At 36.0% G+C, this 72,089-nt stretch overlaps 3 protein-coding genes across 4 annotated transcripts in view; 1 reads left to right on the top strand and 2 right to left on the bottom strand.

Moving 5' to 3' along the window:
• LOC145694767 (ketosamine-3-kinase-like) overlaps positions 1-15,019 on the bottom strand; it is a 44,706-nt gene extending 29,687 nt beyond the window's left edge. The window contains exons 1-5 of one of the 2 annotated variants that reach the window (XM_081771389.1): positions 14,890-15,019; positions 9,885-10,063; positions 6,725-6,909; positions 2,660-2,834; positions 507-560 (exon numbers count right to left, since the gene is read on the bottom strand). In XM_081771389.1, coding sequence (XP_081627515.1) covers positions 507-560; positions 2,660-2,834; positions 6,725-6,909; positions 9,885-10,025 — 555 coding nt within the window. In that variant the 5' untranslated portion in view covers positions 10,026-10,063; positions 14,890-15,019. The remainder of the gene's footprint in view (positions 1-506; positions 561-2,659; positions 2,835-6,724; positions 6,910-9,884; positions 10,064-14,889) is intronic. The other variant, XM_081771390.1, reaches the window with a different exon arrangement.
• A 183-nt stretch (positions 15,020-15,202) lies between these two features.
• On the top strand, positions 15,203-15,688 carry mRpS21 (mitochondrial ribosomal protein S21). Its single transcript, XM_081771392.1, has one exon. The coding sequence runs from the start codon at positions 15,356-15,358 to the stop codon at positions 15,617-15,619; it is 264 nt and encodes an 87-aa protein (XP_081627518.1). The 5' UTR covers positions 15,203-15,355; the 3' UTR covers positions 15,620-15,688.
• A 20,753-nt stretch (positions 15,689-36,441) lies between these two features.
• Chchd2 (Coiled-coil-helix-coiled-coil-helix domain containing 2) lies at positions 36,442-53,542 on the bottom strand. The gene is made up of 4 exons (XM_081771388.1): positions 53,318-53,542; positions 45,039-45,195; positions 42,247-42,478; positions 36,442-36,670 (listed from the first exon to the last, which is right to left on the bottom strand). The coding sequence occupies exons 1-4, from the start codon at positions 53,371-53,373 to the stop codon at positions 36,657-36,659; spliced, it is 459 nt and encodes a 152-aa protein (XP_081627514.1). The 5' UTR covers positions 53,374-53,542; the 3' UTR covers positions 36,442-36,656.
• Positions 53,543-72,089: the final 18,547 nt, after the last annotated feature.

Raw genomic sequence — 72,089 nt, 5'->3', positions numbered from 1 at the left:
AAAGACATGCACGTCGCCAGTCCAGTGTTCAACAGGTAGCCTAACTACCTTTATGTGTTTCTATTATTTAACAAATGATAAGAAAGGTCTTCCTATGCGTAGTATTTTATCGTTGATACTATATAATCGAGTGTGAAGGCACAATTTACGACTACATATTTATGTTATTCAGCGTTCGAAAGCTTACAGATATTTTTACATTCCTCATGTTTTTGATAGGGTTTAATAACTATATATATGTATTCAAATTAATTATACTTGCAGCTAATATGAATTTTTAGAACTAAATGTATACTATATTAAAACGTCAGTTGTTTACGATATTATATTTTGAAATTAGTTGTTGACAAATGTCATAAATGTAATAGAAATTTTTGAATTTAAACTTTCTTGGATTCAGAAAAATGCTCATAAGAAAAATTAACATAATTCAAAAAGGAAAGAAAAATACGCACAAAATAGATAGACACGAGAAGCACGAGTCAAAGACAGAAACTGGGACTTACATCCTTTTCAATTAGTTTTAACTGATGATCCAGCCTCTGTCTGGTGAAGAATGTCTGAAAAAAAAATATATAATAATAATTTGAAACAAAAATAATTCAGACAAATGCAGAGCATGATAATAGCGAACAGAAGTTAGTAAAACATTTCAGAATCTGGAAGGAGCGAAGTTTAAATACAGTAATTGGTAGAGATCATTCACATAATTGTGGAAGCCAAATCAACTACAACAACTTTGATGTTTCCTAACAGTATTTTCTTTATCTTTACAAAGAGAAAGAAGTCAAATAACATCACGTACTAAGAACATGATGAATGCTACAAAATTCAGAAAACTTCAATCAAATGTGCCATCACTGCCACTGCGCTGTGGATAGTGTAATAGTTTGAAGCAAAAAGAACATCGTTGCTTACCATTCTGTCACTTTCGTATTCACTCATTTCTTGTAATTTCTTCAGAAAAGCGATATATTTTAATATGCGTGTCCCTTCTGCAGCTACTCTGTTAGAATAGCGCCATTTTCATCTACGAAGTGAAAATCATGATTCCCTCATAATGATCATAATGCTTTCAGATCTATCAATATAATGGCACCTGATAGAACAATTTTGTGCTCTTGGTTGGTCTGGTGACTTGCGTGTGTGGCTCCGGTGCACATAATCCCGAGTTCGATTTCTGCTAGAAGAACATGGAACGCATTACGGTGGCTTGGATTCCACCTTAAACTATAGGTTCACATCTCATATAGTATCGGTGATGAAAAAAGACGCTAAACTGAAAAAAACAAATCTCCGTATTATAAATTTGAGATTCTTCTATTGGGGAAACGAGAACCTAATGAGGAAGTGGCATTTAATATTATTCCTATGCTATATTTCCCCGTCCCCAGTTTTGCAGAAAACAAACAAACAAACCCTCCATCAATACCGACAACGTTTGGGAGGTGAATCCTGACACAAAGATAAAACGAAAAGTATAGACCAACTTGGGTGCACAAACACTTCCTTTCGGAGTTATAGGCTGCTGAAAATATGAAAAAATGAACTTTAAAGGCTCATAGCTCCAATACTATGGGACCTACCGTAGTCGGGTCAAGACTTCACTTAAGAACTAGTATGTGCCCTATCCAAGAATCCTGCGGTGCTTCCACAACAATTTTTGGTGAGTATTTCAAATTATGTACCCGTAACCAAACTCCTTCTATATAAATTGTTGCGTGAGCACCTTAGGATTCTAAAACATGCATTTTTGGATAGCGCACATATTAGTTCTTAAATGAAGCCTTGACCCGACTACGCTATGTCCCACAGTTTTGGAATTATGTACCTTTAAACTTCATTTCTTCATGTTTTCGGCAGTCTACAACTCCGAAAGGAAGCACTTATGCACCCAGGTTGGTCTACACTTTTCGTCTTATCTTGGTGTCAGGAATCACCTCCCAAACGTTGTTGGTGTTGTTTTGAAACACCCTATATATATATATATATGCAACTGACAAATAAAAGTATCAAATTTCGGGAGACGATTCTTCATATCAAAAGAAAGAAAAGCTGTAATTGGATTGAAAAATGTCTCTTTCAGACGCTATAAGCTGTCAAAAGATTGAAACAATAGTTTTTGAACCACCCTAGCTTTGAAAACTCACAGACTTATCTTAAGCGTTTGATAAAAATATAGAACACACTAGTACAAATTTTACTGGAATATTCATATTTAGGAACAATAACATACCTAAACAACTAATTTTAGAAGAGCAAAACTGAAATGTTGAGTGATTACTGAAAATCATTTTGATACTCAGTCTTATCTTCCAAAATTAGTTTTGTAGGCAGCACATGCTTCACAATTATAAAGTTTTCGAGCCACTTGAACTTGATTACATTATATGTATAAAGTTCTGATTGGACGATTTTACAAGAAGATATGATCTACATGTATAGTAAATATGACCCTTCAAATACTTCCCTATCATAGCTAAGAACAAAGCTTCTCGAACATTGCCCATATTATCTATTTTCGAACTTACTTGAGTACAAAGATTTTTTTTTTTAATTCCACAAATATTCTGACCAAACTCAAAATACTTGAAGAATCAACTTTATAGCAATTTCCAAGTACTGTATTTACCAAAAGCTATAAAGCAAATCTACTCACAACCCAATCCTCATTCCAAGAATTATCTTGGGGAATATAACCACAACAAGTTGTTGTATGAAAACCAAATTTGTCCACGTACACCAATGACTCCTTATCATCATCTGTCTTTTTATGAATACTGCTCGCCTGTGACTCCTCTTTCTTCTTCAGTTCTGCGTTATGAAGGTGTAGCCTGTTAAATAAATTTAATCACTTCAACATCCTTAACTCCAGTTGATAATAATTCATATATTAATTATATTGTAGCTTACTGAAAATTATTAATAGCCAAACTTTTTTCTAGAATCACAATGGCTTAGTAGGAAAGTGCTCAACTTCAGAATGCTTGAGTAAGAGTTTCATTTCAAATTTTGTCATGTGATCTTTAGATTGTGCTTAGTGATCACTGACATAATAAAGTATAAGTATACGAAATCTCTGGAAAATAATCTTCCCTAATCGTAGATGGGAATTGATGTTCAAAATTAAGCATTCAACTTAACAATATGCACATGCACTTTCTAGGTATTCACATCTTCCGATGCATAATCATTCTATCAATTATAGAATCACCACTGATTTTTTATTTCCTGTGCTCTCGCAGTCTGGATTAGTCTACAAGTCATAGAAAAAAAATGAAATGAAATCTTTGAGTTTTACGTCCCATGGTTATGCCGGTTAGGCTAAAGGAGATGGTGATGATGAGTAATAAATGAAATGGTGGAATGAATTAAGTGGGAGGAAACGGGAGAACCCAGAGGAAACCCACGCACATGGTGTTTGTCCACCATAAAGTTTACTTGGCGGGGGCTGGGATCCCAAGCACCAGAGGTGAACGCTCTACCACTGAGCCACCGCGGCCCTTACAAGTCATAGACATAGGACGAGAAACTAATAAATTGCCTAACTGACCAAACAAATACAATACATTTCTCAAATTCCACACACATATTATATTAAAATTTAAGTTCTCTGCTTCTAAAATTTAAAATTCAATAAAAAAGACTTTTGTTTGGAGGTTGACGTCTCTTTTCAGCATGAAATTACATGAAACGGCATAATATGTTAATGTTTTCATTTTGTTCAGGCAATCATATATTGTATTATAGAAAATAAAAGTTTTTAACATTTAGTGGAATGTAATTGTAATAAAAAAATATATAGGCATAGCTAAAAGAAATGTATCGACGAGATTAAACTAACATACCAGAAACTCAAAAGACCAAGATTGGGCTGTCTCGGGTTTATCGAAAGATTTGGCAGCCTCGAGCACTCCATTCAAATAGTAAAAATACTCCACAAAGCGTCGCCGCAAACAGAAAACATCACGTATGAATCATGCTTTATTAGGACTAAGATGCCAGAATTAAATTTTGACCAAAGCTCTTCAGATAGAAGCTGGAATCACATTATTAATATAGGTAATACGACCAAAACATAATTTCTGTTAAGTAATTTTTGTAACAGTTATCCGACAATTTTCACTTCATGAACTGGCTACATTGATTAATGGTGACATAATTCGAAGAAATGTCATTTTTGCAGTGACAGTTAATTTTTCATATAATGTCAGTAAATGAATAAATAAAAATTCATTTAGTGTGTAAATAGTAAGACAAAATTTTGCAGCTCAAGTCTAACATCAGAAGTATCTTTAAACATAAGGAAGTAAGGAGTTTGGCAGATCTTGACCTTTTCTTCCGAGATCTAATCCCAAAATGATGCTTCCAGTGTAAAGGAAGGGAAATAACAGGTCATAAATAAAATAAAACAACGCAAGGTATGTTAAAACTTATTTTAACATATTACATGAGATGGGGTTTATAATTGACCATGTACTCTATTGGGGATTAGATCCTTACCATTTATATAGGAAACACGCATACTGGTTACTCGGCTATTTAAATAAGGGGTTTCACACTTAAAAAATAGCAATTTCTTAGAACAGTATAATACACAAAGAGCGAAAGAGACAGGGACTCGAACCCGGCATCTCCGGCATACCGTGCCGATGCGTTAACTACTACGCCATTTAGTCCGTTTCCCAGAACAGCCACTCACTCTCCAGGTCGGTGCTCTTATCTCGCTTGTGTTATAGAATTCGCATCATCTATAAAGGATCTGGTGTGTGTGTGTGTGTGTAAAAAAAAAAAAAAAAAAAAAAGGGGTTGTTTCCTGCTTTTATCAGTATATATTCTTAGAACAAATTCTCTGCTACTTCTTACAATGCAAAAGGAACAAAATGCTATCCCGAAAAATATGTTGTTTTTACTACTTATGTACTAACTACGATTAACCGATTAACAAGTTATATAACCTTAATGCATAAAGATGACGTTTGGCGTTTTAAGATTATGTCAACTTTTCTTTTTCATATACTCGTTGAAAAATGCAATTCTTAGACTTGTAACTGAGATAATACTCCATCCTTCTGAAAAATATTACAAGTGAGCATCTATCTGTTGAAAGAAAGAAATATAAATATAAAGATGTAATATGTGCACCTAAAAGCTCCGAGCACATTGAAATTTGAAGTAAATTTATTTTACGGTTTATGTTCACAACATTAAAAATTGTTAAGTAGTATTTACTTTTACTCATTCACTTTTACTCATTTACTTTTCATCTATTTACACAGACATCTATTTCCTCAATCCATCTATTTACATAAACAGCAAAGAATTTATAACAATTAAAGGAAAAAGAAAAGTAATCAAATCAACGCGCCATTTCCTGAATTGGCTCACTTAACCAGTCAACAAGAATATTTTAACCATTTGAACGAAGAGTATATTTACTGCCAATACATAAACGATTTTAATATTAGTTCTCATATTAGAAAATAAATTAATTCACAAGATACCGACAACTGATAACTTTCAGCAATTCCATCTAAATTTATTCTTAATGGGAAGGATGTTTGTTACCGATTGTACGTATCTTGGAATATAAATTTACACCGGTTACTGATTTATTGGTTTTGTGTTCACTTCACTTTTCCGTTCAGTTATTTGGTTTAGTAGACATTGGTAAGAGAAGGAAAGAGCCGGCATGTATGTACTGAACATGCCGTTCCAACATACTTCTCACGTTATAAGGAACAAAGGAAGGACCTATTAATATGGACAACGGTAGATAAGATATTATTATTATTATTTTATATTTAATAATAATAATAATAATAATAATAATAATAATAATAATAATAATAATAATAATAATAATAATAATAATAATAATAATAAGAAGAAGAAGAAGAAGAAGAAGAAGAAGAAGTCGTTGTAATGTGGTGGTGGTAGACACGGTTGCTGCAAATTATTTTATATTCAGATCTATTCAAGATTAATTGGTCATATGCAAAATGTTTTACGGTACAAAATGAAATCTGATGCTTAAACTGAGATCTGAACTACTATTATCTTTTATTTGAGACCTAGTATTCATACCACAAACTGAACTCGGAAGCACTCACATAGAAAGTACGTGAGTTTAGCTCTTTGATCACGAGGAGGCAGCAAACTAACTGAAGAACACACTGAAACTGCGCTACTCTAAAGAACTAAAAATTTGTATATTTATCTAACTTTTAGTTTTGCGTGTGAACTTTTCTAAATTCCTTAAAAACTGCACTTTTGCAGCGCCACATCAAGGGAAAAAATAACGAAGCATTCCTAACAGTGATTCAACATAGGAAGATCAAAATTTTATGTGCTTCCACGTCTACCTAGAGATGTCTGTTTATGTGTGCATTCTGCCAATTTTGAACTCGGCGTGATAACTTTGAAGAACTTACTTCAAGGCATGACATATGACACCTTGGTTGGACGTACGATGTCACTAGTAGTCCATATAGTTTCTGTTCGAGAGCAATGTCTGTATGACATATAGTATTGTTGACACTAAACAATTACTTAGTATTCATTCTATGAAATGACAGTCTTCTTTCGTTTCTCCAAATGTTCCAAATGTACATTACAGCCTTATTGTAAATTGAAAGTATACTGTTACAACAAAACTTAATGCCACTAACAGGACTGCTTTCGACAACAGTTAACCAGACTTTGTTATTTAAACAAGTTATACCTTGCTAAGTTCTCCCCTAATTGCTTCGAGTACCTATTTAAGCCTTTCATGTCCAAAAATTCCATTATAAGTACAGCTCCTCCTTTTGGATTATCAAGTACTTGGATAGGTTTAGGAACTCGCACTGTGTTTGTTGCATAAATAGCCTTCAAGCTTTCATATTCTCCATCGAACATACACCGAGCCTGGAAAAGCAGAAATATTTTCATGTAGAAGTAGCCTGAACAGTTGTTTATTAAACCATTTACATATGCACTTAACTTTTATTTTGTAATTAAAAGATAATTAAGATTAATTAAGTCCCCTATTCATTTTTTTTTCCTAATAACATATTTAGTGTCGTATGAACTGGTGTATAATTCATGATGATACCTCCTATTCATGGAACATTCATTCATTTAAACTTAGTTAACACTCAATGTAACTCTTCAAATAGCATTCCTTTAATCTCTCTACGAAGATTGACCTGAAGCTTGAAAGCTAAGTGTTTCACTTTCAGTACTCTTAGTATATCAAGGTAGAAGGAGAGCATGTGGCTGGAAAAATGGAACCCCGAAGCGGAAATAGAAAATGAATTACTTACGAGAAAATAAGAATAAACATAATGATAAATGAAATGAAATCTTTTAAGTTTTATGTCTGACGGCTATGCTGGGTAGGTTGAAGGAGACGATGATGATGAGAAATGAATGAAATGGTGGAATAAAGAAAGTGGAAGGAAACAGAATCCCGAAAAAACCCACGCACACGGTGTTTGTCCACCACAAAGGTAACTTGGCGCGAGCTGGGAATAATGATGATGTAAATTAAATAAAAAGAACAGATAAAAAGCTGAGAAGTTTTCAGGCGGGTGCCATGTTTGAATGTAAAAGCACGTATTAGTTTTTAACAGACTGTAAGTAGGTGGAGTTTAGTAAAGGGAAATAACATTAAAGAAACGAACAGAGCAATAGAAGTGGAGGAAAGACAATACACTTCTTCCGAAGCAGGGAGTATAATAAATGAAGACAAAAGATGTATAATACAGGACAACACAGATTGGAAAATGAAAATTAATGAAGAAATTAACGAACAATAATAAGTAAATATTAATAATTAAAATTTAAAAATAATTAAAAATCATAAATAATATAATAATAATAAATAAAACAAAGAATGAAAAGTGTATGTGGGAGAAATATTATAAATTGTAATAGTAATAAAAAAAAATTGCAAAGATGCTTTAAAGATACAATAGAAGGCCTATTTTAATTAAGAAAAACATCTTTCTATCTTGAAGCATCCGGAGAAATATATTCCTGTTTAATGTTTCGGAGCACAAGCTCACTCCTTTTCATAGGGCATGGAGAAAATTACATGTAGTAACTAGTCTTAAGATCCACAGTAAAAGGAGTGACGTTGTGAACTGAAACAGTATGCACAAATACATTTTTTCTGGTTGCTTAACGAACAAAAATGTTTCGTCATAAATTAGCAAAGATTAAGAAAATTTATGGATGTATGGAAAAAGGAAGAAGCGTAGTGGGGCAAGGTATTAGAATATTACAGAGGATTAAGATTCGTGGAGGAGGGGGCGGGCCGCTGACATGATGGTAATGTGTCCTCCCACCTCTTTCTGAGTCTGGAGGAAGGAATTTCATTTTATTTTCACATATTATCAACAATTACAATAAGAATTTCTACAATATATTTTAATGTTGTGCTTATGAAGAAAGTATGTTTATTAAATCTTCAATTAATATTTTTAGTATTTTACTTCAGTTGTGCTAAACCTTTATCGTAGCGAACTTCTGGTATATATTAAGCATATGAAAGAATTTGTTACAGCCTGGAGGAGGAAAATTACGTTCTTCGAGATCCAACTGTTGAACCAGCCACATCAATAGAACCACCATTACGATTCAGCTGCTATTCGTTGCTCTCATTATCTACTCAATGTAGTAATATGAAAATTATAAGGAATCGGAATTAGGAATATAACTAATATTGAAATTGCAAAAAGAAAGAATAAAGGAGTTAAATTGATGTATGAAAGTGTGTACGAAAAGAACATTAATTTTTGTGTTATTTATCCAAATTGTGATCCAATATTTTATGATTTGTGGTATGATTTTAATCATGAAATAGTACACCTCAACCACCAATACAGATGCATTTAAAGGCATCTAAACCAGGAATACCAGCAACATGATTGTACATCTTTGGACTGAGGATGAAAATGAACTTTACAGAAAGCAGAAGGAAAAGCATGTGGTTCTTAGTGTCACGAGAAAAGCAAGAAATATGAAGAAGCCTTCAATACAAGAATATTTCTCCGAAATAAGAACTATTTCTGTAAGAAACGTATAGGGAATTAAAGAAAACAGAAGAGGTGTCGGACAGGAAAGAAAGAAAGAAAGATCTGCACCATGGCTCACTTTTAAGCCTCATTTTTATTCAATATAGTGATCAACGCAATAACAAAGCCAATAAAAGAGGCTATATAGTGAATGCTGAATGCAGTTAATTAACGCTGTCTGCCAAGTCAAGAGTGAGAACTGAAACAGTGGCCTGAATTCTTCAGGAAGAGAAATCAAAGGTAAGTACAACTATCATTTCAGGTATCTAGAATCGCTTGTAGATGAAGGTGGAGCAAGGAAAAATATGACATAAATAACAAGATTTCAGTTAAATTGAAGATAATAAGAAGGCGCAAACATATCTGAAGACAACACACTCACACAGAACAAGAACAATGGAAATGAAAATATGAAAGTACATCTGTGAAATAACTAAGACGAACTGACGAAGATTAAACGAACGTTATACTCAGATTACTCACGTGGAAAATTTCAAGAAAAAGATTACAATTGAGGTAGTTTAGCTAATTTATGAAAAGGTTCGAAAACTTCACAGGAACAAAAGTAACGATAACATATAGAGAAAAATCGAAAAGGAAAACCTGAGAAGGAGTGCAGCGAGGTGATCGATGGTGAGACCAAAGACAAGGTGGAGTAAGCTAATAAGAAAAGAAAAAAAAAAGATAAAATAGCCAACTAATATGGAGAATGAGAAAAGCTAATAAACGAAGAATGTATTCAAACTGAAAAGGAAGCCATATGAGTAACTTCTAAAACTTTATTTACCGCATAATTTTTAAGGTAAAGTAAAAATTAGATACCTGGGATTTGCTGTTTCGTTTTACGAATACTGTGCCACAATCCGTTAAATAAGCTTCACCTTCATTTATGCATCCTCCACCTCCCCTTCCAGTACGTTTCAACACACTAGTATTCAGTGCTTGCTTAATAATTGCCTCCATATTAGCGTAAATCTTCAGCAATTATGTACTAAAAGTAACTGTAAAGGAATACACAAAACAAGATTAAACAAACTTATTTATTTAACCAACTTTTAGCTATGGCCTGTGAGGCCAATTAATACTGCAATCATGAACAATCAACAGTGACCACAACAACAAAGGAATGGAAATGGAAGGAAGTCAGACAGCACTTACATTTAACTAGGAGTGTCAAAGTGTACCCCCACGTAAAAGAATTTGGTTTGTCATAGTGTAGATAACGTGAAAGTTTGAATTTTTTAATGATTCAACAATGGAAATTCCTCTGCCGCCGCCTACCCGTCAATTTATTATATTTAATACGTGTTACTAACGGCGTGATATTTTCTCAAATATTGAAATCGAAAGTGGCATAGATTTCTATCACTTCCGGTTTTAGTATAGACATTAGAATGAATATAAAATATTTTGCTAGGACTCTTAATTGGTTGCAGAAATTAGTTTTAACTATAGCACTCAACGTTAACACCGGAATTGGTGATTTCTGTCACTTCCGGTTTGAATACAGAGTTATGAGAGATGATTGTACCAATCCTTAGAATGCTAATTTGATTCCAAGGAAAGCCTTTTCACTGTTATCATGTTTGTTCTATATAGAGCAACATTGAAACCGGAAATTACAGCTGATTTCTATCTCTTTCGGTTTTGGTAGAGACTTACGGATGGAGGTGAAATGTATTCCTGCGACGTTTAATTGATTGTGAGAAGCTGCTTCTCGCTATTATTGTTTATGCTCTATAGTAATCAACGTGAAAAACAGAAGTTGTTAACTTGAGACAATGCAAAATTGAATCAGTGAGTAGAAAAAGAACATTCCCCAACAAGTTAATTTTAAAAAAACGAAAAGTAAAACTGCTTACTTGAAATAATATTGCTTATATAAAAATATTTGTATGGGAGATTTGTAGCGTATGATAAGACCTTTCATTTCCCAAAATTCCAAAAACGTAATGAGGATGGATATTTAGTTATGGGGTCTTTTCATCTTAAATCGGGCAAAATCAGGAAAAAGTTGACAGGTGACCATTAGCAATATCGTTCAAAAAAATATATGTGAAAGGCCCATGTGTGCAATGAACATTCCTAAAGATATTTCAGAAAAATGCCTAATGGGGCCAGTGATATCCACATTCCAAGGTGGCGTCGTGCACCGAAAATGACACCAATGAAAATACAAGAAATCAGCCATAACTCAGGAACCGTTACTGATACAACAATGATTCTTGCACTGTTGCAAAGGTAATTAAATCTACATCTACTTGTGATAACCATGTAGCCCTACAGCGAAAGACATTGTGGGAATTAAGAAAACTGGCGGGAAAAAATCGCAATTGAGAACTTGTTATCGTGGAATGTTTTCTTTTATTTTTGGAATGTTCTTTTTCCACTCACCGATTCAATTATACTCAGGAATTCTATTATTCTACTTACAGATTTCTGTAATTCCTGAATTTTTAGAGTTCTAAGCTTTCGACTCTCCCTTGGAGTCCTGGTCACGGAGGTTAAAAACAGGAAGAAAAAGAATAGAAACATCAAAGAATAAAAATGGAACGGACGTACCAAGGGAAGAGCTGTGTTGTATGGAAACACGTTGTCAAGTATCAATATACTCAGGGCCGTGCCGTGGAAAATCAGCGCCCGGGGCGAGAGTATACGACGGCGCCCCCATACATATATTCCAAACAATTTTTCGTATCTTTTTTCCTTTTTCTCCCGAATTTTTCGCCCCTCTTATTTCGGCGCCCGGGGCCGTTGCCCCACTCGCCCCCCCAAGGCACGGCCCTGCTAATACTAATCGTTCTTTATACTAATACGCAAGTACAGGATGACCCAAAACAACCTTCCACATTTGACAGGCGAATGAAAGAACAAGTATTACAGATAGAAAGTTGTTTACTAAAATAAAATAGTATTGAGAATAGTTTGTCATTACTTTGTTCTGCTCTTACACTCTTCCTAGGAAGCCCAACACCTGCACCATGCTTCCTTACCGAACGTTCTGAGAATTACAAAATAGATTGTCGCACAGCCTCGACATTTCAACGTGAACCTGTTCGGAAGTTCTCAACCCAATGCAAAATAGTCTACTGATCAGGAGCATTTTCACTGCGTGGAAAAGCAAACTTTAAGCGGAAAGCAAAGAGCTGTTATTTCTGAAACACATTTCGACTTCATTCAGTAATCGCGAAGAGCTCCTGGCCAAACCAGAACGACGACTGAAAACAGCAGGAGAGGTGAGTGGAAACGATGACCCAGACTTTTCCTGTCCCTCCAATGAAAGCGCTATAGTTGATCAAGAAGAAGGTGGGTGTTATTTACAATAATTCTATTGCAACTGGTGTGTAATTTCAACACACAATAGAATAGCAGGATTATAAACTGTTTTTAATATCATTTTATATTTTTGAATAAATAAGTATCTGTCTCTAATACTCTATTCTTTATTAAACTCTAAAATGGGCGATGTTTTATTGGATCATCCTTTACTAAAAAAACAAAGTGAATGTAGTCGTATTACTAAGCCGCATTCCAGATTAGCTGAAATATCCGTTGTTTGCACAGGGAGAATTAGAATGGAAAATATTTTTGCCTCATCTCCCCCTTAGGATGCGTATATCAACGAAAATGTAGTAATAAAAACTCCACAAGGTATTCTACTTTTAGCATGTATTTTGAACTCTCTTCTTTATTAGGATGTGCCCTTTAAGCAGAACTACATGATATAATCCCAGCTGGAAGTAAATATTAACTATATTCAGAAACTCATTTCAAATTGTTAACCCGTTTCCCGGTGATGCTGTCACAAACAAGAGGCACTATCGCTTTCAATGTGAAGAAAGGAATTATACAAAATCCCCCTCCTCTTAAAATGAAAATTTTCAAAACCGCTGGAATACGTGCCCATATATTTTTTAATGAGTTTATATACTGAGTGTTATCTTCCTAACTTGGCGAGCTCGTAACATACTGTACTTTTTTTTTACATCAATTTTGTATCCTCTATATCCCCTTCCCCTAGGATGTCGCCTTGAATCAAATATGATAAAAATCCAGCTCAAGATAGGTATTAACTATGTTCGAAAATGGATTGCAAACTGTTTAACTGTTTCCACGTGAAGTGCAATCAGAAAAAACAGGCAACATCACTTTCAAATTAAAGAAAATGCCCCCTTCCCAATTTAAAACGAGAATTCTCAAAAGCACAGAATACGAGTCCACCTGTTTGTACTGGGTAGTTCATCTTTCAACCAAGTTTCATCTCTCTAACTTCACACAATCGTGAGATACTCAATTTTTGGCATAGATTTTGACCTTCTACTCTCCCCTTAGAATACGCATTTTAATCAAAGTAACATGATTAAAATCCAAGCTCGAGGCACGTGATAACCGATCCAAAAATTCAATCCAAACGGTTTAGCCATTTCCCCGTAATGCGATAAAAAAACAAGATTCTTTTCATATTTATATAATAAATTACAATTGAACACTGTTATAGCGAACTTGAACAAGCGAAAAAAAAAAAAAATCGTTGTGCATGATTCCCAACATTTATTGTTTTCAATATTATTCTGTTCTGGTAATGATTTCACATTTTAAGTCAATTCTGAAACTAGGCATGTACTAACTAGCACTATTAGATAAATTTATTATAATCACATTAAGGTTATTTCTTCAATCCTAGTCTTCAAGTACGTTTTTAGAGGTGTTTTCTTTTTTTTGGAGGGGGGGTTATTGTGGATTTTACCCTCATTTCCCGGCCAAAAGGGGAAAAAAACTACGGAATTTTGGGATGGGAAAAAATTCCACCTTTGATATTTGATGTTGATAATAAGTATAGAGATACAACTGTGAAACCAATACAACTGCCCTAACCTATGCGATTTTATGCGATATCAAGTGTAGTTTGCATTATTTTCGTATACGCATACCCTCCGTCGCTGACGCGCCTGCTCCCTGTGAACGCAACCCCCAACGTGCCTCCTGCTCCAACTCGGTTAGATAGTGTTCCCGTTTTGCAGCCACTTAGCACAAGCTGGTTTGATCATTTTGCACAGTCTGTTTCATGGTATATGTCTGAACATGTATTTATACCCGTAAGAGGAAGTCATCTCAAAGTGAATCTGTACCCACGAATGCAACCCCTACACTAAGAAACAATTTCTAAGACACTGAATTTCGTGATGAAATAATCGTATATATATATATATATATATATATATATATATATATATATATATATATATATATATATATATATATATATAGGCTATATAGTAGAACAGGAGATACTACCATAGAACGTATACATTTCCACGGCACATTAGGTTGGACGCATATTATCAATCTGCACGCAATCATTTCGGATGTGGCAGGGTAACAACACTGCAAAATATCCTAGGAAATCGTTTAGAGAGAGAAAAGTGAAAGTAATTTGCTTCTTAAATTTTATGGATTCTTCTAGAAAATACTGCATTTATGCGAGTAACCTTGTGGTCCCCTAAAGATAAATTACTCCGTTAGTAAGTATAAAGTGATAGTTGAAGATATTAAATAGAATTTGTCAAAAAGGCAAAGTCAAGATAATGAATGTTTATTTGAATCCGTATTGTTAATCTAGACCTTATTATAGTATATACGTAAATTTTATACTTTGAAGCGACTTATCGAAATAATTCTCAGGCAACTTTGAACAAAATATAAGTTTCTGTTAATTGAATAACCGTTCTTAAGACCGTCACGTATACAAATAAGAAAGAGACAATTGTAGTTTCAGTTTCATGCAAAACTATATTGAAATACTAATACATTATGAATGAGAAAATACCCTATTCGATTACTTCGATATTTCATACTCCACACAATTGTGTGCGATGGATTGCATTTATGACTTCAATTGTTCGCTTCTAAAATCGGACTTCGTACACTATCTCCAACTAAGCAATATATTATCTAATCCATGATCTTACATACAATATTTAGTATATTTTACTTTGTATTATCTAGAATGATTTACATTTTATTGACAAGAAAAATGATAGAAATCCATTTTTATTTTTGTTTGTTTTGTAATGTTGATGAGAGTACGCTTTTGCTTCGTTATTCGTTTTCTTGATGTCACTTTAAAATATAAACTATTATGTTAGTTTGCAACACTAGGCTACTTTGGTGCAACATTACATCTTTATAGGGAAATTGAATTTCCGAAACTGAAACATATATTTAATATTTTAAAATTTACCTTGCAGGAGTGAACTCGAGAGAAGAAATATAATATTCTTTGCTTGTGCATCATGCGTCATGCACTGTTTATTGCTCGGACAGTTCTCGTTAGAAATGGAAATGTGGAGGAAGCGTGCAGATTGTTGAACAGGATACTAGGACGTGAGGAAATATTTGATCAATTCAGAAGGACACGATACTATGAAAAGCCGTATCAAGTTCGACGAAGAGTTAATTACGAGAAGTGCAAAGCAATTTATAATGAAGACATGGCACGCAAGATTCAGTTTGTGATGCGGAAGAACAGAGTGCATCCATTCCCTGGTTGTTACTGACTGAAATTGAAAATAATTGTCGCTTGTAAATGATGGTTACCGTGTAGTGTTTATCTTTACATATAATTAGTATGTAGTAACGTAAAAAGGAAGTGTTCGTCCATACTGTAATAAAAAGAAAGAAAAAAAGCAAACTTTTATTTATGTTTTGTTGGGTAACTAAGTTCATTGGGTGCACATTGAGAATAGACCATTTAAATGGTTAAAATGAGTAACTGCACGTGCTTTACTTTTGTCACACCACTCGAAATAACTATTGAAAAGTTATAATTGTTTCAGTAGTTCCCTTATTGCTTTCCAGATTATTTGCGCTGGGCGACATGATACTATCTCATTTGACAGATAAAAATTAAAGGGGACCATCAAAAGTAGTTGTTGAGAAATTAAAATTCTTTTACGATTTGCGTATAAATACAGCGTCCGGATGTATAACTTGAAAATTACAGTGCGGAAAACGGAAACCAACATGTATTTGGTGCAACTAAAAAGCACGAATGCTGTCTAACCGATTAAGGGCAGGCAAATGTGGTGAGCCGGCGCAACAGCAGGGGAATGTGTCCGAAGGAAGCAGGCGCGTTAGCGACGGTACAAGTATGCAGGGGTAGAGAAAACTAGTGAGTTATGGCAATGATACGAATTTCAATAGTACTTGTCATGGTTTCATGCCAGCAGAGCTCCACTTATGAACATGAAATTCAGCTTCTGTACACTGTGCAAAAATACTCAACCGGTGAAAAATGTAATACAGTCATCTTTCGGCATATATTTGGATTTGAGGGGCCAGAATATTTTGCTTTCTTGCTATATTTTCTGTATCTTTAGATGGTTTAGGTTAGGTTAAGTTAGGATTGTTGGATTTGGAGGTCCAGAATTCTTTGCTTAAAGTTCTTACCTTCGTCGTATATTTTCTGTGTTTTTAACGGTTTAACCTGAGCTAGGTTATGTTATATTATGTTAGTAATTACCCTTACATAAGATCAACTCATTTTTCCTGTAAACTTTTTTTTAAACCTGATATTACCCCCACTTCCAAATTTATCCCCTTTGTATTTAAGTCTGTCGACTGCAGAAGTTTGTTCTTTATAAATATGTCTTTTCATACAAAATGTTGAATTTTACCTATAAATCTTCCAAAATGTGTTGTGCCAAAATAAACTAGCACCTAACTGTATTAGATGTTAATTTTTACGAAGTGCAGGGAAGCTGTATTTTATGTTTACAAGCGTAGCGTTACTAATAGAAGCCATTACAAGAAATTTTGGGACTCTTAGCGCTGCTAAAATCGTACTATGGTACATGTAAATACAACATAACCTGCTCTGTTCATCTAATCTAACCTAATGCATGCTATCTCATTTTATGGGGGCATTTAAAAAGTATGGATTTCTCGTGGCAGGAAATTCACTCTTAGTGCCTTAAAAAGTATTTCTTAAGGGAGGAGTACATTAGTTTGTACAGATTCACTTTAGGAGGGGTGGGTATAATTATAGTGTGTGGACATATGGCATATAGTGCATAAAATACGAACCAACTTATACTTGGTGGTCACCATAAAGCACGAATGCTATACGCGTTACGGCAGCAGCCCAGCAGGGAACCCGCGCGAGGATACATCCGAAGGTAGTAGGTGCATCAGCAATGGTGGGTATGTGCATAATCGAGGATAATGCAGACACAATTCTATGGAACAAAGACACATGTCTTTTTCGTGGCACAGCAACAATTTTCTTTTCTTAAGCCCGTTTCACACGGATTTGAACTAAGGCCTCAACCCAAATTACAACTTGACAGTGTTGCTTAACTTCCATGCAATTTCTTTTATCCTGAGATGGTGTGGGGGTCTCAGACGATCTTTAGAACTAGGTAGGTTTTACCAGCAGAGCCTCTCGTGATCGCTGTATTAAGCAGACGAAAAACAAGAAGAACGTGTTACATACAGGGCAATCAACTGTCGTAATTGTAAATAATATTGTTTTTCTATTTCACAATATGAGTTTATGCGAAGAGAATGAAATAGCCGTAGGAGCGATATCTGCTCTGTTGTTGACACAAAATCCGTCCTCCCTTTCCTCCAAAAAAACGAGAGAGAAAAAGAGTAAAGATGAGCTGCTGGACCAGGGAGTGAATTCTTCGCCGCAATAATGCACATGAAAGGACCATATTTTCAGTGGTTAATAATGAACTACTTGCAGAAGATCCTCGTTCCTACCAAAAAAAAATCTACAGAATGGACTATTCAGAATTCCATACGCTATTGAAATTAGTAGCTCCGAAAATTCGGCCGTGAGATACGAACATGAGGGAGTCTGTATCAGCTGAAATAGGTCTGTAGATCCTTGTATCCACCAGATTGTAGAACTGAAAATCAAATAACTTGTCCAAATATGTAAATGAAGGCAGTTATCAGGCGCGGAAAGCTAAAATATAGAAGAAAGAGCAATTTTCTAGTGTAGGTACTGAGTATCCGCTCAGCTCACTACCCACATAGCCCATAAAGTATACTTATACCGCGCCGGGAGCTCCTCTCATGCACTACACCCGGACAACTGTTCCCTAAAATTGCACGAAGGCCACACAACACTGATGACAATTAACTTTCATTGTTTTTGTTTCTGGTTTAGTTTTGGCGCACTACATTTGAATTTTATGTTTATAAGTGTAGAATTACTAGTGTAAAATTATAACAAGTGCTTTACGACGGATAAAATAAGTGATTTCATATGAAAGATTCCTGTATAGAAACTGTTTTCCACCGGCGATGAATTTCTGCACAAGTGTACAGAAGTTCTATTTTGTTTACAAGTGGAACGATACTAGTATGAAACCATGACAAATGCTATTGAAACTCGTATCATTGCCAAAACCCATTCGTTTTCACTACCCTCGCTTATGCGGATACCCACCTTCGCTGACGCGAAAGGCGGTAATTTTGGCACCAGTAGTTTTGACACGGTAATTTTGGCACCAAGAAACGAAGCAAGCGGAAATTTTGGCACCATTTATAATTGAAGTACAGAAAATGTGAGAAAATACTCTGAATGTAGTAGATATTTAAATTTACATGTTATTAACTAGAACTGCTCCAGCGCGACGAATCAAACCAGTGACGAATGTGCAGTCAGCGACAAAATTTCTTTTCTGTAAAATTTATTTTGCTTATAACTTTGGAATTGATAGACTGATTGAAGCGGATCTATGAGCATTTGCAAAAAGACTTCAAAATTTGTGCTTGGCCTACAATGCTGGAACAAAGAGCATGCAAGAATTTTTGCATGCTGTTTCATTTAATGTTGTGCACAACAATTAAAGATGTAAAGAAAAGGTGCAATGTTTTACAATTGGGATTATTGGGAACCATATATTATTGCAAATCATGTGTTATTGAAATTCATTTATTGATTTGTTAATTTTTCTTGCGTAAGTGTGTATTTAAGTTTTCTTAGTTAGGAGTTCAATAATTTCCATTTTGACTTGCTTTGAATACCTAATGAAGCTACCAATATTACCTTTTACTGGTGTTTGTACATTCGTCCCTGGTTTCATTATTCGTGCTGATACAGTTCTAGTCATTAACATGTGAACGTAAATATCTATTATATCCAGAGTATTTTCTATTTTTTTTCTTTGTACTTCAATTTCAATGGTTCGAATCAGCTGTTACTGCTTGCACTTGAAAGTAAAATACAAACCCATTAGGGGATAATTTTGACTTGCTTTGAATATCTAATGAAGCTGCCAATATTATCTTTTACTGGCGTTTGTACATTCGTCCCTGGTTTCATTATTCGTGCTGATACAGTTCTAGTCATTAACATGTGAACGTAAATATCTATTATATCCAGAGTATTTTCTTTTTTTTTTTTTTTTCTCTGTACTTCAATTTCAATGGTTCGAATCAGCTGTTACTGTTTGCACTTGAAAGTAAAATACAAACCCAGTGCAGTGAACATAGTGCAGTCTTCAGCAACTCAAAGAAGATACAGTTTTCCTTAAATTACAGAAAACTTTTCAAATCAGTCCACCTATTCCAAAGTTATAGGCAAATAAATTTTACAGAAGAGAAAGAAATTTTGTCGCTGACTGTACATTCGTCACTGGTTTGATTCGTCTCGCTGGAACAGTCCTAGTTAATAGCATGTGAATTTAAATATCTATTACATTCAGAGTATTTTCTCACATTTTCTGTACTTCAATTATAAATGGTGCCAAAATTTCCGCTTGCTTCGTTTCTTGGTGCCAAAATTACCGTGTCAAAACTACTGGTGCCAAAATTTCCGGTGCCGAAATTACAGCGCCCCCGCTGACGCACCCCCTCCCTAACACTCGGGCCTTCCAGCTTCTTTTAGATATCACTCGTGCTTTCTAGTGGCGACCTAGCGCAGGTTGTTTTGTGTTTTTTTGGGCTGTAGTTTTTATGCTTGCATCCGGACGCTGGATTTATACGCAAATAGTAAAAATTATAATTTTTCAACAATTGCTTGTGTGCCCTTGAATTTTAACTATGCCTTGTGGATATTTTCATGGCGCCCAGCACAAATCATTTAGAAAACAATAAGAAGGAAATTAGTGAAGGAATTCTAATTTTTGAACAATTATTTTGAGTGGTGCGCCAAAAGTTAGCCTGCACGCTTTTTTAAAAATTTTACATTTTGTGGTATACAAATTGCACAATATACTTAAATTACCTATTTTTATTCTTTTAAAAGATGTAATTACATTTGTTCACATCTGTAGTGTTCGGGTGGGCACTGCTTAGTTCCGTTACACGGTCACGCGGAGTCCCGCGTGGCAAGATTGTTCCATTGGTTCTTATGGGTGCATACATAGTCACGCGAAGGCCTCCGCGCTTCGCGAGGCGGATAGGGCCATTGAGCAAATTGGTGCTTACATAGTCAAGCGGAACTCCGCGCGCGGAGCAGCCACTTCTCTTTAAAATCTATAAAGAAACGTCCGTGGTAGGAAAAGCAAAATAAAAATTGATCCAGATTTCTTTTCTTATTTTTGATAGAGTCGCTAAATATTTTATACTGTTCTATAATACTATTTTCATATTTTTTTAGTGTTATTTTTAATTTAGCTATGTCTTTGCTTAATTGGAACTGTACATGTGGTGCCTCTAGTGTATCACTGTTAACAATATGTGACTATTGTAATTTTTCGTCTTTCTTTCAACAGATTTCAGTTTCATTTTCAATTATCATGGAGGTTAAATTAACACCATGTTAATGGAATCCCTCTTGTGAGGAATACAAAGAGCGTGACATTTGTGAACAGGCATGAACGGGATATGTAAAAGTTTTTTGTAAAAATGAAGGTATGCACAATGAAAAAAGATAAATTGAGGCAAATAATTTATCTCTATTATTAAATAGTTGATTGGATGAAAAGTGATTAGATGTGAAGTTCTAACCAAATGTACAAACATTCGTTATTTTCATTTGTTAAAAAACATTGCATTTTTTTAAAGGAAAGTGCTGTATTTTAAGAGCGTGCATATGGATCCTATTTAAACTACATTTTTATAATTTCGATGGATTTTTTTAATTAGGTCATCGAAAGACTGAATTGACGTACGGAAATTATTGAAGTACTTCTCGTCTTCTCGCAAATCTATATACACAGTCACAAAAGCTCCCTTCAGACTTCCTTGAGAAACTAAGGGATGAATCGTGAGACATTTATTTTTCTGTGTTCTTCGTTTTCTCTTTTTACAGAAATATTAAGATGCTACTATTGTCGTTTCGATCTTTTCATGTTGACTCGCAACACTGACTGAAAAGAATCCTGTATATAATCACGTGACGCGTAGCTACGGATGACTGTGTAAGCACACACGCGGAGGGCGGACCGCGGAGCTCCGCTTGACTATGTAACGGACCTTACAGCATACCTTCTCTAAGATCTTTATTCTTGCAGTTTTTTTAAAACAATACAAATCGTGCCTCATGTTATACAAAAAATCATATTTTTGATATGACTCTATTAATATAATTAATGCTTCTCTTGTCCAAGCAATATTGTTTTCAAATTACAGCGAGAAACAAAGTTGAATATCGTCAGGCGCTACTCTTTTCTGATTGGTATTTGTATGGAAGTCCAGAAGAAAATAGAAACTGCTTCTATTTCTTCCAAGTCAGGATCCAAATAAAGACAGTAGAAAATTTCAATCTAAACTAAGGGCAAGTTACCTCTCACACGATCGTTAAATAAGGTCGTGAGTTTTAGATCGTGAACCGCAGCCTTACTTCAGTCCCGTCTGAGACAGGCTTTAGTTTTGTTTAACGTCCCAAGATTATGCACCGAGACTGAGGGAGACAGTAGTGTTGAGATAGATGATATAGTAGAATAAGCAGCGGGAGAACCCCGTTGTCTACCACAAAATTCACTTGACGGAGCCCGGGATCATAAAACCAGGGATCTCACGCACCAGAGGTGAAATGCTGTACCCTGACTCACCGCGGCCCAAGTTGGTGCCTCTGCAGAACTTCATTTATACCTTTGAAAGTAAAAACTTGCTAATAATGTACGAGTGTGTGAAGTATTTGACAGAAGATTTCGCAATATATATATATATTCAAGATACTCTAAGGTTATAAAAGTAGTAAATGATTTTTTAAACTTCCGCTGTAGTAGATGCCTGTTGCTCTATGGGGTATCACATAAGTCTGTATATCATTTTCACCATTATTATTGAATGCGTATTTTGTTCTCCGCAAAAACTGGTATTCTATTTTGCAGATTCTGGTATTTTCAACCTGCACAAAAGATCATCTCTTGCTGCGTTATTAGCGACTTCAACTTTTAGTGGTTGTGCTTACACAAAGGAATAGTTTTCGTCATAAAACGGAAAGAGTTCTGGATGGAGTTCGATGAATAGCGCTACAGAAGGTGGTTCGGTTTTTATTGGACCGATTTAGAAACTCTGCTGGGAAATGACATGTCTAGTGTCGTGACTCGTGAGCAGTAGTGTATGTGAAGTTATTGGAGGTGAGTGTCGTCAAGTGGTGCCTAAATTAAAGTGTTACCGATATGGTGTGTTATGGCCCTCTCCCATGTTCATTTTCCCTAGATACGAGTAGTCAAACAATGTTTGGAGAATAGATTAGCACTCGGACTACTGCGAAAGCTATTGTAGCCCGTTATGCAAACCAGGAACCCGTGGAGAAACAGTCACCCACGAAAAGCACCAGAAAAAGAGGGCTCCAAGGAAAGTAACATCCTCAATGCCACAAGAGATCCACCGATTAGTGGGTGGGAAAATTCACTGAGTCTAGTCTACAGTGCTGAAAGTCCAATAGAATACTACCGATGATGGCGAGGCTTCTCACGTGGTGAATCTTAAAATTCGGTCGATATAAACCGAACAACCTTCTGTATGTGCAGTCACCATGGCTTGTATATACTTTTTTCCACCCCCGCGAAGAACACATTACTTATATACTAACTACCATTGGTGTGCAGTTTTTGACTGTGACATTTTACATACCAACTCCGTACAGTGGTTTAAATGGTGCTTATATCTTCCTTTACGTGTTTTACTGTTGTTGCTAGTAAAAGTTTACTTCTTAAAAGCCTATGTGTTAAGCGAAGATTTCAGCTTTACTCTAAAATCCAATTTTGCGGCCTATAGGGGTTGATTCAATCGTGTTTATTATAACGAATAGGGAAGCATTCTTTTTTTTTTTTCTGTAGTGATCAAATTACATTAATAGCTATTTACTTATCAATTATTTCTGCCTTTTGAAGTGTCGAAAATTTCTTTTCAGTCCGGTCTTGGACGGTACTGCTGCTTACAATCTTTAGGATGTAGTTACCATTTCATTTGAGTCCTTAACGTTAACATACCGTGGAAAATCCGGTTTTCCATAAGGACTAGACTGTGCCACGTGATCAGATCAAAAGTCACGTTGCGTGCTAAATCGAGTCTGGAGATTCCTTATCCAGATGTGTGAGGTATTTCAAGCACGTAACATCCGCGTGGGTCGCCTTGGGTAATTCATAGAAGATGCATATATTTTATCATTATTATTGATTTTACTCAAACAACGACTTTTAACAATGTTCCATCCATATTTACCTTACTTGCTATACATCGTTTTTAAGTTCTTCATTATGTCTTTGCAATAAGCTTTCAATTGGTCATCTCCTTATTATAGTTTATGAGATACTGGACTTCATCTCTTTTCATAGATTTTCCATTGACTTTAATGTTAATCTTTCCTGCTTTTTGACTATGTTCAATCCATTATAGGACAATTTGCTTTTGGAATATAAAATCCACATAGTCTCTTGTACATTTGAGCTGAATTTCACCCATCTTCCCCAAAGTCTGTTCACAACATTGCAAGCAGATAGGCCCTTTATCTAACATCTCAAATATTTCCATTTATAATAATGATTGAAGCATATAGCTCTGCACACTGTTTCTTCCAAACTTCTGTAGAATTAAAAACAAGTTTTCCTACAATAGAATAACTAACACTAAAAAAGACGGCAGCCTTATACAAAAGATAACCATAACTTTGCAAATTTTTATACGTGCATACAGTCTATAGTTTTAGATATTTCCCCGTCTCGTGTATCACAAATATTGAAAATGGACGTTAAGCTCCAATGAATCAACGAAAGAAATGCTTAATCAAAATCATTCTAAGTCCTATTAAAAGAATAAAGTGTAAAGGAGTGCAATCACTAGCAGATAGCACGATATTTCCTCTGTATTTTCCATGCAGCTTTTAGGAAGCGACAACATTCACAATAATTTGGGAGTTAGATCATAGTAACTTTGTCCAAACACGAATCAGTCAGAAAATATTTACGCTTCCTTCATGTAGAATGAAACAACTCTGATTACGGATTCAATTTCCCTTTGGGCAGAGTTTCAACGTCCATCCTCTCAGATCTGACTGAATTACTGTGAACACGCTGTGATCTATTGCTGAATTGCATACCTGTGCCATTCTTTCGCATTATCTGTATGTACAATGAAATATCTTGAAAGTGACACCACAATTTGAAATTGTTTTTTTTATAAAGGTAACCAAGAAAGTTCTGTCACGCTTACATCCACTAACTTCGAACATCGATATGTCACCTAAGACGTACCTGGAAGATCAAAAGTAGACCACATCACCATCCACGACCTTCTGCCAACGTTCAGGAATGCCAAGGATTCCATCGCGGTAGAACTTGGTGAGCCGTGAAGCGAAGAAGGTATCAAGTGCATTTTGCACCTCTACTAGGGATTTGAACTGGCGTCCTCTAAGGTGATTATCCAAGGAATGGAACAGGTGATAATCGGACAGTGCAATGTCCGGGGAGTGTGGCGGATGCAATAATGTTTTTCATCCAAGGCGTAGAATGGTGTCCCGGGTCATCCTAGCCACGTGGGGCTTACCGTTCTCCCGTAACAGGAGGACCCCCTTTGCGATCCAGAGTTTTGAGTTTTTCTTGAACATAGCTCAACTACTGACAGTACACAGTTGCATTGATGTTCTGACCAGCTGGTAGTAGTTCCTGATACACGATGCCGCGAGCAGTCCACCAAACACACAGGGAGGATCTTCTGGTGCAGTGCTAGTTGCGTCTGTTTTCGAACCAGTTCATGGGATGCTAACCAATCATGATGATGTCGTGGAACTTCCTACAGGATCCACTTCCCATCACTTGTAGCACCCTGTCCAGAACTGGCTTTTTCCTCAGGCGAGACAGCAAAGAAACACAGGTGTCTGCGCCTCAATTGCTGCCTGAAGATCTTCATTTTGTACATGTGTTTGCCTTCCGGCACGTGGTGCGTCTTCGAGTGTTTCATCACCGTCCTTAAACTTGCTAAACCACCGCTGCACAGTCACGACACCCTCACCAAAGACCTGGCATATCTTCCGCCTCGCTGCAGCGGCGGTTGACCCCAGTTTGAACTCATACAGCATACATGCCCTTATGACGCTCTGTGGAGATCCCATGTCCACTCTGTCCTTACACAAGTTCACGGTGTAACAGAACTGCCACAACCAGGTAGTATGTTGGATATACCCACACCAACAACTGACCTTCGCCTTATCTCCATTCTCATTCAACTTACGGTGTGAGGGCTAATGAAACACACACCTCCACAAAAAGCGACAGAACTTTCTTGGCTACCTTTATAGAAAGGTGGTCTTCTTCAAGAGAGTGCTTCCAGTCACACAAACTTCCGTGTTGCGCTGTCATACTTCGTAATACTAAGGAGTTGAGTTGATTTTAGCGTCCCGTTCAGCAGCGAGGCTATATGAGATGTGGACCTAGTGATTAACGTGAAATCGGTACCACATGAACTTCCTGTCGTATCACTAGAGAATCAGAATAATGCATGTCTCACTCGCAGATTGACTCCCCTCCCCTTTTCCTCGAAATCACTTCATTGCCTAAATATCTGATCTGTTCCGATGAAATTTGAGAGAATTTCAGGTATTTCATATGAAAAGTGACGCGGCAACACTATTTCCGTAGCCATTGAGAAAAGGCGGCACCAGACAAGTTCCGCGAGTCGTCGTTGGCTCACTCGTATTTCCAGTGAAGTATGATACGTGATGTGAGATAATTGCTTGTTTCACGTCGCAGTGAAGATGTATCGATATTCTGTTGAAGGATGTGTGTTTATTGTGAAACATTTCCAGTAATGATTCTGTTGACATGTCAGAGAATGTTTCTGGAACAGTCGGTGGTCGACATTCGTTGTGTTAGTTTCGTTCATAAACTTGCAACTTCATGTTGAATGGGTTTAGGAGCTGGCACTTCTTGTAATTTCCCTTCATTACTCGCACATACAGATAGGTCATGTACACATTTTGTTGCTTTTCCACCTACCTTTTACACAATTTCTGGGGCTACCTGTGAGTAGGATAGTACAATAAGGATGCAGCTTAGTAAAGTTGTTTCTAGCAGGGTTTTTTTTCTGATTCACTTTATTTAGCTACAAAAAAACTTCCTTGTCAGAAGCTGGATTGGAAAGTGTTATAATTCATGGCAAAATTTGACTCAAACAGAGCAAGAAAGAAGAAGAAAAGTAGTTACTTTTCTGAGGATATGATAGTAATCTATCTGTCTGGAGAGTATAAGACAATGAATTATATATATAACTGCGAACCTACATTCTTTAATATCCAGTGAGAACTGATGATCAAGCAAGGAGGTCTGTACATACACGACGCAAAGATGTATCATCAAGAAAAATAATAAACCAAAGTTTTACCCATTTTACAGATGTCGATTAGTCATTTAATGACTAACGCGTCAAATCTAATCTAGCTTTTGCATACGAATTGTACGAGGCGTATGTAAAAAAAAAAAAAATAATAATAAAATAAAAAAAAATGACAATACTGATAAAGTTGAACATGCCTTAGAATTCTGTGCTTGTAACAGATAAAATCGTCCAAATGCAGTAGCGTATATCGTCGCATAAGAACCAGAGGAACGTAACTCCAAAAAAATGCTGTTTTCTTTTTCTTCATGTTTGGACATAATTTTGAAAGCCCCACTTGGTGTAAATGGAACGTAACGCCATCTGTTTTCCTTGTCGATCATCTGTTGTAATGTAGCTCAATTACCATATTATTAAAAACATCTTTCTAAGAAAATAATGTTTTTGTCCTCTCGCCTGTAAACCTAAGAAATTGGAGTTACGTTCCTCTTGTTCTCATGCGACAATATGTGAGTACCAGTAAGGTGAAATGGCTGCCATAATACAAAATCGCGCCAAATGTGAAGTGAGATGCCATACAATTTCTGAACGCCAAAGAACAGAATGCGAGCTAACATCCGTTGGAATTTCTGTGCGATTTACGAACTGACAGTAATGAATGAAGGTTAGGCAATGGTGCAGTGTGTTTCGGAAAAGGCGTTCAAATGCTTATGACGATGATAAGCATAGCAGAAGGACTAGTGTTCAGACGGATGATCTGATAGTACGTAATAACGAGAAAGTGTGATACAATCGCCGGTTCACAGTAACTAAACTCGCCAAAAGAGTTTCCAGAAGCGTCTGCGAAAACAGTGAATTGAATGGTGACTGACAACCCAGGTTATCACAAACTTGTGCGTGTTGACAGACTCTCACTACGGCAGATATTTTACATAGTATACAGGAGCTTGTAGCACGCTACCAGAAATGTCTCGAGCTTTATGGTGATTACGTCGAAAAATAGCCAAGGTATGTACTTGTATATCAATCACAAATTCCGCCTGTTATTTTCTTGTTCTTAAAAAAATATCAAGACCCCTTTCTTTGACATAAACCTCATACCATTAATATAAATAGTACTAAGTACAGGAATGATTCTTCCTAGAAGCTCTGATAAATCTCTTGGTAAGCACGGTCTTTAACAATTCCAGAGGAAACGCCTTCCAGTAAGTTGACACTTTCTGAAATGACACCGCACAAAACAATGATTTTAGGTCAATCAGGGATGTATTCTACTGCATGAGGATTTTCAGCCCGAAGCATAATTATCTCAGCTTGCTAGAAAAATAAAAGGATATATCATTAGTTTGTACAAGCTTATCATTCTTCTCCAAACATGTCAAAATCTTAAAAACAATTGGCAATGGATGTTATAATCTTTAGGAGTCAGGACTTAAGGGATCTGCAACCATTGTCATTTAGAGGAAATTACTTAATGTAATAGTCTATTCATTCTCGCCTTTTGCAACTATTTATTTTCTAAGATTTTTGATAAAGGGTTCCCATGCTTTATCCAGATTACCTTTATGTTCAACTAAGCATGCTTTGTTCGTACGTAGAATGATTCAAAGGTGTTTCTTTCAATGGGAAATTTGGATTTATCCAGACGTGTGTTTAATTTTGTTTAGTTTCTTGTAAGTCCCTTGAAAGGTTTTATATGCTATTATTATTTTTTTTACGAAGTTATCCTTACTGTTATATTCCTTGGGTCATAAACATTGCTTCCTTCAGATTCACATGAGACTTTAATACCCCTGATATCTACCACATCGTGTGAATCTCAAGCCAGAAATACAGGGAACAATAAGGATTAAGAGGCACACAAGCAAATCTAAAAAATAATAAAATAATAATAATAATAATAAAATATAGTGATCCTGCTATATCCAGCCTTTCAAAACATTTAGGAGACGTTCATACAAAGAGAAATCTTAGATTTAAAGCACACATTGAAAGAAACATTACAGTTCATTCAATGGTGGTTTAAGATCATTTTTAACTTCGAGAATAGGATAACCTGATGGATCTGCATAAAGTCACCCAGAATTACTCATGTGTTTGTCTACAGGACCATATAGAGATGCCAGCAGGCGTCGTCCACTGTCATGGATTGTCCACGCACTATAAGGACTCCACAAGCCATGCGCACCCAGCTGCAATGAAATCCGGTGTAGAAGCGAAGTGTCATAGGAAAAAAAATAAACTACGTCCACAGAGCAGATCAGCATCAGAACACAGTAATCCATTTCTTCGGTGATTATAGGTTAATAACCGTTATTTATACCACAGCATCTTATTATTAAACGAAAATATCTTTACCATTGAGTTCTTGAACGCCCAAAATGACTAGCTGTGTATAACGTTGTTCAAGAAAGCAGCTTTGATTGCTTCCAGAATGCAACGTACGCAACATCTGCAAAACTGGAGTAAAACGTGCTGTGAATTACCAATATGATATCCTGACATAGTAGTTGAACCTGTCTTATACCCTCTTTTGTCAGTACCCACTGGGTTTTCCAGGATTCAAAATCGACCCAGACTTGTTCTCTAATATATCATGGCGGATGAACAAACGGCTGGCAGTCCGACCTCAACCGCTTGGACTATGATCTGTGATCCAAATTGGAGGTCAAGATCAGATCGAGGCGACTTGATATTGCGACCCTGAGACGAACCCCTGTGCGAGCAGTAGCCATTTTCTTTGGAAGCAGTGCGTGCTACCATTGATGACTGGCCAACGCGTTTACGTGCGTGTATGAGACCAGATGCGTCGGACATTTTCAATACCCTGTACCTATTGCTTATACACTGGAATATAGCCAATAAATCTATGTATAGAGTATATCCAGTCTCACACTAGTTTGTGCGTATAATCTACTGACACGTGTATCAAAACTTATGTAGGCTAGGTAAAAGAAGTGGACAGATAATTTGATATACTAATATAGCAATGAAGTTGTAAACATCTTGTAAGCTGAAAGTTGTGAGTTGTTTTGTTTTGCCGTTCTTCGCTCAACATGAATGTTTTCTGCTAAAATCGTTTTAAAAATGAAATGAAATGAAATCTTTGAGTTTTACATCCCACGATTATGCCGGTTAGGCTAAAGGAGACGGTGATGATGAGTGATGAATGAAGAAAGTGGGAGGAAACGGGAGAACCCCGAGAAAATCCACGCACACGGTGTTTGTCCACCACAAAGTTCACTTGGCGGGGGCTGGGATCGAACCCGGGACCCCAAGCACCAGAGGTGAACGCTCTACCACTGAGCCACCGCGGCCCCTAAAATCGTTTTACTTTCTTTTCCTGTAGAATATATGAACGATTTACGATTCTCAGATTCATCATCTACATATTTTCGAAAGACAACCAGAGTAATAAAAAGAAAAAAATATATTCAAGTTTCAACATACTACGTGTTTTTGTACTCATCTGCGGTGTTGCTTTCTGCATACAAAACTATCAATTGAACCACAAAGGCTAACTACCTATAAGCAACTTACATACTTTTTCTTTTTTTTTTCACATTTTTCGAGTACTTATTTCATGCGAATTTGTATCACTTTCGCCAATAATGATAATTTATTGCGTCTCTTCTACCTTATATTTTAATTATAAAAGATATTTTGATAAGAAAAAGAGTTTGAAGCAATTTTGTGACAATTCCGTCTCATCATATCAATAAGTATTGTATTCATCTTAAAACCAAATGTTTACAAGATGTATATGCCAGGGTTGGCTGGTTTAAACCAAAAAACGAAAATGTTCGTAAAAGTGTAAGTGTTTGTAAAATCTTGATGAACACACATTTGTGGGTTATCACGTTTCACTCCCGTATATTATTCGTATTATATTCAGACCTAAATTCCCCATTCATTACTCAAAAAGATTCTACTACAAAAGCAACTTTTTTATGTAAGTTTATAAATGTTTGTTTTGTGATTTTTTTGTAGTTATTATTGTTATGTAATTGCAATCAAAGAAACATTCTAAATATTGTTTTGTTTCAGTGTTTACTATTGATAAAATACATCGAAATGCCGTACTTTGTGTGTGTGTGGGGGGGGGGGGTCATAGAGACCCCACGAGAGGCATTTAGTGAAATGAGAAGTATCTTCGATATCTATTTATGTATAAATGAGTCTGAGCCAAAGTGGACTCAAATAATTCGTATCTTTGTGTTATGCAAATTAAGTCGTTGTATTTCTTTGATTTGGACCAATAAAAGTCGTTGTTAACTAACTTGAATTAAATTAGTTCTCTGTACTCCGTAGTACTTTGAAATTGTCCATATGTAATTCAGTATAATGGTTTCACTTGTGCAACTGTTTATCTTTTTGTCCTTCCGAAATTACTCTTGAGAGCTATATTAAGAAGCATGTAAAGATCAGTACAACGTATTTTTATCAGGATTCCTTCGTGAGTGAGTCGGCAGACGTATCGCATTTGTGGCCAATTAGTCCTGGTTCCGGGTTCAAATGGAGGACAATTTCTCTCGGATGTAACTCGAGAAGCAGTTTTTATTCCGCTTTAAGCTTATGTGACCCCTTCCAGCATAACCCGGCTGTTGCATAATAACATCAAGGCGAAACAAACTTATTTCTGTCCATATATGATATGAATATATAGAGCAAATTATTTAAACCAAATAAATCTGGTTTAAACCAAAAAAAAAAAAAAAAAACAGTTTTTTTCAATAAAAAACATGGTTTTTGCCAACCCTGGTATATGCCATGTAATTCGCATGCGTACTTTTTTAAAATTTATTACCTGTCTTAAAATGCACTAAACTCCCAGGAAGTTGGAATTTGCATAGCCATATAAGCACAGGAGCGGAAATATTAAAATTCGTGAATCTGAAGAAACGAAATAAAAAGACAGGAGCTTCAATCAACAGATATTACAGACATTGAACTTTAAGATCATAGCTCTCTCCCTTATTAAAATAAACCGAAAACTCGCCAAATCCTAATCTCTTAGGTTTAGATGAAATGTAGCAGTATAAAGTCATCGAAAATTAAGCTACAAAACATGGAAATAAGGTAATTAATCTCCATAGTTAAAATGTATCCATCGCGTAATGTGACAAAATACCTTAAAACAATTTTCGATGCATATAGTACGCACAGAAACTGTGAAACTACGTTACTTTAAAATTTCCGTAATTTGTTTATCATCAAATTTTCTCTACACAAAACTGTAGATATCTTCTGAAGCTTACTTTCTACACATCCATGTATTTACATTCTTTTTCTAGTTTTAAAGTTTCATATCCAGACTAGGCTTCGACTAGCTGGGGGACTTTGCCTCCACACCCCTATGTTTGTTCGGCCTACGGCCTTGCACCGATGTTTTTAGTACCACTTCTACTTTTTATTTAAAACAATTCATTTTTTTTTCTACAAACATTAGTAAAGTTATGAATGTTTTAAATTTAAAAATGGCCGCCATCTTGTAACAAGATAGCGAATGAAAAATTGAAACAAAGTTGTAAAGATTCTCAGGAAAATTAAAACACGCTTTTTATTCTCCCTCTCTCAACCCACATATTCAAGCATTTATCTTACCGCTGCACCATCTTCGTGCAAAACCTTTGTAAAAATCAAGACACTGGCGTTTTAGCGCTCTTTTCATATTCCGCTTCACTTCCTTATAATCAGTTGACAAGAGTCCAGATCGCTTATATCGAACCTGAACCCTTCTTCAGGGAAACTCAATTCAACATAAGCGACCTGGTTTCTTCTTGATAACGTCTATTCTCACTTAGCAACGCAAACAAGATATAAAAATTGAAGAATCAGGGTGGAGCGACTGCCTCACTCTCCACATAGCCTCAATTTAGCACCAACTTACTTCCATCTTTCTCCGATATCATGAGTCTGCATTGCAAAATGAACATTTCGAAACAGATGAAAAGCGGAATATAAGAAGAGTGCTAAATATCCAGAGCCCTGACATTTTGCAAAAGATTTAGACAAATTGGTACAACTGAGAAAAATGCCTGAATCTCAACGGGGATTACGTAGAGAAGTGAGGAAAGACCCACCTACACTTGTATGTATAATTTACAAATGTTTCTTAATGAATCTTTTTATAGCTTAGGAAAACATATTGAACGACCTACGTACATTCGTTATACCCATACATACTCTTGAGATCCCTCGTGTCTATGTGGATAGCGAACGCACGTTTGGTGTGGGAGACTCGGGTTCGATTCTCGGCGGGAGAACATGTAGTTCGGATCCCACGTTAAGCTGTAGGTCCACGTCTCACAGCCTCGCGGCCTAAAATCAAATCCAATCCATAAAGGTCATAAATGTTTTAAAAATTAAAAATATAAAAAGGATATGTCACTGGTTTTGTCAAACAGTTGATGCTTGTATTTTATTAAAAGGGGGATTAATATGTTCTAAAGGTCATAAATGATTTAAAAATTAAAAATAAATGTGCATCACCTGTGAATACAACATTAAAACAAACCCAAAAACAAAATAATGACCTTGTTGTCAGGAAATAGTATGTTAATAGAATTTCTGATAAAAATCAAAATACGTCATATAAACACTTTCAAGGTAGTAAAAAGTAATAATATAGTGTAGGTAGTATACTACAACAATTTGGAGTTCGTATTGATAAGGAAATTGTCCTTTGGTTCTCTCGTGTTATAACATTGTATTCAGTGCTCTCTTTGCACATTTAAAGTTATTTGAGAATAAAGTGCACAAGGTATACTTATAGATTGCGAAGGTTTTCCATAGTCGTCCTAGGGTTGTGTCGATCAACCTCCAACGGTTCTGACGTGATTGTTAATCGGTGATTCCGAAGGAGCGAATGATAATTGTTTTAAAATTGCCAGTTTTTATATTAGCTTGAAAGTTATTTTGACGTTGGAATAAAACATGTGTACACTTGTTATTGATACAAAAGAAGATGTGTTTTTCTTTCTTTCTTTCTTTTTTTTTTTTTTTTTTTTTTAATCTTCACCTTGAGTGTGTTTATATGACGTATGTTGATTTTTATCAGAAATTCTATTTATATACTATTTCCTAACAAGGTCATTATTTTGTTCTTGAATTTGTTTTAATGTATTCACAGGTGATGCACCTTATTTTTAAAACATTTATGACCTTTAGAACATTAATACATACGGTCTTTTATATTATATATATTGTGACCGTCAGCATGGCCACAACGTCGCACTTTTTGGACAGACTGTGTATTTTTTCAACTTATAATCATGCAAAATTATTATTTTATTCACGAAAAAGAAGTTACTTTTCCTGCTTCGCTCTGAACGCTTCCGAGCTGGTGAGAAACTTATTTCTTTGCCTCCGACTCTCTGTCGCCGTCGATATTACAAAGAAATCACTTTTTCTGAACCAAGCGCTTATCTCATTAGCAGAGTGCTTCGGAACAGCGAACTTTTTTCTTTCCTTGAGTGAAGTTACCAACTCATGATTTTCGCTACTGAGACTATTTTGTATACTGTATATTCTTCATATCTATAATTATTAATGTTTGGAAATCTTTTTAGACACGAAATTGTTACATTGCAAGCAGGTGCACGTTGAATGTTGCATTCCCACGCACTGTTTTATCTTGACTATCGTGATAACAACGCTCACAGTCTATGATTTGCTGACAGAATGATTAACCTCCACAATTGCCAATGTGCATTTTTTTTTTTTTTTACTAAACTGTTTTGTATTGAACTATGAGGTGAAAAGTCCATCCGTTGTGGACTGAATTCTTAAAGTTGGTCTGCAACACTTATTTAATTGCAATTTCCAGTCTTTTGCTCCCACGAAACTGAAACACGTGTTGCCAGAGCTATTAAATATACCACAACTATATTTGTATCATGTAGGGATATACAAACTTTTGTATTTCTCTTATTAAATTTTAAAATACACTGCCAACCAGAGACATGACAACCGGGATTTTCCCAAGTGTTGGCAGAAGCGGGGAGTTGGCGCTTGGTATTGAGTGAAGGAGGAACGAAAATTCTCCAGCAGACAAATTTACTCATGTGCTAGTATGTGATGGCTATGAAGAAGTATTAAGTTTTTTGTGGAATCAGAATCACAGCATCAACTGGAAAAGTGGACGAAGTGTTGCTTACGTAACTACTTTATAAAGTGCACCACCTTTGGAGTTGCAGAGCCTCGTCGGAAGTTGGTGTTCCCTCCAATCCCATACTCATTGCCCTTATTTCGCAAATCCCAACTTCAACGTGAATAGTGACTTAATGAATGTGATAACAAAACAACCAAGGGCTATATTCTGTGTTTTCATCTACCATTATATATATATTCAATAAACAATTCTTTTAATTGGAACAGAAACTCAAAACTTTGCGTGCTTGTAGGTTTTTGAAACTAAAAACAAGAAAATCGTCCAATATAAAATTCTATTTTGGGGGGTTACACGAGGTTTATAAAATTCAACCCTGTGTATTTTAAATGGGACATACTTCCATATATATGCCCTAACGTCCCCCCACCCTTGAGACATTTCCTGTTAGTTACACCGAAAGCCAGCTACTGGAAGTACCGCAACATTTTGAGGTGTGGAAGTAGTCCCATTTAAAATACACAGGGTCGAATTTTATAAATCTCATGTAACCCCCAAAAACAATTTTACATTGGACGACTTTCTTGTTTTTAGTTTCAAAAACCTACAAGCACGCCAGTTTTGAGTATCTATTCCGATTAGAAGAATTATTAAATTTTTCATTGAAAACAAAACTCATTTAAATCACATGGTGGGTTTTTCTCCCCGTTAGACACCCTAGAACTTAAAAATATTTACTGTACGCTATTTTCTTGGGTTAATTTCCGGAGGCTAAAACAAGCCAATGTCATCATTCTAGTTCTGCTAAAAGTGCCTAATATTTAAAGGGTGCAGAAGGTAACATAGGAAATATTTCAAGTTACCCATTAAATTCCAATGAAGTTCGAAATTTTTATTTTTTGTGGTTTACTTAGATAACATCTAAACCCTACACGCATACTGGATTTCAATTATAATTACCTAAAAGATTTATGTAAAATTTTTTATATATATATAAGGTCCATTTAAATAACGGATAATTTTTTCATCCCCTTTTTGTCCTGAAAATGTAAAAATATATTTTTGACAGTTTTCCTCTTGGTGTTACTAGTGATGTTACATCAATTCATATAGCTTTATATACAGTATTATCCATAATCATATTAGTCAAGACAAACATTATTTCGAAATCGACTGCGAGGGGAAAGTTCACTAAAATTTTTACTTGTTGGGAAATTACTAATTTTCCGAGAACTCACTCCATTTGCTATCCAACGAAACCCTTTCCTTATATTTTAATTATTTTATTATTATTATTATTATTTTAAGATGTAAACAAAGATATGAAAGCTTTAATCTAAAAATAATTGTAGAATTCCCAAATACACACTGACACAAGCCCGACCACACAGAGCGAATATGCAGGAAATACAGAAATTAATTACTCCTGAATGTGACAGTACTACTTTTCAACTAAAACAACCGTACTTATGCTGTTAATAAGGTTAATTTATTGGATGTAATAGGCATGGTACAAAAAAAGAGAATGACTAGATAAACTAAAATTTATTTACAAGGCAACAACTGTATACAATCCTATAATTTATTACAATGGCATTCGTCACTCTATGGAGTCAAATACTGAGTACAGTTTCTATCTTGAATTTGAATATTTTATAATAGAATAACCATTCTATTGGGACTTCTGCATATATTCTGGATCTACAACGACTGTCTTTTAATTATGGAGCTTTCTTCTTAAAGAACTAAAGAGATAGATCTGAAATAGAAGAAAACAAATTAGTAAACTATTTGAACACACATTTATCTCATTTCAATTTTTTATTCATGAGTAATTCCTGCAATTCCAAACTTGCGGCTCTTCATTGGAATCTTATTCACGGGGATAAGAGGAGAAACGTAAATGAAAATATCAAAGAAAATATAAAGAGATGCACTTATCAGGAAGAGCAGTAAAGATTGTTCTTGATGAATTTACAGCCCTAGTTGCTTACTGGTCATGCTGCTTACTATGAAATGCCGAGATCACGCTGTGTTCATTTATTTGGAAAGAGAAGATTGCCAACTCATATTGGCGGTTTTGTTGTTGCGCTAATATTTCATGCATTTTTTAAATTAGTCTCCCACTTATTTAATCACCTCTTAAGTTTTCTATAGTCACGGTGATTCTAACTTCATTCTCAAGCTCCGCACGTGGTAAATTGTAAGTTAAGAAGTTGTGCTACCTCGCGAATTTTCAAGAAAATTAGTTCTCATTTAAAACTTCTACCAAGAATCAGCTTTTCTATGCAAGAGTTGTTCAAGTGAAATTAATTAAGTTGTTTGATTTATCATTCTTCAACTGGACACACACTCAAAATGTCAGTGAGAAGTGAAATGATCTGCCACTATGCTACCTAGGTTCTACTGAGCTACGGCCAACGACAACCAACGAAATCGTTTCAAATAAATTCAATATTTCGTACTTAACAAGTAACTGCAGTAATGGATGGGTCAAGCATAATGTACTTCCAGCATCACTTGTTATCGGTAGGTTCCAAAGAAATGTGCTACTACATATGGAACGTATAATGTTCAGGCTTTGTGTTGCCCTACAAAAATTATAATGGGAGAGAGAACTGCACTTTTCGTATGAATTTCCAAAATGAACTTCAGAGAATAAATAGATCAAAAGTAAGAAATCGTATTGCATAAAAATAAATATGACTGAAAAATACACCCGATAGTTTCTTTACCTAGAAGCCTCAATGTTTGAAACGGAAAATTTAACTTTTACAAGCTTATACTTTCTTATTATCGGAAGTGACGAAATTACTTCACTCGTCATCCACTGATTGGACGAAGTGCATCTTCACTGTTCTTTTCCGGCGAGATATTTCCGTAATTTTTTTTTTTTTTCTTTCTTATTCTCCGTGAACAAGACTCCCAAGAGGAGAGCAGGAAGCCTGTCTACAACTTACACCTGCTGTCAACAGTTATCAGAAAGAAATAGAGACTATCGTATTGTAATACAGATATAATCTAGCACATTTTAAGACCAATTAATGCTCACCTATAGTAGCCAAACAATTTCATGTTGGCAAAGTTATTAAAATGTAGTTTCCAGTAGAAAGAAATATGGTCGAGTCATATTACATTAGAACAAAACTACTCATTTCGATAAATTGAAATGATAAAAAAATGCACATCTCGGTAACTCAATTGTATACGTAATGCACTTTAAGCTTCGAGCATAGGTAGATTTGTGTAAGCTAATGATGTAATTTTCTATGAGTTAAATATGAAAAAAAGAAATGGAAATGAAGTGTAACATTTTAAATTGTATAAAACCCTCTAAAGAGTATAAGTAGGCAACGATATTGATGCGCCAAGCACAAAGACTATGTGCATCCGTTCAAGACCATAATTATTATAGAGCAAGAAAAAAATTAAAACTTAAAAGAACACGGTCACATTAAAACAAGTATAATACGCTAGACAAATGTTACAGCATATACGAGAAGATAAAATAACTGGTCGGACCATATACACTAAAAGGGGATGTTAAAACAATAACAGGTTAATCATTTTTGCCGTGGCTGCTCGGCGAAAGGTGTACGCGAGGTTCGTCCTGATTAGTAGGAGACAAAACTATGTAGAAAGAAATAGAAAACAATGAAGAAATGCTGTGACAAAACAATACCACACGGTAAAGCAATCAAATACCAATAAAAAAAAAAAAAAAAAAAAAACTAAAACCAGTAATAAGATAAGGAATATACTTTTGAACATTCATAAACAAAATAAATTAAAACGTATAAAAGAACTTGGGTGTCCTGTAAAAACCTCATGAATCGAGGAATAAAATGTGGGTTACCGTCCAGTAGTAACTTCAGGTCGAGTGAGATGTCATAACGCAGTCGTAGAAGAGCCAAAACGCGGGGCAATCAAGAAGATGATGAACTGACAAGAATGCACCCCAAAAGGGACAATTCGGAGCTCCAACTCCATGCCAAAGATAGGCATGTGTCACATGGCTATGTCCAATCCGCTGCGAATTAAAAGTATTTCTTTTCGACATGACGGTCGAGAATTAGAAATCCAAACTCCTAAGTGAGGTTTAATGGTACGCAATTTGTTGTCACGAGCTAGGTCCCAATCCAATTGCCATTGTTGTAAATGAGAATTTAACACCGGGTAAAGATCAGTGCAAGGCAGAGCCGTCAGGAGTTCAATATCATGAAGAGCTGCCCTTTTGCCAGAGAATCACTATCACAAAATACTCATATGGATTGGGATCAAACAAATTGAAGAACGGAACCAGGAGCAAGTAGAGAATGGCATTTCAACAGAATAAGCAGACTAAAGGTGGTTGTGTGTAAACATTAGTAAGGCTGGTAAGAGCATTTTTGGAGTTAGACAAGATTATATTACGGGCAACAGTATGGGCCATAGTATAATCTATGTTTTGAAGAATAACAACACTAAAGATGAACGTAAATGAAGGAAGGCAGTATCCATAGCGGATAAAAATGCGAAAAGTCAGCATAGTGATGTTAACAGAGCGAAACTCTTGACCAGTAGTAGTCGAGTTACTATAACACACTAACTGAAATTATCTTACTACCAGGGCGGAATACTAAGAAAACCCAAGGAATACAAGTCTGATACAGCAATAGCCAATTCATGCACGAATCTCACAAGGTCTGGAAACAAGAGAATGTGCCGCATACTGACAATAGCGGTCATCTGCTTCAAGATCAAAATATGGGGTTTTCACACGAAATGCTTTAAAACGTGCACAATAACGGAGGATCAAATAATTTCTGTGATACTTAAGGAAAGGTTCATGGCTAGGTATGTATCGATATCACATGCATACACTGACGCTCAATGGACGTCCATGTTTGATTCAACTTACTATTGTGTAAAACGGGGATTTTCACAAAGGCAGGCTAAGTAAAAATATTCAAATATCAACGTCATATATTAATACGAATAAGCACAAGTAAAGTGAAAAACTAATGGACAACTTGCCAAGTAAGTTTGGCATCCAACTGCAAGCCCACAAAACTAACACTATCAACAAATGATAGGCGCGTTCCGTTAAAAGGTCAGGATTGAAAACACATACGTAAGGAATACAAATGAACGCATTTACTTTTATCGATAGAAAAACTGAGCTCAGTCTGAATTGCACAGGTGCATAAACGATTCAGAGTAAGCTACAGATGTCGGGTAGATGTGCGAAGTTATGGGAATGACAACAGCTGGTAAAATCATCCAGATAAAGGACACCATGAACAGGGATAGTAATATAAGACATTACACTATTTACAACCACAGTGAAGGTTACGATCAAACACTACCTTGAGAGAGAACATTTTCTTGAAGGAAGAGAAAAGGGTAGTCAACTTGTGCTCTAAACTATTGGGTAAAGTCAACCTGTACTCTAAAAAAATAACAGTCGCCTAAAAACAGGGCCATAGAGGCACGTAGTCCCTAAGAATGAAGCTGTTGCTGGGCGCCAGGTAGTTTCACAGACGTGTTCCTGATCAAAAAAGATAGCTTTAAAGTTTCCTATGACGAAAAGCATCCTGAATGAATTTCAAGATGGACATGATGCTCAATAGTCGAACGAAATTCGCGGAATCCACATTAGAAGGTTCGAGAGTAAGGAATTCAGGTCCAAGAACCAGACCAATAGAAGATTAACCAGCTTCTCAAATCAAAAACCTTACAAAAACAACTAGTAGGAACAATAAGCCTACAGCTTGAACAGTTCAGACCTCACCAGGTTTAAAAAAACCTCTCGCCGAACTACTGGAAAGTCCCCATCAACCAACATATCAACAGAAAGGCTTTACCATAGATGACGTAACAACATAATGCATGCAATCAGGACCTGAAGGAGTATCCTTAGTAGTTGAAAGGACAGTAAGTCTACTTCTACAGTAGAAAAGGACAATTATAGGGTTCCACAGTACTTGAGCTGAAGGATAAATGAGTACGTTGAGCTTCCTGTTTATAAATGAAGGAAGTACGACAATAATGAGTAAAGCTAGAGACAGAGGTAAGATACTCACCCAATTAATTTGTTTTTGGTTCTGATCAGTGACAAAATAGTCATCAACGAGGTGAGCAGAGACAAATAGCTGTTCATCAGAGCCATGCAAACTGCGGATTTTTAGACCAAATATCATCGAACTGGAGGTTGTTAAACGTGGATACCTCTTCACGCAATACCGATGTTTAGCTTGCTTAATCAGGTATCGGACTCGGGTACGAAGCTAGCTTCGGCAAAGTGCACGACCCCGACCAAGAATAGCATTGATTTCAAGGGTCCACCAAGAACTCAGCAATGATGTGATCCACGAGAAGGAATAGAGAAATCAGCAGCTGCAAGCAAACTTTGCCGAAATAATGCAGTACGCCCATCAATAGAGAGATTGGAAACCATCAAAAGTAAATATTTGCGAGAACTGAGCTCAATCTGGACGACGTAAATAGTAAATACACAGGCGAGAATTAGACACACTATGGAGACCAGAAAAAAAGATACGTAGTGGCCGATATATTACCATTTATGATGTAATAATCTTCACGCGTTAAATCAGAGAAATAGGTTTAATAAGGTAAATACAGAATTATATGACAATTAGTTTCAAGTAAAAGCGACACGGCAGAAACAGTTCAGAACAATAAAAACTACGGTTTATAAATACTAAGTATAAAGAGTATATTTTTCCAACTTCGGAAAGTCGTCATATTTCGCATTCTATCATGAAGAGAGCAATTATTTAAAAAATGGAAACTATAAAATTTCTTCCTGTTATGACGGTCAAAAACAAACTGATAATGAACGTCAAGTGAATGATGTTGAATTGGTTAAATGAGAGAGACTGAGATCGCAAAACTCACCGTTAGGTGGAATGAACGAGGAACCATCAAAGCACAAATCAGTGCTCTACCATAAAGCAAGATTGTTCCGCGGATAAATATTTATATTTTGCAGTTTACTTGAATACACATTACCGTATGGACAAGACTGGGAAATAAGGACGAGTTTCATCTGATGAAATGTTTAATTTATCAACAAACAGAAACAGAAGAACCTCTGAGACTGGTATACTAAACTTAGATGCTTACTGGTTTAAGGACAAACTATAGTTCAGATTAGTGAGTCCTGCTACAGTTCTCTTATACGGTTTCGGTAGGTTTGCCAGCCATCACCGACAAGTTTCTTTACATGATTTTCCAGTAAAGGACTCAAACTTATCGATGATGGCAGGCAAAATTGTATAAAAAGATGACAGCAGGACGGAGGAAACTGAATCAATTATTTTTGATACTTACTGTTGGTTGCTTTGCATTGGCGAAGGGCTTCATTAAATCCTTCGCACAAAGTCAAGTCGCTTTGAGTCTGAGCACAGTTCAGGAATTGCTTTATCTCCCAAGCACATGGTCCGGTTGGTTCTGCTGCGTTCTGGCCAGCATAGCCTTGTGCAGGTTGAGCAGGAGCAACTTGTGCTTCATTAGAACTACCACCACTGAATCCTCCAGTAAGGGCATGTCCAATAGTGTGCCCCTGCAATGAATAAGACACTTGAAATTTTAACATAATGGAAAAATTAAAATATTAATATATTAGCACGTAGAGCACATGAGAAATAAAAGAATGCCTCACTCAATCTTTTAGCTCCAAAGCAAAACAATTTCAGTCTCTTACTAAATTTCAAGTTAACGATAGAGAGAGAAGTAGGTGCGTTATACTGCAAATGTATTTTTGCACCCGTCAATGTCTAAAATTCAATAATAAAAAATATGCAAACACAATGACAAAAACATTACAGAAAATTGGTAACAGTAAGATATTTTTTTTTGGGGGGGGGGAGGGAGGGCTTTTAAAAAGTTAGTATGGAAGATAATAGAAATCAATACTTGTCGAGATTGTCAACTGAACTAGAAACTAAAATTGCGTTGTGACAATAGACCGGGTACAATCACATAGGAAGAAGCGAGAAATACGTTACGTACAACCACCAGGATAATCACACAGGCAGGACATGGAAATGAAGATACATAAAAACTTTAGAGATCGTTCGGTGGTAATCTCCAAACAGTGTTAGTAAGTATGCTGGTAGGGCAAAGTCAGATCGAAGCTGAGCATGATGAGAACAATCCACAAGTAGATGTTGAATACTTCATCTACCTCCACGGGCTGTACACAATAGTGGTCTTCGCCACGGAGGAGAAATCCATACGTTAAGTGTGAATATAGAATGCGAAGCAGAGTTACTATTTGTTTCTTCTGGCGAGATCTTAACCTGGTAATCCAGATAGCAAGTGCAGGTTTGAGCACATGACTAATTTATTGCTGTCAGCCTGGTCACATTCCAGCTAACAGCATTGATGTAGCTGAGTACTGAACGAATGCAGACCCATGTTGGGTATAAGCAGATGAAGCTATTTTCCTTCATAAGCAGCAACTTTGGGCGTATGGTCAGCCTCTTCATTAGCAGCTATGTAACATGCTCCAAACCCAACAATTTGTCCTTCACATTTTTATGCTATAATCTATGACAAGAGCATTTTCTAGATGAACGGATGTTTACTGTGCACATTAAGGAGGCTATTCAGAACACAAGTCGCAATAGATTACAATCCTGCGTATACGATATCCAAAAACATACCGTAAAGTGTGTAAACTTGCAACTAGTTCAACAGTGAATATTAAAGAAGAGGTGTATTATTTAAGACGAAGCTTCTGAGACACTATTTATGACAAATTTTGAAATTCTTTCCTCCTCTCAGGACATGCATTTTAATCAAAGTGACATGATATATATATATATATATATATATATATATATATATATATATATATATATGGAAGTCCCAGTTTGAGGTATGTGCCAAATAATTTCCATATTTCAAATGGTTTAGCTCATTATATATATATATATGTACAACTGTGAACTAGAAATTCTATTAAATGTTTCACGAAATCAAGCTTTTTACAAAAGTCTCCTGTACAATATGAAGTACTTAAATCAAGTAGGTTGTCAAAATTCTTAGCCCATTAACTTTTTTCAGAAAAAAAAAAAAGTTTAAATGAGATACAAAGTGAATGAGATACATATACAGAATGACATTAATACTAACTTTTTATGTATATTCCTAAGGATATAATATCTAATATTTCAAAAAAATGGATACTTATCGAGTACCCATTATCAAGGACCATAGAGGCTTAAGATATGCATCAACAGGATCTTTACATGCTTAAAGCTTCGAATTCAGTGGAAATCTTATTTTATGAAAGAAAAAAAAAGCTTTTTTTTTCTTCTTCAAATTAAGTTTACAAATAAGGTAACAGTTATTTTAATCCACTTCTCAACGTAACTTCAGTTTCCAACTTTTTAAAATTCATTTTGGATTTTAAAACGTAAGACCAGGGCGCAAAATTTTATAGTCAGACGCACTCGCCAATCCAAAAATGAGGTCGCCAGTATCACTCTCATAAAAATTATGAGAGCCCTCCACCCACGGCCTTTGGTTTGACAAAAAAAGATTACATCAGGGCTAACATTTCAAAAACAGCAATTACATTCAGAATAATCAATTTTGAATTGGACAATTCATATACTTTAAAAAAATCTTACTGGTTTAGACTACTTCTAAAGACTATCCACTTACACAGACCTACTGTACATATTTTTCTTAGTGACAATATGTAGCAGACGTTTATTATCGAAGCAACCAGCAATATTCGACCGAATGTATTGATTACGAATATAGGCAAGTAAATATTTTCTCCAAGTAAGCACCAAATTTGTATCCTGGAAGATCATTTCGAACTACTCTGATATTTTCCTAAGTAGCTTCTCTGTTGCTGATAAGTTACTTAGGAAGACCTCACATAAGGTTGAAATGATATACAAGAAATATTCTCTCGGGATATAAGGTTAGTGCTTATTTTAATTTATTACTTTCATACTTCATTAGCAAATAAGTATTTTCTCGTTCAAATAGGTTTCGCAAATTATTATAATTTTAATCTATATACGAATCCTTACTTTATTAGCAATGAAAAATAATGCATAGACCACCACTAATTAAGTAAGAAAGATAAAAATAAAACTTACGACAGCGGAACCCACTGCCACTCCTCCTGCAGTAGCAGCCATTTGTTTAAAAAGCGATGGTTGTTGCGGCTGGCCAGCCATCATAGTGGAAGGTTGAGCCGCTGGTGCCGGAGCTGGTGGAGGGGCAGGTGCCCTTGCAGGAGTTGTCATATAGCTCCTGAAAACAAATAAAAATATGAGTCATCTGGAGGACGTCTACACAGGCTATAGCTGCGATATTAAAGAAAAACTCCAAGACTATTTTCAGAATTTCAGCATCAATTACATTAACTACGTAATGCATAAATTCCGAACCTTTCAATCGATCAATTCATTCGATTCTAAAATCCTAAAAAGAGGCTATCAACCTAGTTTCATTCTCAAACTCTGTCCATAGCTGAAAATGGTAATACGTAGATTGGTGGTACCTTTTACCTAGTCAGGTTAGATGGGTTCCAGCGGCACGGTTCTAGAACACAGGTCCCCTTCCCATTTAGCTGTAATAAAGACAGAAAACAACGTGCCCTGCGGGTCTCTAACCCGCCTTCACTCGCTAACGCTCGCTCGGCAATATTATATGAATTTATTATTAAACTTTGATACAGAAAGGAACCAACCTAGCTGCTAACCTATATGGTGGGACCAGTGTACTAGAACCTTTCCGGCTCCAGCGATGGCTTACAATAGCAATAATACTTTTCTGATCAGAAAAGATTTAAAAAGGTTATTTTATTTATTTACTCCATCTAACCAATATATGGTATTTGGAGGGTTCAGTTCACTGTGTAAGATTATATTTAAAAAAATTTAGAAGTGATTATACATATAGGTAAAATATTTTACATTGTTACACATATATTTCTAGGTATTCTTTTAGACTATAAAATCCTTTCTCTATTAGATACTTTTTGAAGTTCTGTTTAAATTTAAGTTCTCCGTTTTTATGTGATTGGGCAAAGCATTGAATATTTTATTTGCCATATGTCTGGGGCCCTGTTGTACCAGTGATAATCTAGTAAAGTACAACTTTTTGTTTTCATCTAGTGTTATAACGATTTTTTTTACCTCGTTTTCATTTTGGGTTAGACTGAAAACGGATGCTTTATATATATATGTGTGTGTGTGTGTGTGAGGGAGAGAGAGAATGTATGTATGTTACTGTTTTACAATCCTACATTCCGTTGAATCTCCTATCTTTAAGTAATCTGAAGTGATCATTTCCTTATTAGTCCAGTCAATATATTGTACGGAAAATGAAATCTTTGAGTTTTACGTCCCACGGTTATGCCGGTTAGACTAAAGGAGACTGTGATTATGAGAGATGAGTGAAATGGTGGGATGAAGAAAGTGGGAGGAAACGGGAGAACCCCGAGAAAACCCACGAGCACGGTGTTTGTCCACCACAAAGTTCACTTGGCGGGGGCTGGGATCGAACCCGGGACCCCAAGCACCAGAGGTGAACGCTCTACCACTGAGCCACCGCGCCCCCAATATATTGTACGGATCCCCACATCACAACAAAAGCACATGTATGACAACACGTGTCATTATTTACAAGAAGCAGATGATACACAAAAACATGAAGGAAACCGAAAGAAGATGGACCACACGGAAGGATCCGGAGGAGGACGAGCCACCCGAGGAGGACCACGCATCAGTTGATTAACTGATCGCAATCTATCCTAAAACCCTGGAGGCTCCTATGAAGCTAAGGGGTTGTTATCCTAACCACAACTAAACCCTGGAGGCTGCTATGAAGCTAAGGGGTTCACCTTAAACAGTACCGTACCTCGTGAATTCTGCTATGAGCTGAGGTTTGCTAGAACCGAATCTTTGAGAACCCTGGAAGCTGCTATGAAGCTAAGGGGTTACCCGTACAAAACATTATAACCTGCAAACCTCGATTATAGAGACACTGTTACAAGAACTTTTGTAGACACAAAAGAATTAATTTTATAATAAAATTGGTGAAGGGATATATCTCGGTCCATCACTGACTCTACCCGTAAACAATACAATATACATTAACCTGAAAAAAAAAAAAAAAAAAAAAAAGTCATAACAAGCTGAAATTTTGCACATACCTTTCGGAAGGTGTACCCGTATAACATACTAAAAGTTCTAAATTACCCGGTGCCGGGTTCGGCCGCCAAACCGTGGTTTTTAAAGGTAATAACTGGTTTTCATTTTAATAGCTATAACTCACGTTGTATTTGCACTATTGATGTTATTTTTTACTTCATTCGAATAATAAAGAACTACTCTTACAGACACTTACCAGTCTACTACACACATGGGGGAGGTAATAGAGGAATTTTCCTTTAAAAAAAATCCCTAAAATTTCCCTTCCCTTCTCCCGATTACTTATTTTTAGTCAGTTGACAATTCTCGTCCTCTATGAGAAGCAATTAAACTTACATTAAATACACCATAATACACAAAATATAACCTCAAAGTTTCAGTGGGATGATAATTATAGAAAAGAAATAAATATTTATACAACTGGTGTAGCAGGGTTCTATCGGAGGCCAGTTTACCCCTAACCTTAAGCAAATCATCTACGAATCAACAAATTCTAATTCATCAATAGTAACGTTTACAAGAAATAAAACGTTCTGATAAAGTGCACAATCTACAATACTTCCAATTTAAAGAGGCTTTTACAATGTTTTCATGTATCCGAAATGAAAGGCAATCATGATTGTAGAATTCGTTAAGAAAAGAGTGCCTTTTTCAGTACACAGTATTTCTAAATGCAGTCTGGATTTTCAATAACGATTATTACGTTTCAATAGTGTCCACGTTCATATTTTCATTGGGATTGATTTTCTCATAAGAGGAATTGGTGCAACCACTGCCATTACAATGTCCACACAACGAGGTATATATCAGTCCTGTTTGTTTGTACTTAAACAAGCGTTCACCTCCCATCTTGCAGTTACAATATATAAGTTAAAATAGATAGTCCGGAGTTGGAGCTTTCACTGTCATGATTGGTTCCAAACACGTTTCAGTCCTCTGCGATTCCCAGGAAATAGGGAGTAGCTTATTACTCCACAGCTGTACCTGATGGTAAACCCGAAATAAGTGCTGATAGGCTGCTGCACTGGTAGGTGGCAAAGCTTCCAACTGAATTTCACTTGTGACGGGATATTTCGCAATAGCTTTCATGAATACTCGATACGCAGCTAATCTAAAGTAAACACTGACCTTTCAGCACAGTACAAAGAAGAATCAATTCACCAGAAGCAGTGACGGATGGACAGGTCCCAAAACGGTCAAAACCAGCAGTGCACCAAAAGAAGATCCTCCTGTGTGTTTGGTGGACTGCTCAAGGCATCGGGAACTGCTACCAGCTGATCAGAGCATCAATGCAACTGTGTACTGTCAGCAGCTGAGCAGTGTTCAAGAATAACTCAAAACTGGAGCCAGCACTTCTTAATCGCAAAGGCGGGGGGGGGGGGAGGGGAGGGTCCTGTTACAGGACAACGGTAAGCCCCATGCGACTACGATGACCGGAACACCATTCTACGCCTTGGATAGGAAACACTATTGCACCTGACACACTCCCTGGACATTCTACCGTCCGATTATTACTTGTTCCACTGCTTGGACAATTACCTTAGAAAATGCCAGTTCAAATCCCTAGTAGAGGTGCAAAATGCACTTGATACTTTCTTCGCTTCACAGCCCACCAAGTTCTACCGCGATGGAATCCATGGCATTCCACAACGTTAGCAGAAGGTGGTCGATGCTAATGGGGACTATTTTTGATCTTCCAGGTAAGTCTTACGTGATATATCTATGTTCGAAAGTGATGGGTGAAAAACGGACAAAACCTTGATTACCTTTATAAAAATAGTAAAAGTGTCTTCATGTCTCCAAGATTTTCTTGTAATTTTCTTGAACTGAAGACTTTAGAAAGGACGTTTCCTCTGCCAGGTTTAATAAACATCTATCATTTCCTCACTTGCTAAAAGGCCAAAAGTAAAAGCAGATCAATATCTTCCCAATAATTGATACTGGATGTAGTCTTCGAGAGAGTGAGTTCTATTGCTGTATGCACAATCTGAGTATCTGCATCTCCAGAGGCTAGATGAACACTGGTGCTATCAGCCGAGAGATGTTTAGAAAGTATTTAAATAATCTTAAATCGGTGGGTAAACACTTCACAAGGCACGAAAATGAATAAACCGGAGACAGTCATGTTTTGATAACTAAAACTAAATTTCGTGTTTATACCGCTTATCAAATGCTTCTCAAGTTCTCAGTAATAGCATCTAACAGAAGTTGGCCTGTGCATATGGTGTTCAACGTACTGGCTTTAACATGTCTAAATGGTTTGATTTTATGTAAGAAAACTGCTTAGGGTAAGCAGAACAAAATTCCTCCCAAACTGGCCGAGAACTTGTAAATAATGAGTTTGCCCGGAAAGTAATGAGACTAGCCATAGCCACCGCACGCGCTCTAGCTGTCAAACTGTGCGCCCGACACGAGCAGGATTGGTGGTGGTTGGGCATCTTAGATAGCAAATGTTACCCGGATTAGTAGCTTCCGAGCTCTAGTAGAAATGAAGAGAAATCTGAATTTTACGTCCCACGGCTATAACAGCTAGGCTAAAGGAGACGATGATGAGAAGTGAAGGAAATGGTGGAATGAAGAAAGCGGAAGCAAACGGAAGAACCCACGCACACGGTGTTTGTCCACCACAAAGTTCACTTAGCGCGAGCTACACCTGAACCAGGGATCCCACGCACCAGAGGTGAACGCTGTACCACTGAGCCACTGTGGCTCCCGAAATCTGGTACAGTAATGGGCGTAAACCGTGCAAACCGTGATTTAAAGAACGACGTCGATTTTTGGAAGCTCAAAATGCAGCGTTCGCTTGTGCAACGATACATCACAATTTTGGTTGAAGCTTGGAAAAAATCACTTCAGAGAGACGCTCACCATGATTAAGGACGTCTATCACTATCCATCGGAATGGATATTCCAACAACAGACGGGAAAAACGTGGAGAACGACAAACGTTCTACTCGCCCTTCGACGGGTCGTCTTGGAGCAACACCGTCGTTTGCGAGTGAGAATGATAGTCCAACAACTGAATCTACCCAGAACAGCGGTGCACAAAATTGTTAGTGAAAATGTAAACAAGCACAAGCTTAAAAGTGAACAATGGAAATGTAATAGGAATAATTCTAGGTATGGTATACTAAATAACAAATAGTAATACAACGTTAAAAAAAAGGTTCTTGTGGGCCTAATCCGAGGCTGCCGACTGCAGAAATTTATCGAAAAGCGTGAACAAAGGCAATATTTTACATGCGTTCTCGATTGTCAGTGGTAAAGTTCCTGTATCTTAATCTATACAGAAGACAGTGTGAAGAAGTAAGATGAAATGTTACGTGCAGGGAGTGTATAGTACCATAAGTCTATGCCGTTTACATGCCATACGAACTGTTTCTCTAATACCCTAGTCTATGCGTTTATTATCGTCACTGACGCGCCTACTCCCTACTGTCGCCCTCTCACCTCCCGTTCAGGCTCTCCTGTTGCGATCCTGGCGTGACTAGGTTCGATAACATTTGTGCATCTTGGTGGCCCTAGCGCAAGCTGGTTTGCGTTCTCAAGTTCGTTCGTGTTTTATACTCAGTCGGACTATTGGTTAGCTTTGGGGGGCCAAGTTTTTAACATACTTTTTTGCGATATTCTATTCACATTTAGTTGGGTTAGGTTAATAACATTTAATTAGACAGTACTGCCAAGCGAACGTTAGCGAGTGAAGGAGGGTTAGAACGCCGCAGGGCACGTTGGTTTCTGTCTTCGATACTGTTGGCCCCACATCACTAAACAATTACCCTCAGTCCTCGTAGAGTCAATCCGCACTGAGTAAAGAAACACCTACCTTAAACATTTTCTACGGGAATAAGAGTGCATTTAGTGCTAAGAGAAGATATTTCATGAATTTAAGTGTGCATGAAATATCATTACAAACTATTCTTACAGTAAATAAGAACTGTACCTACGAAGGGCATAATTATTATTACGGTTTAACTGCCGCAGATAGCGGCCCCGAAATACAAAATTTATGAAGAAATGAACAGAATCAAACTAAATGTGATAAAGAGAATAAACATTAGAAAGGTCATCACTGTATGGTGGTTAATAATGGAGAAAACGAAAGTTAAATTGTGGACTGTATGTGTTCTCGGATTGATGTAATACAGTGAAACCTCCCTTAACGGACACCTCTATAATACGGACAGATTTTTTGGTCCCGGCAAAAATATATGTTCTCTTACGGAACAAAACCCTCCCTTTTACGGACACTCTCAGATACGGACGCGGACAGTCCTTTTCCCCCCAAACCTTTGAATAACCTCTTCATAACTGACAGGAATTGTTCTCGGTTCTGCGATATATTACAGTATACAGAAAAGTCTTTTCCCCATAAGTGTATCTCTCATGAGTCCAGACCTGGGGAACTATCAAACAGAACAGCTGAACTTGAATTTTTTTCCGTAATAAACTGCTTTCTGGCGGAAATCCTAGAAAATTTTCAATAAGCAATAACACTCATGCAGGGTTAGTCGTAAGGCCAGGAATTCTATGCGAAAGATCTTCCCTTCCCTAACAAATTTAATCCTTTTCGTCTGGACCTTGCATCTTTGCCGACAATTTCATAGATAACAAAACAAACATTGTTTGTTTCACAATAACATTTTCAACGAGCAATGCTACCTCTCTTAAAGTAGCTCACATTTTCCCGGCTTCCTTTTACATTTTCTCTAAAAGGATATTCTTTGTGATTGAACCTGGGTCAATAAATATGCACCCCCCAATAGCTTGCCTTTTCATCCATTCTGTCAACGAAGATGCCGCGCCAGTACACAAACACACACACACACTTGGTTCTTCTGCAATCGTACTGAGGAGTTTTAGAGGACACTTGCTAATGAGTTTTATTACCGTTGTAGAGGAAAAAGCATGCCTTTTTCGTTAAACGTTGCCCAGCAATAACAAGCTATGATTTAATAGAAATGAATTTCTCCTTCATCCCTCCCAGTAATTCAAATTGTACTCAATAAGACTATTTTCATATTGAATTTTACGTATTTACGCCCATACATAATGTATTTACTGATATTACTGCATACAATTACCCTTATGAGAAATTAAATTTCTGTAACCTCTCTATAACGGACACCTCTGAGTAACGGACAAAACTTCATGTCCCATTGGTGTCCGCTATTGAGAGGTTTCACTGTATTAGGTAAGAAGGCAGTAGACCAAAATCTGACAATGTTTGTAATTGTAGGTAAGATATATGAAAGTTAAGAACACGAAATTGTAATACAACGTTGAAAACAGATTCATGTGAATTTTATTCTAAGCTACCATCTGCGGCAGTTAAGCTATTATTACGGTGCAGTTTTACTATACGGATCCAGATTGTAAAATGGGAGTATGTTTAGTACAAGGGGTCAAGAAGCACGTAAAAAGCACAAAATTTACAGGAGAAATGAATGATACAAGTACTTAGACAAAACATAACGTAACCAAATCTAACCTAACCTAACATAAACTAACCTAAGGTAACCTGGACAAACCTAAACTAAGCTAATATTAGAAGAAATAAGCGAAATTGTATCATTTTTTGGAAAATTATGCGGGACCCCTACACTAATTTAACATAAGCTAAACTAACTTAACGTAGCCTAAACTAACCTAATGTGAACAGAAATTACCAAAATTGTAACATTTTTAAGAGAAAAGAGGTGGACCCCTTCTGCTAAACATAGGCCGTAAAATGTACGGAAAAATTTGGGGAAGTCTTTAATTTGCCCATTTTGTCAAGAACATAGCCGAACGAACCCCTACGTGGCTTCTAACCCGTTCCTACTCCTACTGCTTACCCCTACTCCTATTACTACTTATACTATAGATCCGTGTAGTAAAACTGCACGATTATTACAACTATATGCCGAAAGTTCGTCCATATGCACTTAATACAATTGTTTAGCATACGAGTGGTCAGGCACCATGAGTATTGATTTATACTATGGTAATATTTCCCATAAATTTGACTCTACTCGACATTGTTACCGATTGAAAAATTATAACAAGTATGGATTAATTCTCTTGATATTAAACTTTTTATTAAACATATTTCCTTATTTATGTATTTTAACCCTGCGAAATGAATTATTTTTTACAAGAGAAACATAGGTACTTCAAAAATAGAAAAACTCCATCAAACTTTAAAAAGAAAAAAAGCACAATGACGCAACATAATTTACCTTCGAGGTTGGGAGGCTGGCATAGATGGGCTAGAAGCTCTTCCACGTCGAGGCATGTTTGCTGTTGATCAAAGTCTTCACAGAAACAATACTTGTTATAATAATCGAACTATAAATTTTTCCACCGTAACTCTCGACCACAATCTCTATGGAGTACTTCTCACTTCTACAGTCTTCGTCTTGCCTTCTAGAACTTTTACGTAAGAACCATGTGACCGTAACTTATCCCTTCTCCAAATTCACAACTTTCTCGCTCTGTTTCTGCAATTTTATACAAATTTACACTCCACGCGAAATCGAAGTGTACGGAGTATCAGAAATAATGATTTTGGTCTCTTCGTTTCGTATTTGCTAAGAACTGTCGAAGAACTGTATTCATTTCGTCGAGTTGGTCGCACGACTAAATCGACTCTGCATTTGCGACTAAATTGAAACGATTAACCCGATTCAGATAGGTGGATGTGTTCAATTATTTCACCAAAATTGAATGCTGCCTGTCGACCCGCTCTCCTTGGTAGATTCGAAATCGTGGCAGTTCTAAAAGTGTCCAAGCCTCCAAGCGAAAAGTAATTGGATCAATTTACCGTGTTATAGCAGAATTAAGGGACGAAATTAAAATAGCAGTGACAAAAAAGAAAAAGAAAAGCAAATGGTGTTGGATAAGAGAATTGATATTATGAAAACAATATTTAAGCCCTGTTTTACTTGGTTGACTTGGCCGCACAACTAAATTGACTCTCTGCATTTGCGACTAAGTCGAAGCGACTAGGCCGGGGAACGGACAGAATGGCAGGCGGACGAAATGCCAGGAGGACATAAGAGCAGAAAGTATTATTTGAATTCTTGGGTTTTAAACTATTTTCTTTCTTACTTGATAAATCAAGATTTCAACATAGAATTTCGATTTACTCATTATGTTTCAAAATTCGAACTGCTAATAATATTTCAATTCTGAGAATTCTGATGTCGTAAGAATTAAGAGAGTGCCACCAAGATTTCCGCCGGAAGTTTGGAATTCTCATGAGGCAACTCTACCAATCGTCGTACTAATTAATAACTTATGTGAGGGGTGCAATCATAAGTAATCATAAGTTTTTCCGTTTGGTTGGACACAATCAGCCAGCAGTATGGAAATTCATACAAAGCCTACAGAAAAAGAATTCCACCGTTCATTCTACAATTTACTAGTGCGAAAGAGGACAATACCCCGTCAAGAAATCTAAAAAGGTTTATGTTGATCTGCAGCATACATTGAGGAACCTATGTGTGGAATATTTCACAAACAAAAGATCTCTTGAGGAATTCTTGCGAGGAATTGCTCACAACTTGAAATTAACGACAATGTAAGTAGCTAGTCATTCTTATGACTGCAAATTGTTTTTGTAGTCTATTTTACGGTATATTTTATTATATAAAACTAACGACGGTGAAAATAATTAGCAATTCTTTTCTTAAGACTGCAGAATGTTTTTTATACCATATTCTAGGATATGTATTATAGGATTTTCATGACACTGTAAGTAACTAGTCATTCTTACGACTGCAAAGTTTGTTTATAGTCTATATTTGTAACCATATAGTCCAACTCATCAAATATGATTGAAGAAAATTTTAACTTTTTAAGTGAACCTTGTATAAAAGCATCCTTAAGAATTTTTCTCTCATCAAACAAACGAATATTCATATGTGTGTGTGTGTCGTGTCTGCGACGGAAATCTTGGTGACCCTCTCGTCTCCTCAAATACGGTGCTAAAATTCAACATAAGGAGCGAACTTCGTCTCCAAAAATTCCTGCCTATAGGTTGTCATAGTTATTTTTAGCTATGACATCAACAGTTTGCATCGAAAGCCTCTGAGTTGCGTAGAAACGCGAGGAGACGGAAGTCTGATAATTGTTTGTGGTGTGTTAACAGCACATAAACACACAGTGCCTATAAAATAATATTTTACTTCAGCTAAGTGCAATTGTACAAACAGTACAATTAAAACTAAGACTAAAATGATGTTTACGAAAGTCTGCATAATTCAGTGTAATGTCAAATATCATTACTGCGACATATTATATTAAATAAAGAAAATGTAAAGTCAAATACGAACATGCAAATTAGCAACAAACCAATTTACGTTTGAATAATGAAAATGTTGCCGAGAGAAAGAAAATCAGAATCTTAACACGTCTATGTGTTATCACTGATCGTAAAGTCGTCTTGACGACAAGGAGTAGCAGCGCAATGGAAAAAATTCAAGACCGCCCGAAAGAAGATAGAATGATAGCAAGGAAATTCGTCCCTCCAACTTCAAGTGCATTCCCCTGGAATCCCCAGAAATTATACTTTTCCGCATCAAAGTGAGTGAAAAGTGACAGTGCGAAATTACGGAAACTAACGATGTAGTGAAGTTCAACCGGTAACCCGCGTCTTCCGCGCTCACAGTGAAAATTATTGAGCCAAGTGTTAAATTCCAATTTTATATTCAATTATTCAAATTAAAGTGCCAAAGTGTAATTTATCATGTATTAGTGAAGTTTCAGTGTTACTGATTAAAATCAAGAAAATATGATTACACGTATCCTTTCATCATAATTTATCAAAATCACCATTATGATTTAAATCCGTATGTTAGAATTTAAGATAACTTTACTTTTCTTTCCAGCATGAATAACTAATGCCTATGCAACATAATTTTCGCATTATTATATTGTATCGGCATTAAGAATACGATTAAAATCAGCTTTTATGTCAATTACCCAGAATGTTCTGACCCGAACTCTGAACCGTGTTGTGGTTATATGGTCGGCTTTGGTAGAAAGTCCGAACTGCTATTGAAATCTAAAGGAGATATCCAAAACATAGAGGATCGAATCCCGGACTATTGTAAATGCCTAAACCCTTCTGTGCAACTGCAGGACACGAATCACATACACTTATAAAATGGCTGTTCCTTCACAGGAACTTGCGTCACTACTCTCATAAAATGGCTTATCCCAAACAGGGACGTACAAGGATCGAACCCTGATACAGTAATAAAATGTCTTCTCGAACAGGGACGTACAAGGATCAAACCCCGACCCTCTCACAAAATGGAACCCAAATCAGGAAAACACTGGAATTGAACCCTAGTGCCCTCATATATTACGATATATCCTAACTATATATAAAACTACATAAGCTGACAAATTCTTGAGCACTTCCTGTAGGGCTACAATGATCAAATTTGGAATGATTGTAGGTTTCCGAAACTAACCCACAGGAAAATTGCCAAAAGTAAATATTTTTAATTTTTCGGGGGTCTAAAGAGGGAATGAGGAATTCCCCATGTTATTTAAATTGGCTTTTTGACCTATAATCTCATATTTTAGGTACTTAGAATTGAAATATAGACTTGAAATTCGGTATGCATATACGTTTTCGTTAGCACTACCTAAGGAAATCAGTAAAAATAAAAATCTCCAACTTTAGAATGGTTTTATAGGGAACTGAAAAATCTTTCCCATGTTATTTATATGAAACACATTTTACACCCCAAATTATTGAGCACTTTCTGTAGGGCTACAATGATTAAATTTGGCATGGTTGTAGCTTTCCGGCACAAACCCATAGGAAAATTGTCAAAAGTGAATATTTTTAATTTTTAGGGGTCTAAAGGGGGATGAAGGGATTCCCATGTTGTTTAAACGGACGTTTTCTTGGGATACAAAATCTCATCTTTTAGATAATGGAAATAGGAAAAGAAACGATAGAATTATGGGTTTGAGAGATGCGATGCCGTAGGCCGAGCAAAGTGTGTGGGGCAAAGCCCCCGGATGGGTATATTCAGGAAATACGAAGAGCAAGTTCACGAAATTCATTGTTGATTCTAAGGTCGATAGATAAGAAAGGCAAGGCCGTATGCCGAGCAGACCTGGGGGGGGGGGGGCGAGCAGACCAGCCAAAGGCTAGTTTTCTTATATAAAAATTAATGACGATGTAAGTAATTGGTCATTATGACGACTGCAGTGTTCCTTATTGAGAATTAAGAAAGATGTACGTAATTAGTCATTCTTACAACTTTAAGCTGTTTTTATAATTTAAAGGATATGTTATAGGAAATTAGAAAAAAAAATTGTCATTCCTGAAACTGTAAAGGAATTTTGTAGGTCTGTACTATAATATGTATTAGTATTGAAGAATAAATAGTAATCATTCTTTCAGTTTTGTACTGGTTTGCTTTCAATCTATATTTTCTTGTAGTTAGAATTGTTATAAGACCAAGATATCAATTGGAAGATGGTTACAAAGAAATAAATTTAAGAAAAATGTTATGACTTCAAGTTAAGTTTGGATAACTCATATTTACCCGCTTTTACGCTCTTGGTTCAATTTAGCTGTATTTATATGCTTTGGACATTCGAGGCAGAAATGGCTAAATCGAAAACCGTTACCTACTAACAAACACAATAGGTGAACCCTAAAAATTCGAACCCTAGGAGTTATAATTTTTGCCAAATTAACTTCTTGCCATTCTGTTATTCTGCCATTTCGTTCTCCTGCCATTTTGTCCTGCTGCCTTTATTTCATGCCATTATGTCCCCTGCCATTCTGTCCTAAATTCGACTAAGCCGAATCAGAACGGTGGATTTGTTTAATTATTTCAACTGAAATTGAACGCTGCTTGTCGACTCGCTCTCCTGTGGTCGATTGGAAACCGACTTCAATTCTGAAGGCGTCCAAGCGGAAAGTAATTTGAACAATTTGCCGTGTTATAGCTGAAGAATTATTCGACGAAAATAGAGTAGCAGTCACAAGAGAAAAGAGAAGAAAATGGAATTGAATAAGGGAATTGATAATAACAAAATAATAATTAGGAGCATCATATACGTGTACTTTGATTAAAGAATTTTCAGTAGAAGATCCTTGTGTAGGTTTAAACACTTGTCATGGTTTCACAGTAATAACTCTAAATTTATAAACATAAAATACACTTTCTCTACCTTAAATAGAAACAATCCGCTGGCGCTGGTTGAAATTAATGTATTGGACAGTCGTCTTTCATGTGGCTCACTCATCGTAACCGTAGTATGCCACTTGTAAACATAAAATATTGTTTACCTACATTTTGAAAAAATGCTACACCAGTGGAAATGAATATTCTATTAGTCTTCTTTCATTTATAGTTAAATCATTTTAACCATAAAATTACCATCTTTATGATGTCTATGTAAACTTGCACTATGCAATGTATTAAGAAATCATTAAATAATGAAAAATTGTTTTTTAAAATTAATATCGTCTCGTAAAATTACAAAGTTCTTTATTAGGATATTCCTTAGTAACTGGAAATCGTGCAACCCCAGTTTAGGTGAACATACTTAGAATCATAATATATCCATTCCTTTCGACGGCATTTTTTCTCTTGCAGAAGGAAGAACTTGCATTACAGGACGCAGATTTACTTTAAAAAGGCTTACCTGTTATCCGTACAAACAGATCGTTTCACCATAAAAACTAACAGTAAATACAACAAGTTCTAACCAACTTGTGCTAGGTAGATACTAAAAGCGAGAATGGTAGGATTTAGGATGAAGGTTTCTGGGCTTTCGGGATCTAAGTCCATGTTAGCCCGTCACGTTTTTGAGTTATGACGTCTCTCGGCAAGCACACTATCCAGAGGAAGGGAAGGAAGGAAGTGACCTGGGATCTACATATTGGGTATCAACTTGGCATTTGCCTAGTGTGAAAGAGGAAAACCTCATTCAAGATGGCTGGCCTGAAAAATCTTTTTACATTTTTTCGACCGAGTGCCCTCACCGGAAATCGAACCCTGGGACCGTTCGAGCCGAAGGCAAAGCGAGGATGGTATCTAAACCATACAGGTAGGAGCAGCGAAACCTTTGCTTAGCACAAAATATTAGATTGTTTTTAACAGATCATATTATAGCCCTTACCACGTTACTAACGGGCGTAGGTGTTATTTTGGCGCACCCCATTTTGAAAGATTTACAGGTAACATTAATACGTTCCATGAAAAGACGTGTTTGTAAGAAACAAGTTTCTGCAGGAATCAGAATTAAATACAAAGTAATGCTCTATCATTACCAAAATCAACTTCTTTCAACTATACTCGATTGCGCGCATACCTAGTATTGCTGGCGCATCTGGTCCCTTCGGACTTCCCCTTGCGTTACAACGCGGTTCCACCAGCTTAGCCCTTCGCTGACTCGGTTAGATAACATTTTTACTTTTAGTGCCCACTTAGCGCAGATTGGTTTATGTTTATTCTACACATCCGTGAGCAGTATTTATACACAAATCGTAAAAGAATTGTATTTTTTTAGCAATTACTTCTTGTGGCTCCTTTGAATTTTATGTATGAAAAGTGAGGTATTTTCATGTCGCTTTGAACCATTTAAGAGTGGTAATAAGAAGATATTAGTAAAAGAATTATAAGTTTTCAACAATTCTTTTTAGTGGTGCTGCAAAAGTAAACCTACACATACTAAAGGAGCTTGCATAGTGTAGAGTAAAAAGAGATCAGCTTCAGGAACCAAGCTATCTTTGGTTGGGTTATTTCTTCCACACTTGCACCCAAGGGCGCCCATGTTGTGGTTTCCTAGGTGGCAAGTATAAGCGACATTTCAAATATAGTTTTAAATTTTGCTGTAACTAATGTAAAAATTCTACTGGGTTTTCGATATTCCCAAGCATAGTTTCCTCTTAGAGGGGGGACGAGCGCCCCACCTTGTCCCCCTTGATGGGAGCCCTTGCTTGCACCCATCCTTTTCAAAGCATTTTAATATTTTTAACTCCATTTGATGAATAATTGCTTCTAGTGCTGTCCTCTGGCAGCAATACTCCTATAAAGAGCATTTTTTGTATTCCGTAAACATTCATTTCTTCCATACAAGTATAAAAGCAATATCATCTTAGCTGTACCGAAACGGGCCAGTTCCAAGATACTTTTCCTTTCTGGAATCAGGTGTTTACACTAGGCAACCCAGTCGTCCTCGCTGGGCAATCTGATCGAATCGACCCCAGAAAATAGAACGTCTTTCAATTCAGTCGCCAGTCGATTAGTCGCTTTCGACCAGCAGGCGATTAAGTCGAAATTCTGTTTACCCAGTCGACTGAGACGTCAGTTCAACTGAATCGATTAAGTGTAAACGCCCCATAACTGATTATAATTTTTGGTAAAAAAAAAACTAATTTTATTTCAATTTCTTTAAACGGTCAGGAGTTCTCAACCTGTACTGCATGTGCACTTGACAGGTTGATGTGTTCGGGAGCCAATTTATATAACCGTCACAAGTTATTCAAGTAATCTCCATTCTTCAATTTATACCTTATTTTGCGACGCAAATAATTCCTTTCTTCGATGGGAGCTGCTAGTAACCGATTTCTTTCCCACGAACTAAAACAAACCAGTCTTTCATTGTTCAGCAATACAAATATGTGAAACGTTGTTTTGCGGTGAAAAGATTTCAGTTGGTAACTAAGACCACATTCATTTTCTGAATTATGTATATGAAAATCATATTTCTAGTACTTTTATACTTCAGTGTGTTTTCCTTACTCATTAATATGTAAAGATTACATTATATAATTACTTGGAACTAAACTAAGTGATTTTTTTCAATTGCTTATGGTAATACTTAGCACGAAAAGCAATATTGTTCAGCCACTTTTTATCTAGAAGTTTTCACGATCAAGTTATCGTCATTTCTATATTGTGGCCGTGAACAGTGAATTAACGCAGATTCTTTCAACATTTAATTTGCATATCCATACAGTTGGTTTAACCTGATCACATTTTAAAATGAACTGCCAACATTGACGAGTCGGTCAATCCAGCTAGTACTTGGAGCACTTCAACTTTAGATTTCTCTTCGTATGTCGATACAACCAACATATTCATTTAATTCGCTATGGAATTACGTGAACGGGTATCATCCTAGTAGCCGCCCAAGGGCTTGTACAACGGCTAGCCCCTATTTAGTGAAGCCCTGCGTCCGCTGACTCAGTGCGCATTATTAGTAAACGAGCCCTACTAATGTCCTAAATTATACGTTGCGACAGCCTGTGTTTGTTCTACTGAATTCTTCTCGCAGCAGCCAGGAACTTACGTCGTGGGCTTACATCTTAGTGTTACCCCCAGTGCTAACCCTCATGTGCATTAGTTAGCGGTGAGAGAAAACTATTTGTGGTGAACCTCCAAATATAATATTTCATCCATCTCATTCTCTCTCTCTCTCTCTCTCTCTCTCTCTATATATATATATATATATATATATATATATATATATATATATATATATATATATATATATATATATATATATATATGTCCAGGGTAGCTCAAAAGTAGGTATACACCCCTGCATTGATCAAGTATAACATTTTAGTTTATGGGTTTATTTGTTTGGCTCTTCCTAGCTTAAGATGTAGGTAAAAACACATTAAGGATAAATAATAAAGAAACATGGATAACAATAAAAAAAATGGTATAGAATACAATGAGCTGATCAGTACTGTACTGTATACCTACTTTTGGGCTATAGCATCGTAAGATGTGAAGTGTAATTTTATATTTTGGAAATAATTGAGTGTTTACATCCATATCAGTGGTTAGTGTTAAGTTTGTTTTTCTTCTATATGTGTGTTTACACATAGTGCATCTAATAGATAGGCATATTATTATTTTATTTACTGTGTTTTCGTTACATGTATGAATGGTATTTTTGTGTGTCGTGGTCTGAGCGATCATTTGGATGTCCGTGAGGATTTCGAGATGAGACATACGAACCTCTCGGTGCTTAATGTTCATTTCTGTTGAAATCTGAGGTCGATCCAGGGAAAGTTCTGTAATCCCTTTTGGAAATGTTTTTTAATGCCTTGGCCAGGTAAGTTCAGGTCTCCTTAATGTACTCGTTGGTAGGATAGTAGGGAGCATATCTGGAAAGCGGCTACGAAATACACTCATGTCCAAAATGATTGTCGCATATCTATAAGTGTTTTCCTGTAAGAATATAACTTGATAATGATTTTGCAGGGCACTTTTAATGCTGATACTATGTGTATAATCGGGAAATGTATCTTTGCGGTAAATTTCATAAGAAAAGAATTATAAATACGAGAATTAGAATGAGTAAAACAAAGTGTTGCTAAATGGACAAGAAAGTTTTATTTTCGTTTTATTGTTCTTATTTACTGCTCTTTTGACATGAAATTTTCCACATACATGTCTTCGCCGATTATACACATACTAACATTATAAGAAATACCGGTCGAATTCGTTATCAAATTATATTCCAACAACAACATATTTATAGACATGCGACAATAATTTTGGATATGAGTGTACCTTCTATTCCGACAACTTTGTATTCTCGAAAAAAAAAAGTACAATTCACTGCCAACTTTCGCCAATAGTATTTCATTAATGAACACGATGTTAGCGTTTGAAAATGTAACTGCATTTCCAATGCCTTCTTACGTTCGCCACAGTTACTTCTCGATTTCAATAATCCATGCCTTCCGCATAATTCTTTTTCTCACCAACATAGGTCTTATAAAACTATGTTAGGAATTATTTCCTCACTACACCATAATGTTTGACATTTGCATGCCTTCGCAGAAAATAAAACCAATAGCATGCAAGCATGCAACTTCTAACACTTGAAAATATTACACTATGCTTCTTTTTTTTAGCATATATTTCATGAAAAATAACCAATTCTCGTTTTCTCTCCTGTAAAGTTTAGATATTTTTCACATATCTTTGCCTACTCTCCAGTAATTAACCCAGGCATGCTACACTTCCAAAATTTGTAGGTTAAATTCATTAGTCTGTATTGAAAGACATGTTTATAAGGTTCTGCAGGCGGCAGTTGAGTTGAGTTGACTTTGAGTTTAACGTTTCGCTCAGCAACGAGGCTATACGAGACGTGGAACTACTGATTAACGTGGAATCCGAACCACATGAACTCCCGCCGGGAATCAAACCCGGGCCTCCCACGCCAAAGGCGCCTACGCTAATTGCTTAGTCCTGAAGGAGCTTTCTGCAGGTGGCAGCCTTAATTAGTAATTAGAGTTAGGTTGCCAAAATCGTACCACTTTATAGTTAAGATTTTTCTGAAAATCGAGGAATAAAGATAAAGTAAATTGAAGCACATTAATATAAAGGCAGGCATCTTAGGCACAAAATAAATTTACTACAGTAATTAGTTTGTTCATTTATTGGGAGAAATTATGTAGTTTCTCGAACCTTCCGAAGATACGATTTTGTAAAATAGTCTCCTGAATCGTACCAGCATATAAGGAACTAAGAGGATGGAAAATGTGACGAAAAACGTTAATAGCATTATTTATTATTGTCTTACTAGCAGCGTTCACCCCGCTTCGCTGCGGTCACCCCGGAACGCAATAAACTTTGTTACTTAGATAATTTTTACTTTTTCGCTTTCAAATTGCAAGCGCCTGTCATTTATGTTAACCCGCCGAGTCACGTGGTCATGCGGGTTGCATATACATACGTTTATTTTTACCTATGATGAACTATGGAGACTTGAATGGTCCATTATCTCAAGACACTGGTAATTAAAAATTAAAGTGATATGATAAAAACCATCTAGGGTCCAAATCCTAACAACCCCCCAAAAATGAAAGAAATCGGTTCAGCCGTATTAGCGTGATGAGTTCACAAAGGATTTGTACGTTCTCTTTTATATATATAGATTTTCTTACATTGTTCACTGATACAAATGTCGCAAAACCAACGATTCTTTTAAGTGTTAGAAATACATATAACTGTACGAAAACTAAGACCTTATAGACTACGCTTATGAAATAAAAATAAACATCTTACAGAACACGCACATATAAAATACAACATGCGCTTATCACGTGTGGTTAAACATATAAAAAGAAAGATCAATAAAGACCGTGTCACTTCTAACTAAAATAAACAAAAAAGGAACAGGCTACTTGTTTGTTGGGTCATATGATATTAACAAATAGACATATGGGGAAGCCGTAGCTGCAGGCTAATACAACTAATTTTACATCAATATTTTTGTTTATTATTGTCTTATTACTTTCTCGAATTTATCATCCCCAAAACAGTGAAACAGTTATATGTTATAAAAATGTAGATCACATTATGAAAGATTAAGACATTACACTCGCCTATGAGATGAATATGCTACGCAGTATTGAAAAGGTTGTTTTCTCTTAGACTCTGTAACTTCTGCGCAATCAGTAATAAAGGAACATCTAAGAAATGAACGTCAAACACACAAAAGGACAACAAAATAGACCATACTAATGTGAGACAAACATAACGTTACAAATATCGGATAACTAGAAACAAGATAAATCAGTCTAATATCTTGTATTAATCTGCTTTGTTCGATGTCACGTAGTTCTGCAACGTTTTAAAGTTCTACAATGTTTTAAACAGTACAAAAATCACACATGTACATATTAACCTTTTTGCTCAGTTCAGCGCACTCTTTGTGAACTCAATAATTACACTTGAAACATCGCACCATATCTTCAACAACAGCTTTACTGCATAAACTATAATACAAAATTTTCTTTATATGATCTAGTGAAAAAAGTCGTTTCTTTGCCAACCTAAAGCCTCCTTCTTGTTTATCAGATGACTTTGTACATACTAAAGTTTCTCTCAACTTTTGAGATTTCCTTTTACGGTTTTGTTCTTTTGATGTTTGCAATAATTTCATATAGTGGCTAGAAGTTAATAAGGTAGCTTCTTGCGGCATTCTGCGTGTCATTTCGCGAACTAATTGTGGGAACGGACGTATTTTTCACATTGATTCTTGAAGCAATGATGAGACATTTGTATTTTCGCCACTCCCAGTTGAGTTGATGGTTGATGTTTAGTAGCTAACAACGATGCACTATTTAGTTGTTTATCTTCCTCTTTCGCATTACGTAGTAGATTTTCGTTATAGGGTACTCCGGTTGATATTACTTCTTGTGGAGTGAAGAAAGCATTGCTTGCAATGAAGCCATGTTCTTCAAACACACCACGGTTGACTGGCCAGATACTAGTTACTCGGAACCCACTAACAGTGTTATTAATGGTTGCTGCTCTCCCATAAGCTCCCGCCAAATTATTGAAGAGGCTTTCATTCAGTTTAAAATATTGCTAATAGTTTTGATGTAACTGGGATTTTAAAAACACATTTTGTTTTTAAATTCCAAACATTATAGTTTTTATTAAATAAAGTTTGGAAAAGTTACTATTTTGTCAATTCTAACCAAATTAAAAATTTGTGCTAAAAGTAAACCTTAAGTAAGAGTTGTGGGACATAAAAAACTCAGGTATATGCTTAAAAAATCTGTCAACTGCCAAAACTGTCTTTACACATAAACAAATTCACAAACACTACATAACTAATCTAAAACATTAAAATCAATCAAAGTTTAAGGCTACAACGACTTATCAAAAAGATAGTCGTAAACCTGGTTCGTTTGTTGAGATAAAAATTCGAAGTGGTAGTAATTCTTTGACATAAAAATATTAGCTTCGATATTTAAATACCATTAATCTCACCTTTTTAATAAAACTGACAACGTCTATAACCGATGTTAAACTGGTTTATTATTTGATATAACTTATAATATCCTTTACTCACTGACTAGGTAACCATAAAACATGTCCATATCAACAACTATCCCATAATAATCTTACATATATATTAAAAACATTCTTCTTTTGTTAATATGAAATGAACATTCTACTAAGTATAGTGCATATGTATGAGTACTTTCTGCCCAAGGTACAGGTAAATATTACACAAACCAAAGTATTTTGTTGTATAAAATGTCGCTCGACAAAGGGACTGAATATAAAAGTCATGAGTAGGCTTGGCTTTTATCTTCAAGAACCACTGGTCCGTTAACATTAGTGTTTTTACATTGTATATGTCCATCATATTTTGACCGCACCTTGTATATCTATTCATTACATTTTACATATACATTAAACAAATCTTACACTTTCATCAATACCTATTTTTAACAATAAAGTTTTAACACAAATTAATATAATGAAAACAATTTTTGTGCTAGATTAATCATGAATTACATTATAATCCTTCACGTTAATAAGAAAGGATTCAAGTTATTGAAAACTTATCGTTGATGAATGGAAATCAAAGAAAATATAATTGAACAAAAATCAAAAATTGAACACAATCTACGTTTGAATAAGCACATGTAAGTAAATAAATCTATTTTTACGGAAACAAAAGACATCCTTTTGTTATTATATAAATACATTTTTATTATTATTATTATTATTTTTCATTCCTATTTATTTGAGCAAGAATGTCAGGTGCTACTAATTCTTTCACTAAATGCATCCATTTTTCCTTTGTATACGGAGTAGGTTTCCAAACCTTTAACTCATCTATATTGCGAAGTCCAATTGACATCCCCGTTTTAGCGTTCAACAATTCGAAAACTTTAGGATTTATTTCCTTAAAACATAAATAAGGACCTGAGAAAATGTCACAAAATTTGTAAATCTTCTTTAATAACATATTACTTTGCGGATGTTGTTTAACAAAAACTAAGTCATTGACCTTGATCCGATATTTTCCTTCCTGTAAAGACTCTACTTGCGAATTACGTTTCAAAAACTTGTTATGTCTTCGGATCTTTACCATATTCACTAAATTGGATGAATCTATAATTGTCGAATCTTCCAATTTGATATCAAAATGTTGTTCCACAGGGAAAATCAAATCAGAGCCATTATGAATATTAGCAGGAGACACACCTAAAGTGTCTGATATAGAATGGTTCAAAAGGTACGTAATTTGGTTGACATGCTTAATCCATTCAGCATGTTTATCCTTACAAAAGTGCCGAAACAACATACCAAAATTGCGATGTACATTTTCTACCACGGAGCTACTTGGATGGTACGGAGTCACAAAATGAATTTTAATGTTGGCCTTGTTCATGGCTTTGAGAAACACATCACTTTTGAATTGTGAACCGTTATCGCATAATATATGCTCGATAGGACCACAATGTGGAATATATACATTCAGAATTTTATTCACGATAGCAGCGGAGGTTGCTTTACGCAAGGGATAGGCTACCACATATCGTGAAAAGATATCCATAGTTGTTAACAAATAAACTTCTCCAGTAGCTGCTCTGGGTAACGGTCCATATAAATCAATCGATAGAAATGAATGTGGTCTCTCAGGTGTTATTGAGAGCATTGGTTTTTGTATAGCCTGATAATTATGCTTAATTTGCATACACTCAATGCAGTCATTGATATAATTTTTGACTTGAGCTCTCATTCCCTTCCAGTAAAAAGATTTATTAACCAAGGCACATACCTTCACATACCCAAAATGTCCGAAATCATCATGGTAGGCCTTTAATATGCGTGCTGTTAATGTAGGTGGAATGCAAATTTTATTCCTAGATTTGAATTTGAAATCTTTAATAAGTAAAATCCCGTTGTTTAATTTAAATCTGGAATTCCAGTGTTTGGGACAACTACATCCCTCGCCACATGAAGATAAATGTTCCATGATTTGTTTATATTCATGATACTTCATTTGATGTTCTCTTAAATCTTCTATCGAAATGGTAGCTATTTCATCCTGTAAAATCTTAAATTCGTTAATGGACAAAATATGTTGCTCTTCTCCAGGAAACAGACGTGATAAGGTATCTACGGGCCCATTATCTACCCCTTTAATGTGTTGTACTTCGAAATCATAAGCTTGAAGATCTAACGACCAGCGAAGTAATCTGTTATTATATCCTTGTACGCTATTGAGGTATCGCAATGAATTATGGTCGGTAAGTACTATAAAATGACATCCGCTAAGATATGGAGCGAATTTTTGTATTGCAAAACGTATAGCCAAAAGTTCAATTTCTGTCGTGGTGTATCCCTTTTCAGCTTTCTTTAGAGTACGACTAGCGCAATGTATAACAGCTGGTTCCTGAATGGTTGGGTTAGGTTGCCAGAGAACTGCAGAGATTCCAAGTTGAGAACCGTCACACTGTACATAGAAAGGAACGTCGTATCTGGGGTGATTCAAATGGATGTTTCGTTTTACGCACTCCTTCAACTTATTAAAACTGTGTTCCTGAACCGGACCCCATTGCCATGGTACTCCTTTCTTTATGATCATAAATAAAGGCTGGGCTATCTCAGCGAATCGCGGGATGGCTTTGCGAAACCAATTGAAGAGTCCTAATATTTGTCGTGTCTGTTTCACATTTACTGGCGCAGGTAGATCTTCTATGGCTTGAACTTTAGATTGACTGAATTGTAAACCAGAGGCATCAATTTGGTACCCAAGAAATTCTATAGAATTCTGCAGAAATTTGGATTTCTGTAGATTGATAGTAAGGCCTGAACTTTCCAATCTGTCTAAAACTATATCTAAGTACTTCAGGTATTCATGTGGATTTTTCCCCATGATTAAGATGTCATCAGCATACGTTATCACGTTGCTACGTAAGTCTTGACCTAGGACTTTGTTCAAGCAGGATGCTAATGCTGCACTACCATTGATAAGCCCAAAGACTACACGATTGTATTCGTACAAGTGACCTTCAAAACTAAATGCTGTGTATGGTTTTGAATCTTCATGTAACTCGACCTGATTATACGCCATCACTAGATCTAGATTTCCGAATACAGTGTTCCCTTGTAAAGAAGCTAGTATTTCTTCTACTGGAGGATACCTCACTTGTTCCAGATCAATGTGACTGTTAGTGCGTCTTAAATCTAATACCACACGTAGAGAACCATTTTTCTTGGGAACAACATGTAATGCATTAAGGTGGACACTTCTTGAAGGTCTAATGATCCCATCTCTTAACATATTTGCTATTTGCTGACGTACATTCTCCCTGTATCTATATGGAATTATATAGGGCTTGGTTACTATGGGTTTATCTGTTTTAACTTTAAAAGAATAAACAAAATCCTTGCAGCATCCAGGACGTTCTGAAAAGACATTTCTATGTTTATATAAGATGTTCTTAAAGTCGGCTATTACTGTATTATCAGCAAAATCAAGGCTGCTTTCGAGAGATTTAACATGTTCAGAAAATAATACATCGTCCTTTATATTCATCAAATTTTGTTTGTCTTCCAATCGTGGATCATTTAATTTATCACTTTTTGCACTAATAGAAACATTATTCACTATAGGAGACATATCATTATATTGACAAGCAAGATTATCTAATTTTGGAAGCAGTTTCTGAACAATTTCCTGAGGTATACCCGGTATCGTCAACGTTTGGTTTTTAAAATCAAGCATGACACGTAATTGGGATAATAAATCTAAGCCCATAATTAATTTCTCGTTAAGATCCTTTATCACCAGAATAGGGATTGATATTTCAAAATCTTGAATAGATATTGTCACACGAGTAATTCCTGCTACTCTCTTTTTATGTTTACCGGTAAAATCAACTATAATAAGATTCTCAGCCTTTTGTAACTTAGGATTCGAATAATTACTAGTAATTGCTTTCCACAGTGAATACGATAATAGAGAGGCATTTGCTCCTGTATCAAGTAGAGCTTCGGTACTTAACCCATTGACTTTAATAGGTATTTTAGCTGTACTATATGACTTTAAAAATACAAAATTTTCTTCAATATTAAAACCATCATTGACAGTATCATCTTCAAACCAACAACGATTTACAACCGGTATAAATTGGTACTGACACCTATTAATTGCTATTTCAGAATAATTATTTACAGTGACGTCAGGTAAAAGATCATTTTCATAATTAGCATGAACAGGTAAATTGGAAGATAAATGTTCGTAAGAACTATCGCTTAAATTTTTAGATAAATGTTCATGAGAATCCACAGCTGACATGGGTTTAACCCCTACCACATCAGCCGCGATTAGTTTAAATTCATACTCGTGTATGGTTCCAATAAGGTACACTGTACAGCACAATCGTGATTAGGTCCCGTATTATGGTTCTGTACAGAAATTACTTCAATGCCTGGATCTTGATGCGAAGTGCCATCTCTTGCCCTTCCATTACGTCTATCCGCGTAGTTCGCAGTACTTCTGGAATTTCGCCATACATTACGTCGATTTTTAAATCTATTTTGACTATATGGTCTAACATTTGAATTGCTACTATTAATTAGGTTATGCGGATTCCCTACATAACCTTGCCTATTGTGCTCATTTTGATTGCTAGAGTATACTCGGCTTAGGTTAGGTTCTGTATTATTCACACTCCGAATATTTAAATTCCGAACAGGCACCAAATGATCTGAATTATTCTTATTTTTACCCATTCCTGATTGTGGATTCATGGCATGGTATTGAGTTTCGTAGCATTGGACAAGCATCAATAAATGGCTGAAACTCGTACACTGTGTGGAAAATAAGATCTGTTGCAATTTAAACGGAAGCAAATTTCGAATCGATGCTATTATTCTCGATTCCGATTGCAAAGGATTAACGACCTTTAATTCGTTGTAGACATTTACAACAAATTCTACAAGAGATTTGTGCAATCGAGGATTGAAGTGTTGATTTCTAAGGGTGGCATCTCTATTTGCCAGCAAAAAGTCATTTTCATAATTAGCGATCAATGCCGCTTTGAATTCCTCATATGAACTAATGTGATCACGTATTGCCTTAAACCATAAGGAACAAGGTGGGAGTAATACATGGGGTATTAATTTCATATATTGTGATCGATCGATTGACATTATATTGCATTCGTCTTGGAATTTCTCTAAGAAAGAAGTAGCATTCTCATTACACTTACCACTGAATTTGCTCATAGCTCGGATTTCACTCATCTTAACACTTAATTTTACCTTCTTTTTCTCATTCCTTGTTCTTGTTGAGTGATAGTTCCTATCCGTGACGTGCTGTGTCGTGACACCATCTATGTTTCGCTCATTAGTACTCTTCGGACAACTTTCTTCTAGTATAATATCTTCATCAGACCCCGGCGAAGGCGAGTTCATCTCTGGTGAGTGGGGAAACTCAAAGCGATCACTACCCAGGTTATTACGGTAAATGTTGTCTTTAGCCTGTAACGTTCTAATCTCTTCCTGAATAGTAGCTAACAACTGTGTATTTACACGTATGTTATTAGAGTTGTTGCTGACCTGGATCTTTTGCTGTTTAATGGAAGATTCTATTACTTCTAAATCTTTTTTTACAGCACTAATTTCTTGGTTTTGTTGATTGTGCTTTTCTTGACAATCATCGGATATCCTTTTTAACTTTTCCTCGAACTGTGAGGATATGTCGTTCACCACCTGGACAATTGTCTGTTTCGTTTCATCTGATTTCTGTTCTATCCGTCTACTTAATTCTTCATATTGCTTATTAGATTCGTCGAACTTTTGGTCCATTCGTCTACTTAATTCTTCATTTTGCTTGTTAGCTTGGTCAAACTTCTGTTCCATTTCGTCAAACTTCTGTTCCATTTCGTCAAACTTCAGTTCTATCTTCTGTTCCATGGTCTTGTTAGCTTCGTCAAACTTCTGTTCCATTCGTCTGCTTAATTCTTCATTTTGCTTGTTAGCTTCGTCAAACTTCAGTTCTATCTTCTGTTCCATGGTCTTGTTAGCTTCGTCAAACTTCAGTTCTATCTTCTGTTCCATGGTCTTGTTAGCTTCGTCAAACTTCTGTTCCATTCGTCTACTTAATTCTTCATTTTGCTTATTTATCTCGGTAGACATCTGCATGAATTGTCGCTGTAAAGCTAACAAGAGTCGATCC

Source organism: Thermobia domestica, chromosome 9 (genome assembly GCF_964235325.1).
Source record: "Thermobia domestica chromosome 9, izTheDome1.hap1.1, whole genome shotgun sequence".
NCBI lineage: Eukaryota > Metazoa > Arthropoda > Insecta > Zygentoma > Lepismatidae > Thermobia > Thermobia domestica.
This window is presented reverse-complemented; position numbering and strand designations above follow the sequence as displayed.

What these genes read in the sequence shown, in the direction of transcription:
- mRpS21 (XM_081771392.1), top strand. Translation starts at nt 15,356, where the DNA reads ATGCGTCATGCACTGTTTATTGCTCGGACAGTTCTCGTTAGAAATGGA.
- Chchd2 (XM_081771388.1), bottom strand. Translation starts at nt 53,373, where the DNA reads ATGCCTCGACGTGGAAGAGCTTCTAGCCCATCTATGCCAGCCTCCCAA. An exon ending in CCAGCCTCCCAACCTCGAAG is followed by an intron (nt 45,196 to 53,317) that starts GTAAATTATGTT and finishes ATTTGTTTTCAG; the next exon opens with GAGCTATATGACAACTCCTG. An exon ending in TGGCAGTGGGTTCCGCTGTC is followed by an intron (nt 42,479 to 45,038) that starts GTAAGTTTTATT and finishes TATTCATTGCAG; the next exon opens with GGGCACACTATTGGACATGC.